Raw genomic sequence first — 67,026 nt, 5'->3', positions numbered from 1 at the left:
CGAAGCTTATGGCGGGAGAGCAAGAGCAAGAAAGAGACAGAGAAGGATCGAAGCTTATGGCGGGAGAGCAAGAGCAAGAAAGAGAGAGAGACCAAATGGGAACTCAAACAGTCACAATGTGTGATCAGGCCTTCCTTTATTCAAACTATCACAAGAATAAAGAATAAAGTGATGGTGATGGGCGCCTGCCACATGCAATGTGCAATGGCAGGTACTGTCAGTGTAGTAATACACGGGGAGCTAGGCAAATGCGCCTTTATCCCCAACCTTTTCTTCTAGATCTAGCAGAAGATGATGGGTGTCATACAAGTGATCCTTATTGGCAATATGAATGTTCTTTTGTATGCTACTACATAGACCATTTCTTGCACCAATTTTTTGTGGATATATACATCAACATTGAGTAATACATACTATAGAATTGAGCCATGGAGTCTTGCTTGATATCAATGGAATTAGTCAACTTTGTACTCAAATTTGTCTTATGGATTAACAAATATGAGAAGTTGCATATGATCCCCACGTGCAAATAACAACTATCAATATGGTAAGCATATGGCTCTACTATTGAAGGGGTCCACAACACATGTATCAATTGTACTAGGATACAATAGAAATAATGAAAAGGAGAGGAAAATTGAACAATTTTGTGTCTATGATATCCAACGCTAGTAGCAGTGATGCTCTTTTGCCAAGCCAAATTGCACATGAACCACTTCATCTTACTACTAGGACATTCTATGCAACACATGCAAAAATGATTCAGATACTACTATGACCAGGATGAAGCTTGGGTGAAACTAAGTGGAGGTCCGAACCTAAATAAACCATTTGGTAGTGTTGTTTGCTATGGTTTTGTATGTGAATTTTAGAAGCAAGGATTGCCCCATTCACATACATTGTTGATAGTGAAAGGATTTTACAAGCCCGCAAAAGTTCCCCATTATGAAAAATTGGTTTATACAAAGTTGCTTGATGAGTAGAGATTTGCTACCCTCTTCAAAACACTCAACAAGTGCAACACTCTTGGTCCTTGCATTGCCTCAAACATTAAGAGCCCTTGTATGCATGATGATAGGTATAGTAATTAGTATCCATGAAAGTTTTATCAAGTTGATGGCATTGGGGATACTATTTACACAAAGGTAAGATGATGCCATAAACGGCAATTGCTTTAGTAATCGATGGATGACTCCTTATAAACCTTACTCAAGCAAATGGTACAACACACACATAAGTATAGAGGCATGTTCCATAATTGTGGCCGAGAAGCATTCACATAAATATATTAAAAAATCTCATGATCATGTAACTATTAGAGTGATTGTTGCACCTAAATGACATTGATACGTATCCCATCAATAATGTTGATATACTTAAATGCATGATACATGTCTACTTGTCTAATGTTTATTCATAGGTTTTTGAGCATGCTCTATATGATGAAAAGTAAAATTCAGTGCCTACCACAAGTGCATCGATTTGAGGAGAATGCTACTATATTTCTAGATATGAATAATGTGCTAGAAGTTTTGCAAAAAGAAGGCATCCATAAGACTACATTAGTAAGTGGTTCGCATGCAATAGGTTGCAACTTGAGATGAGATATGACATCTATCAAGAGTTCCCTAAGCATTGACTATGATATGCACAAAGGAAATTATGGATGATGAGAACAAAGTTACTTCATTACATCCCAATGTATGGAAAATATTACTTCAAAAAGCTTTTCATTGTATCAAGAGGATGTACTTCATTCAAGTATGCTTCTCATTGAAACAAGAATTGTTATTTAAGAATGGTTATCAATATATCAAGAGGATGTATTTTGTTCAAGGATCTCCATACAATTGATAATGAGTTAATGGTACTTTCAAGGAGGCTTGCATCCCAAAAGGGATGGTGGAAGATTACGAAGAATAAGAAATGTGTATGGAAGAGTGGTCATCAATACAAACTAGTTTTCATTTGTAAAGTTATTTTGCTTTAATTTTGGTGTTTTGCAAGCCAGCTCATCCTAAAATGTTTTGGAAAAGGTTTCATGTGCCTTTGACACAAAGGATTTGGTATACATTGCATCTAGAAAACAGAGATATTATCACCAACAATTGCAATAACATGTAGCTAGAAAAGCTTTGTTGCATCTCCAAGAGCTCTTCCATAACATGATTGAAGATTGCTTAACTATCTTGGCTTTCTCAAACTACAATCACTTTCATGCTTTTTGATCGATGTTTCCTTGATTCTATAAAAGCAATGCAATGTAATAGGAGAGTGTATTTATACATATGGAGCCACTATTGAATGATGGATAGAGATACATTTTCAAATGCAATTATGGGTGTCATTTTTGTAGAAATACATGGTATACTACTTGGATGGATATGAAGATTTTTTTGTTACAAGTACTTGCTTTTACGAATATACAACATATGTTTTAGTGCATTTTGCTAGTGCTCATCATGTGTTATGGAGTTTGATATTAGCAAATGAGCATACCACACACCCTTGTATAAAAATACTATTGGAGCTAGATGCATGATTGGATTTCAATATTCCTATCCAAAATGACCTTGTTCATTCCTTATGGTAGACAAGGGCCATTGTGTGGAATGTGGCTCGTGTGATGCCAGATATATTTTGGAGGACTTGACAAGTCCCTTAAAAGCATAATGCAAACAAGTAAATAATCTATTAGCAATGCCATTTTTCCACACATATGGTCAATCCTACCAAAGGGTTCTTGTAAGGATGGTGTAAATGCATCATTTTGCTATTCAAGTCCGCGGCAGTACCTCATAGTATTGTGGTTATCGAAAAACATGTGTCAATCTTGCAGAAGATACATCATGTGAGAATAGCTTCATCAAGTGCATCCTAGATATATGGGATGGAAAGCATTGTAATGGAGATAGAAGAGCATACATATTCCTTCTAAAATAGTTCTAAATAGCCATACTATTTTAGAGCCAATTACATACAATGGAGTATCTTATGCCTTATACTTTAAAGAATTTTTTGAAGAGCATGTTATCCTTCCCTGGGAATTCATACGTTGCTACTTGAAATAATCATGCATCCAATTAATGCAAGGGAAGGGTAGATAATACCATAATATGGACTCTAACCCAAGCGGGAGAGAACTCTTTCATGCACTCAATTGACTACTCAATGATCTTAGAGGTGGTTTCCCACCTCATCTATTTTTGCTCCAAGTAAATATGTGCATCATGCTACTTACGAACCTGAATATAGCAAAAGCATCACATGAAGTGCCCCTTCATTGTTCCTTAAAGAATCCTCAAGTAGTTACTAGTAAAACTCATGGTTGTATAAGCAACATTGTCCAATCCCCTTTTGGAAACAAATAATTTAGCTAGTCATGGGGATTTTGACACTACTTTACAAAGGAAATATCAAATAAGTCACCCTAATGCATCCTTCTAATGCCCATCCAAAATGGTCACTTTTTAGTAGTCAATCAAGAATGAGAATATTGTCCAAGGAGAGTGTTAAACCACTAGGAGAAAACTACCTACTCCCTTTGTTGCAGCAGTTACACTCTATTCCCTTAAAATAATGTTGGTTTGGATACTATCCTAAACAAAGGTCACAATCTAGCAGCTCTTCCTAATAGCTTCTTTGGGAATCTACCCAATTTATCGAGTCCATCTATCCATAGGATTTTGTCTCATCAAGATTGGATTCTCCCACTTTTCATGCACTCACCTAAGAATTCTTTAGTTACCTAAGTAATACATGCAACCATGATGTCCAACACATAAAAGTAACTTCCTTAATTATTATATTACACTAGGTTCCCTTATCATACAACTATAGTAAAAAAGAAGATAATTTTTATTGAGAAGTAGTGACAATGTCTCAATCCCACAAGAGTAGCAAAACTATCCATGCCTAGAATGGAACCTACCAACCATGCAAGGTTAGGCCATGCATAATTGCACTTTCATCCTAGGATACATGGATATTTATTATTTATGATCTTGTTGAGCTTGCCTACACCTTAAGAACCACCCTACACCATGGCAAGACTACTTTGTCCCTTGCCATGGTGTAGTCTCTTATTCTCTTATTCTCTCACAACACAACACATGTTCATGAAACATTGGTTTAGGGTAGCCAAAGATCTCATCCTCTATTCCTGTTCTCTCATTTGGTTGTCACTAATACAAATTCAAGGGCCAATTTCATGTGTCACAACAACCATAATCAAATGCAATCATATTGCAATCAATCCTTTAATGCGACCTTTTCTTAGCCTTTTCACAACTAGAAGGATGCAATAGTATTGTAATCTAATTGAGCCATTTCTATATGTATTCACTTTCCTTTATTCCCTTCATGAGTACTAGACCATGCTATATGGGGGTGCCTTTGTTTGGGTACCATCGTTAATTTTGGTCTTAAAAAACTCATTCGTGGTCGTCTTTAAAAATATAGAACATATGATGATTGAGAAGAAGAAGAAAATCACTTCCACTCAAAGCAAGTCATTGAACCAAAAAAAGGGGTAATGGAGGGAAGCATGTGGGCGGTTGGCAAGGGGGGCAAGGGGTGTGAGCTTGAGTACTTTTTTAAGAATAGAGAGTCTCAAATTAGCACATGCTTATCCTTGCATTGCCCACATCTGAGTTCCTAACTCCTTGCTTTACCCACATTAAAAGCATGGGGATTTATTATTACTCTCCTATTTTATTATCCCATCCTTATTTTGTTACTTGAATGATCTAGTTCTCTTCTTATTTGATTTTTTTGCTTCTAGATGCCTGTAGCAAGTAATCACAGTCAAATCACAATGATGTAAAGTTCTTAAGCACTAAAAATTTTAAGCTACTTGTGATTTCACAATTTCTTTCTTTTGATTTGGGGGGAGGCAATTAATTTTGAGTTGATCGTGGTTTGAAATTAATTTCTCTTGATTCTTTGGTTTTGATCTTCTTAAATAAGACTCTTTTTAGCATATTTAACCTTAGCTTTGTGTCAATTTAGTAGTGCCAACATAGCAAAATAGTCCTCTATTACCTCAACCCAAGCTTCTATATCTTGCTCTATCTTAGTTACTTCACTATTGAAGTTTACTAGCCAAACTTACTTCGAAAGGAACTTATTTTCTTATAGTTTTGCATGTTTATAGCTTCTTATTATTCCAAACAGAAAAGTAATACAAGCTTGTAGAACTGATAGTTGGCTAGATTTCTAACCATTTCTACACATGAATTTCTTTAAGGGATACAATTTCATATTCTTAGGGGATCTGTAAATTTTCTAATGCTCTATACTTAGTTGGCAACATTGTTATCCTCTTAAGGTATATGCATTACTTGAGCACCCATAAATAACTATCAAATCTTGGGTATGACACACCACTTGGCATTAAACTTATAAAGTGTGCTTAATTTAAGTTCTTCAAACCATTTCAATATATTAATCCTCATTGCAAGATCATTGAATTGGCTCACATCTAAGAAAAAATAGGTATCTCCCTTCCCCAATTTATATCGAAACCATCACTCTTTTGATGATAAGGTGTAGTGGTGTCATCATTTCTAACATGGTCATGACATTATTTCTAAACTTCACAATCAAGAATCAACATGTCTTGTCATGCATGATCTCAAAATCAATTATATGCAATAAATATCATCAATCACTTGCCATAAAATACTAATAGTTAGGATGTATAGGATTCTTAATTCTTTCCCAAATCACTTTAGCTACTTCTACCTCTTTCCTAAACTAGGTCTTTTCTAAACTATCATTTCTCAAATTCTACAATTTTAATCTTAATAGACATAATGGTAACAAGATTCTATTCCTTTTCCAATAATACATGCAAGAAAATGCCAATGACTAACAAGAATGATTTCTCAAGGGCTTACTTTATAGAAACTATTTTTGTTCACCATATTTTTCCTCTATAGATATATTCTTGTAAGCTAGTGGCTCTTGTAAAGGATGGTAGATAATATACTTTTCTCTATGTATATCTTCTCTGTAAGTATGTTCTCATAAGTTGGAGGCTCATGCAAAGGATGATAGATAAGAAGGATTTGAGACACCTTTGTAGACCCATAAGGTTTGGAATATTGGTTCATTATGGAACTTTATAATTGAGATGGAAGGTCCTTACAGAGCTAAATAATAAATAGACTAACAACTTCAAGTCTTTTTTCTCATCAAATTCATCAAAGATCCTAATTGGGATACTATATTTTAGCATATATACCATGTTTGAGCTACAAATTATACAATACCCATCCTTTTGACATAGGTGGACAAATGTGTGTTACATCAATTCCTTGAATTGATAAATTAATGAATTACAGGCCACTCAATAAACTAGGGGAAGAACCTCCACAAGTTATGCAATCATTTCTTTATTTAGCTTCATTAGGATAAACAACTTTTCTAGACATATGTTAAAGAGTTCTCCATATTGATGTCTCTTGTCACTCACTAAACCATTTGACCCAATCCATCCTTTTTGGATGACAATTAATGATAAAAAATATTTTTCATTTCCCTAACAATAGACATGTTTTACCTTTGATTGACAACATAATGATGTATGTGGTGCATGTAAACCATGTTTGATTATGTGCACAAAATATGCAATTTTCATGACTCGTTACCAAAAGGTTTGCACAAGAAAAGCAAGGTTTTCATGAGATATCGTAAAATTAACATGAAAGATAAGTAGTTTAGTGATCATGCACCATCATATCAAGAACATCACCACACCAAGCAAAGCATACACAGCATGCAAAGCATTGCCCCTTCACAAGAGCTGACTTTGACCTTTTTTCTTTCTTTTTTTCCTTTTTTAAGTAGCTGCACCTTTACCTTTATTCACCAAAAATTCAAAGCAAGCAAGATGTATGCTCACAAGCTTCACAAGACTACAAACTAGCACACAAGCTAGTCAGCTAGCCTACCTAAAGCTCAAATATGTTGGAGATTAGATATAACTCCTTGCACCCACGTGCACCTATACAAGAGAGTTAAGATCATTTTATTCAAATTTGACATTTAAGCATCTCTCTAGCATTGAATCTAACGACAAACTGATTTCTTTTTGTGAAGCTACTTACATTGAATTTTTTAACACTTGACGAATTTAAATCTCAATAGAAAATCATCCACAAAGTGTCATCATAATGGATTGTGGATAGCTAATAAAGTCGTGTATACCTCTCCTTGCATTTTAATTTCTGGGAAGATTATGATGTCCTACGATGTACTCATCAAACTTGATGATTATAGCCATGAAGTTTACACATTTTTCTATGCCCGCTAAGTCCTCTCGCATCAAAATGTCATGTAGATGACAAGTAGATGACAAGCTATAAGGGATTTGCTCATATTCATTGAATCAAGGCTTAAGCAGACACAAACATCTTTTTTTCTGCACAAGGCTAGAAGTAAGGCAAGGCTTAAGCAGGCACAAAAGTCATTTTCAGGGTACAAGGCTAGAAGTAAGACAACACAATGAAAAGAGTAGGTCAACTATAACTTGAATGCTATTTAGATCACTTATACTTATTGATTGGTTTCAGAACAAGCTATGAAGTCAAAATAGCTTGGAAACCATATCATTAGGCAAACCCCAAATATGTTGTATAGAAACCTCCAAGAGCAGTCATGCACAAGCACACAAAGAGCAGTTCGTGCTCAGGTGCACAAAGCCACATTATCAAGGTTGCCAAGTGTGCACACTCCTTGCTCCATCTGCAACCACACTTATCCTCCACACTTACAACTTTGTCCACCAAGCACATTGCCTTCGTGGTGTAAAGATGGAACATGAGATGCCCTTTAAACCCCATATAATGCTATTTTTTTCTACCCCAATGGTTCTCCATCTTATCATGGCCCTCCAACATTCCTTGCATGTACATGCATAGACCTTGCCATTTGAAGATTTACCAACATCTTCAAAACTAGCACTCTCTATATTTCACTGGTCATAATGTAGGCTATAATCCAAGTTCAAACTGTTGGGTCTCTCCACCCTTTCAAAACCCAAAATGGAGAAATGGCCTCTTGATCCTAATCCTGTTTCTCTAACCAAAGTCAAAAAGAGTGAGTTCTCTGATGGTCTGAGCATGTCGTCTGCAACTCAGCCATCCCATCTGAGCACAAAAGAAGTCGGCATCACCATTTTATTACATGCACATCATGGTATGACAGCTGTCTCAAAGTTTTCCTTGCTCAATAATGCTCCACGCTCCAGCTGGAACAATAATCCACCCCTCTATAAGCACAATTACATTGTATAAAGGATTTTGCTAAACAAAGTCTGCTTGAAAGTGAACATCAACCAACCAAAAACATGGGAGTCCAAAACGTAGGTTAACTGCATACCTTGAAAGTAATGCACTAGCCAGTCCCATGTGATCTTGAATGATGAGACAACTTGCATATTGTCAAGAGTTGCTTCAAGAACTAAGGCATAAACATGAGATTGGTAATGCTCCCCTTTTTGTCAGAAAAAATGGTAATGCTCCCTCATTTCAATTGAATATATTTATAGCAACACATACCACTAAGTGTTGAAAATTTCACAATCAATCAATGAAGGCTCACCTCGTCATGCCCAATTTTTCTTGCCAAAAGTTGAGCTGCTCAATTACGCAAGCCATGCCTGTAGAGCCATAAGATTGGAACTTTTTAACTGCATTTTCAGCACCTAAAAACGAATAGACATCCTCATCAAAGACCGGGCTGATAGAGCGAAGCTCCTCCAAGGACAAGCCTGAAAGGTCACATCCTCTGGAGAGTGCCAAGGCCACTGACTTTCCTACGATATCATGAGATGTGCGGAAAGGAATTTTCTGTGCACACAATGAGCCAGAATTAATGATTGAAGAGAGTGGCAAAGAGCATTGGCTAGTAAGTACAGAAATGAAAGCTTGTATAGCTTCGAAGCCAGAGCAGATGAAAGTTGCAGAAAATCTACCTTACATACAAGATAATCAGCCATGGTGGTTGCATCAAGATGACCTGCAGGAAGGGAGGTTCTTATGCGCTCCTTGTTGAATGATATATTGTAAGCAAACTCTGTTGATACCTCCAACATAGCCCATACTGTCTCCACACTGTCAAACAGTGGTTCCTTATCTTCCTGCAAGGACCATCAAAAGACTTGAACCACAGAACTAATGTGCTCATTAATTCAAATAATCAAAAACACTCAAAACTTCACAATCTCCAAAATTCAATCTTTACACAGCATCCCAGTTACAAGCACCACAAGCCAGTGCAAGACAAACATTCAGAAAGAAAGTTTGCTTGCACCAGTACCTCCAAAGTGACCTCCTTCAACCGGCAAGAACAATAACCAAATATTCAACTTCTGCTATTTATTCAAGACATGCAATTGGTCAATAAAGTAACCATAAGAAATGTGGGTGCAGGTCCTGTGGTTGATGAATTTACAAAGGTCTATTCTTTGGGTGATCTTTACTCGGGTTATGATCAGTTTCAGCTTGCAATTGAAAGCAGGGATATCACAACCATGAAGACTCCCTTGGGGTTAGTATGGATGTGTACTCTCCCACAGGGAGCAACAAACTCAATGACACACATGACAAATGCTATGAATAGGGTACTCAGGGATTTTATACCACAATTGTCTATGTAACTTAACTCGAACATGAACAATGTAGTTGGCTGGCAGAGGCTCAACAATATTCCAGACTTGAAATAGGCCCAAGTAAGGAGCCAGAATCACTGAACTCAGGCTCAAGTTACAAGCTGGCATTGTTTATCCAAAGCCAGACTCAGTTATGACCTGCAATAAGCCCCAAGCTCAGGCTGCAAGTTGAGATATCCCAGGCTCAGGGAACAAGACGTAATAAGCTTGCTCAGGTTTTTATGTTGGATCAGCACTAGAGTTCCTCAACTGAAAACATGAGTGTTTCCACTTGGCACACTTACTCTACAGTTTTTACTCCCTAGCCGAAGGATCTGATGCAAAAGATATGGACAGAAGACAAAAGCTGAGCAGTACTTTCCTTTGGCTGCATCAGTTTTTGCTTTGGCATATCTAACAAGAAACTTCAAGCTACAAACACTTACATACAACTGAGCTATGTATGTAACATGTCAAGCACTAAGGCTTGCTGCTCCCAGCCCAAAACACTTGTTTCAGCATTAGGGAATGATGTGGATGACCAAACTTTATTCTCTAGATAGTAGTCACAGTGCACACCAGCAGGAAACCAAAACACACGAGCTTCTACTATAAGGCATGATGCCTGATACTTTGAAACATCCATAAACCCAAGTCCTTCAAAACAAATAGACACACTGACAGGAGAAGGAGAAGTATTAAATAACTACCTGCAGATCACGATTGTATGCTTGTGGCAATCCTTTGCAAAGCACAAGAAGGGTTGTCAGATTTCCAACAACACGTGCAGATTTGCCGCGTACTAATTCCATTGGGTCTGGATTTTTCTTCTGAGGCATTATGCTACTCCCAGTCGAAACAGCATCATTCGGTGTTAGGAATCCAAATTCTTCAGTGGCCCAAAGAACCCACTCTTCTGCAAGTCGTGACAAATGTATTGCAAGTATGGAATTGGCTGACAGAAACTCCAATAGAAAATCACGGTCTGACACAGCATCAATACTGCATATTACGCAAAATGTAATGCTAGTTGAGAATCATAGACGTTACCCAGCAATTAAATTAAGCTTAAATTATTCCAATATAAAACACAAGAATTTTGGTTCTCAAAAGATCAGCTTAAAGTTCTTGAACCCTCCTGACAAGCATCCAGATTTTTCAAACTCACCTGAAACAAGAAGTGCATGCAAACAAAGACCAGTGTTGTATTGTGTGTTTAATACATGAGGACATTATAGAAGACCTACTGTACATCTTATTTTTTGCAAGGGCAATTTTTATTAAAAAATAAAACAATCTAAGGTTTCTCATGGGTCCATGGCGATACTACATGTTTTGTCCTTTTCAGCATATCTTTACCTGAAATCATGGCTCTACTCATAGTTGATATAAAATAGAAATGCACTTAACTATTCAATTTGTTTAGAACCCCTAGTAGAACATTTCTAGATTTTAATCAAACAGTCAAACATAAGAGGCCCATTTTATACATGCGATTTTTGAGACATTTCATGTAGTAGTAACTCAAGCTTGATATTTCACTCTAGTGCCACACCAACGGAACTCTCACACAATAAAGCCCAACAACACTAATGAAGGCAAGTTCTATTAAAACATAAATGTAGAGAATAATACATGAAATAAACTTCTCTTAAGAAGACTATTCCCCATGCTGTGTATTGTCACTTGTGATTCAAGGGGCAAGGTATTATGTTATGAAGATACCTAGAAATTTCAGGATTTGTCTAGCTGAAAGAGGAGATGCACACAAAAACTAAGAAAATGCAAAATGATGCTGGAATTGATGAAGGCGATGCTTAACTTGCAAAACTCATAAAGAGAGCCTATAGAATGGCAGCCCCTGCATAAGTTACAGTAATATCTAAACCATAACCCTCAAATGTAGCAAAAAGAGTTCTATCAGGCATGAGTTACACTAATATCTAAACCATAACTCTAAGATACAGCGACCAAGTTTCTGAAAGGCTTGTTTGCTAGATAGTGGGTAGAGCCATCGTGTTAAAAGACATGGAAATTTTATTTCCTTTTCCATTTTGATATTTCAAGCATAACTGGACTGGCCAACATGGTGAAACACCTGTAAGTATGTCAACCTATATGGTCGAGGACTGAAGTCTATACCTTGAAAGAGATAAAACAAAGTCCTCAAATAACACATGAATGCTTGGATGAAAAATGAAGAACAAATAGTGTATGCCATGCATTGGAGCACACAAAGTGGTAGGGTGGGTGTCAACTGTCAAGAAATGACTGCTTGTGGAAGCAAACCAAAGAGACAGTAGTGTTTGCAAGGGGAAACACAGAATGTGCACGACAAACACTGAAAGAGAAGAGAAATTCAATACACATAAGATGATGATGATGTAGTATTGAATCACGCTAAGTGAACAAAGCTAACACAACGGGGCCAAAGCTCAAAAGCTGACTGCAACATCCTGTCTGAATCAATCAGCAGTCTCTGAAGGGAATCTGCACTATGAAGGGAGAGAAACGCAATCCTCCAAGCAGTAACCTGTCGAAGTAATGACTGGAAGACAAGGACAGCTGTCCAGGGAGTGGAATGTAGTCCTCAGAAGCCGTTGGAAGTGTTGGGAATAAAGGCCCTCATGCCTTTAAATGTGTTCAGGTGTGAACACACCCTTAGCACTTGTACTTACACATATATATCTATCTAAAAACCTAAAGTGGTACTCTCGTTATTGTACCCAAAAATCGTGCACACTCTCTACTCTGCTCTCACTCTCTTTGTCTCTGCACACCCAAGGAACAACAATTGTCTCGATCTTCATGCCTCCCCGTCACTACAAACTGGTATCAGAGCTGCGGTTGAGGCGTTCGTACCTCTCGGAGTTCGAGCAGGACCGGCGAGCAGGTCGTAAAGTCGTTTTCTGACCTGACAAACAGTCGTGAAGCAGTCAGTCAAGCAGCTGACAAGTTGCCAGTCGGACGAGCGACTTGCAGGAGCTGTAGCCGTGGCATCAGGCGGCACTTTCTCTGCAATGGGACAGGACGGCGCCTGTAAAGCAGCTGACGGGTGACCAGCGCAACAGGGACAGGGTGTCGAACAACAGCTAGCCAGCTGCACAAGCGATGGAACTGGTGGCGCCCTCCACATGCAACGGACCAGCTGACGAGACGGTGGCTTTGATGAACCACCAACGACGACCTGCATGGCGGGTCAACGGGCCCGTCGTTCAACAATTTTTTTTCTCCTTTAAAATTCTTTTTCTTGAAGTTCCCCTACTAAGGGTTCATGCGTGGAGGCACACCTTCAAATTTTCATGCAATCCAAGACCAGAAATTCGGAGCTTTTCCCGAATTTGGGGATCTTAATGCAGAACTGGACAATTTGACTCAAAAATTGCAAAGTCGGTGCACATTTGCTCGGGAATTTTGGGGCTTCTTCACATTTTAGTGAAATTCTTTAAATTCCACTCAAATTAGTGCACGTGGGACTTGGAAAATTTGGGGATTTGTCCAGATTTGGTGCAAGCAAGATGCAACAATGATATCTGTCTCAGAAATTGCAGGAATATGTGACATTATGCCCCCGACATTGGGGCTTTTCATGTACATGCACAAATTGGGCTGAAATTTACCCAATTTCTCGACATTGATGCACATTGGACCCCGTGCAATTTTGGGGCTTTTGCACTTTGGGCAAAATTTGTGCATCATTTGGTCATTTTATGTACATGTAGGTTCAATTCCATGTAATTTGGACATCCAACACTTGGAAAATTTGGGGGTTTTGCTGAAATTGCTCTATTTGGGAAAAATTGGCATGTTCCATGCATGACAGAGAAAATGCAGATGTGTGGTTGATGCTTTGAGCACAAAAATTTTGGGACTTTTGACAATGCGTGTCAATTTTTATGCCCGTGGGTACATGTACAACAGAAATTGCAGCTAAAATTTGGGATTTCTCAAGAAAGAGGGTCAACCCAAGAAGAGCAATGTCAAAATTGAAGAGGTGTGTGTAGTCACTCATGACAGTGAGGACAGTGGGAATGACGTACTTTTGGTCTCTTCACACTTTGGTGCACATGCTTTACTTGCAGATACAGATGAGGACATGCATACCTGGATTCTCGATTCGGGTGCTTCCTTTCATGTCACCCCTCGTCAAGAGTGGTTCTCTGCCTGTACAAGGGGTCGACATGGTGTTGTCCATCTTGGGGACAACTATGCATGTGACATTGCAAGTATTGGCAGTGTGCAGTTACAGTTTCAGCATGGCTCTGTCTTTATTCTTCAGCATATACGGCATGTACCTCAGCTCAAGCAGAGCTTGATTAGCACAAGGCAGCTAGATGATGATGGTTTTCATACCACCTTTGGTGATGGAAAATGAAATATCTGTAAGGAATCTAGAGTGATTGCCAGAGGTTGTAAAAGTGATACTTTGTATCCTCTCCATGTATCTAGTGTGAGTAATCATGTTGTTGCCGTGATCGAGCAGCCAAGCGTTTCTTTATGGCATGGCTGGTTGGGACACATGAGTCAAATAGGAATGAAAGTGCTTTCTCGTTTGGGTTACTTGACTTGTCTTTGTTATGCTGATTTTGAACATTGTGATCATTGTATTTATGGTAAACATGCACAGACGTCTCACAAAAAGTCTCTTTCTTTGAAATCTTCTCCTCTAGAAATAGGACATTCACATGTATGTCAAATGCCAAGATTATCTTTAGGGGGAAAGAAATATTTTGTCACCTTTGTCGATGATGCTACACAAAAGGTATGGGTTATCCTATTCGTAGCAAAGATGAAGTGCTAGACAAGTTCAAAAAATTCTTGGCATTGGTTGAAAATCAAATTGATAAGACACTCAAGTGTCTTCGCTTTGATAATGGTGGGGAATATGTGTCCAAGGCCTTCCAGGCATTTTGTGACAGCAAAGGGATAAAGAGGGAGCTCACTGCCCCTCATAATCCGCCCCAAAATGGAGTTGCAGAGCATGAATCGGACCATACAGGATAAGGTCCGTACAATGCTGTCTCATGCTGCATTACCCCATGGTTTTTGGGCAGACGTTGTTATGACAGCCATATCACACCACCATCCTCCTTCATCAAAAGGATACCTCATCAGCCTTTCCCTCGTCATCGACACCCTCGAGTGGTTGGGTAAGCTTGTTTGTTTTATGATGTGCTAGGGCTGACCATCCCTTGTCATTCTCCCGTATTGGCACTGTTACTTAATCAGCCGCAAACCATCTCTCAATCATTCACTTTCCCACCAAAAAAAAAAAAAAAGATTCAATGTGGTTCTATCCGCCTTTGCAAGACTTGGTAGGCCACTAGGCAGCCAACGTGCACCCTTTGTCCGACGCCCTGGCCTCTCTAGGGTAACTACTTGGACTCCCTTGGTAAGATAGTCATCGCCTCTATAGTCTTGGTAGGCTACTAGACAGCCACCGTGCACCCTTTGTCCGATGCCCTGGCTGCTTTGGGATGGGACGCCTTGGGGTAAAAATGGTTGCCCTTTCTTTCGGCTCTGTTTTGGACTTGAGAGGAGGTGTTGAGCTAAAACATGCATTACTTGCTGATTAGCCTCTTAAACAGCCCCAAAACACACTAAAAATGCTCTTTTAGAGTAAAAACCCTAAAATGGAGAGCGGTTCGAGAGAGTTCAATGTAAACCCTAATTTGGGAGGCTCCAATCCACATCTATAAATAGACAAGCTGCCCACCATTCAGTCCCATCCTTATTTGCAGGTTACATCAGCCCACACACCCTCTACTGCTGTTGGCGCCCAGTTTTCAGTATGCAACCCGTCTCTATCTGTTGTCTGGCCATCATCGACTGCAGCCACATTATCTTCAGCCTGTCCATTGCTGTAGGTGACAGCTCCCAGCTGCTGGCAACTGCTCCAGACTGCTATTCCAGCCTGCCGCCCATCATCACCACGGTCAGCCAGCCTATGTTTTCAGCATTGCAAGCCTTGACACTCTCCAACACACCTTCTCCAACTGTTGCCCTGTTGTTTACAGCGCCTATGCACAGTTTCCAACTTCCAATCGGTGGTACACTGCTGCATTTACCAGTTTCCAACCTCCAGCCTGCTGCCATTCACTATTCAGCACTCCTACAACTCCGACTAGTGGTCACAGACTTGGGATCCATCTCCGGTGGACGTCACACTCTGACATTGCTCTGCCCTTGAGCACATTGTATACTCTTACATTCATTTACAGCATTTATTCACTTCAAAGTTGTGTTCCCTCTCTCCCTTCTTCTGTTTGTGTTTGAGTTTTGAGTTTTTCTCTCTATGTCTACGTCTCTCTCTTTATGTTTCTATCGTGGTCGTACACTCTGTGTGTCCTCAGTGCAAACCCTAGCAGTTTTCTTCACAGCCTAGAGCAAGGAAACTACTCTCTTATGGAGAGGAGCCTTTGAATCTGCAAACGTGGGGTAGGAACACTGACACCAGTTGATGTGAAGTGATGCAAATGGAGAAAGAGCCACGAGGCCACAGACTACAAAACACAAATTAGGGCATTTTGAAGCTGATAACTGCTGAAGAGGAAGGTGGCCAAGGTGGAAGAAGCTCCTACACTACCAAACGCAAGTAGGAGGAGACGCCAGAAGCAAAAGGTGCTAACACCAGGTGGAGAACAACCTCGTAGGCATTCAAACGCAAAGAGAATATGACGCCTGGAGGAGGAGCTAACACCACGGTGCAAATGCTAATGCCAAGTGTTGAAGAAACTGCTAGGGTTTGCACTCAGGAAACACAAAGTGTATGACCACAATAGAAACACAACGACACAAATGGTAACATGCAAAACTCAAATCCTAAACACAAAACGCAAAACTCAAAAAATAAAAACTCTGACAGAGAAAGAAAGGAGCTCTAAAGTGAATGAATCAATGCAATAAATGAATGTGAGAGTGTATAGAATGCTTAAGGGCAGAGTCATAAGCATCGGAAAGTGATGTCCACCAAAGACAGATCCCGAATGTTGTACCCACCATGGAGATGAGAGAATGCTAAATAATGAAGGGCATTTTTTGGTTGGGTTGATGATGGGTGGGATGTGTAATTAGAGATGGTTTATAGTTGGTTAAGTAACCGTGCCTATACACGAGAATAAAAAGGGATTTGGCAAATGCAACACACAGCAAAACAAACAAGCTAACCCAACCACTCAAGGGTGTCGATGAGGAGGGAAAAGGATGATCGAGTAAGGTGGTGGGTTGGAAGAACAACCGGTGGAGACAACTCAAGATCCGCTCAAGGGTGCTCTACACAAAGAGATGCATAGAATAGTGTGCTACATGATCAAAATGTGCATGTAGCAGGTGCCACTTGGATAGATTTGCTTGTGGGAAAATTGTTCACTTGTCCAAGAGCCCTTTACAACGGTGATAAAATCATGCAATGCAATGGAGAAGATATAACAAGGAAGGGAGGCAATGTCAAAGACAACTACTGAAACCTATAGAATACCAAGAAAGGGTAAAAATCCCCTCTCAATCCTAGATGCCAATGCCAAAGGAGGAAGAGGAGCTTGATGTCGGTCTTGGTATGGTGTTGAGAACCATGATGATGAAGATGAAGCACCCCAACTAGAAGAGCAAGATCTAAGTTATTGCCATGATAGCATCAAGAGAGTGTTGAGAAACCACATCTTCAATTTACAAACTTCACTTTACGGTTTCGCACTAGCAATCCCAAAAAGAGCTGGTGTCCACATTTTGGTCACTTTTTCAATGGACACTCACACAATGGTGCGCCACCCTAGATAGCTTATGCCTATAAATAGGCAAGCACTTCATTCATTCTTTACTCCTATCACTCTTCAGTCATTCTTCATCCCTCTTTCTCCATCATCAGACAACCTTCCCTTCTCTTACCAACCCCTTTCACTGCCCTCAACCCCTTCAGGAGGACATTGCGGTTCGTGGCTCATGGCTGCCTTCACCCTTGCTCTTCTGCTTCAGGCACCCTATTCCATCATCAAGCCTTGCATTTAGAGTATCTTCCACCTTGTGTCACCATCATTTGCTTGGCATCAACACCCTTCTCAATCAAGCTCCACCTTCACCTTCGTTTTTCAGTTTGGAGATCTCTTTGCCTAGCATCATCATCTCCAACTTGGCGTCAACATTCTAGTCTCCGACGACAGTCTCAATCACCTAGCATCAGTGATTTCATCACTCATGTATCACAAAGGCTGCTAGAACCTGCGTTTTGCAACCTCACTCCTCCTCCATCACCCGGCCTCACTCGTCTATCACAGAGGCTATTGGGACATGCGTTTTTGTAGCCCAGCTCATCCTCCATTATCTAGTGCCATCATTATCCACCTGGTGTGAGCATCTGGGCTGCTCTCTCTACATTTGACACCTCCGACACTCTAGGATTTGCGTTTTGCTGCCTAGGTCACTCCCTAGCATCAAAGAACTGCTGGTGATTATCTTCCACATCTCCAACAGCATCAGAGAACTGCAGTTCACTCCCTCAACAACTATCCTTCACCTTCTAGTGATTACTTCGATAGCCCACTGCCCGAAAGACTGTGTTTCACTCCCTTCACTATGCAAATTTGCACAAGCGCTGTCGCCTGATTCAGATAGGACAATGCAGTTATCTTTTGAGCTTCTCCTCCACTATTCCTTCCTCTAGTTAGCTTGGTCTCTTACTTCTTTCCTTGTGGGAAGTATATTCTCCTACTCCTTGAGAAGTCATAACTCCCTTCACTGGAGGGGGAGTGCCTAGTAGCATGAAAGTCCCCACAATGGGTGGTGCTTCACTAAGAATTCTAAATGCTATGTTGACCATTTGGTGAGAACACTACTATAATGGATTAGTCTTGCTTTTACCTCTACAACATTTTCTCCAAGGTCTTATCTAAGAATTTTGTGGGCTTGGTCTATGGATTTACTAATAGCCTCTAACTACAAAAAATCATTCACATTCATGTTAAAATTTTCTCATTAAGCTATCCTTCATGAGACCATTTGGGATTCTTCTCATAGCATGATTCGGTACATCATCACCATATTCTTCTTGTGTTTTTGAGTTTCTCTTCTCTCTCAATGTTTACCATACACACACTGTGTTACTCCCGACAAACCCTACTCTCTCTCTGCACCATCGCTTATTTTGACATGGTATCATAACATACATGTTATTTTTTACAAAGAGATGTTGTACAATCTGCCTCAGGAGGGAAAGCTTCCATACTAGTAAAAGAGTAAATCTCCTTGGAAGATAAAACCATGAAAGGAATGGCGCATATCCCATGTCTCCAACCCAAGAAGGACCGATGCAAACTTGCATGTTAGCCCTACACTCAAATACAAAACCCTACAAGAGAGAGCAAAATCTGCAAAACAAAGATTAGTAATGAGATGCTCCAAATCAAAACAAAGCAAAAAGTAAAGCTAAATGAAATAACAAATGAGTATATACATATGAGTGAAAGGAGTAGAAGACTAAGAAGGAAAAACTAAAGATGGGGCCACTATCGTGTACATCCATCAACAGATCTTTGCCAATCAAATCCAATAGTCACAATGTGTGACCGGCCTTCCCTTTATTGAAATGCCACTAAAATAATAAAGAATGAAGAGACAGTGACGGGCGCCCGCTGCCTGCAGCGTTCAAGTGCAGATATTGTCAGTATAATAATAGTGCAGATATTGTCAGTATAATAATACGCAAGCAGCTAGACACAAATGCCTTTACCTCCAACAACCTCCCACTTAAAGGCGAATGCGCCTAAAGTGAAGAGAAAACAAAAAAAAAAGTGACAAAGTACAATGTGTACATAGAGTACAACAGGATGAGGAATAGAGGTCATCTCATCCAATGTCCATCAACTTTCTAAGGAAGGCAAAATGCTTTGCTGAAGGTGCTTTTCGTGAGCAGATCTACAAGATTTTGGTCAATTGAGATCTTGACAAGGTCAGAAGACTTGTCCTTAGCGACCTCTCTAATAAAGTGGTACCACACCTCAATTTACTTCACCTTTGCATGGAAGACCGGATTCTTGGCTAAACTAGATAGCACTCACAAAATCCGAATGTAGTATGGGGACCACGTTAGTCATACCAAGGTCTGCCACCAGACGGCCTAACTAGAGAACCTCCTTGCAAGCCTCAATGGCTGCAATATACTCAACCTTTATAGTAGAGAGAGCCGTGCATTTCTACACCTTGGACATCCAAGAAACAGCACCCCTAGCAAAGGTAAACACATAGCCAAAGAAGGATTTCCTACTATCTGTATTAACTGCATAATCAGAGTCAGTATATCCCATGACTCCTGTATCTTGGCCACAATAACATATGCACATATCTATTGTGTCCTTTAGGTACCTCATGATACCCTTGACGGCATCCCAATGCTTCCTGCCAAGTATAGCCATATAGTGTGCCACAACTTCCACTGCAAAAGCTATGTCAAGACGAGTGGCTATCATGGCATACATCAAACTACCCATGCCCACAAATCGTGCACACTCTCTACTCTGCTCTCTCTCATTCTGTCTCGCTGCTGCTAACAAACACTAATTGTCTCGATCTTCATGCCTCTCGGTCACTACAAACTTGTATCAGGGCTGCAACTAAGGTGTTTGCACTTCTCGGAGCCCATGTGTCACGTTTCCGTTAGGCGACAGTTCTGGGTTGCAAGCGCAGGTCAAAACGTCACCTGTTGGTCAGACACAGGTCAAAACATCACTTCCTGGTCAGACGCAGTTACATGGTTGCAGGCGCAGGTCAAAAAGTCACTTCTTGGTCAAACGCAGTCATGTGGCTGCAGACACAGGTTAAAAAAACGTCATTTCTGGTCTAACGCAGGTCACACGAGCAGGTGACCGTCATTTCTAGTCTGACGCAGGTCACGCGAGCAGGCGACGAGCTGGCGGCTGTAAACAGGGAAGATTCGTCATTTTTTCCTTTGCAAAAGTTTTAAATTTTTTCAAAGATTCCCTCCAAGCAAGCCCTTTGCTCACTGACGGGCGTTCATGCATGTAAGGACAGTTCAGGATTTTGGGCAGATTTGTGCCAAAAATTTGGAGATTTGTCTAGATTTGGTGCGAGCAAGACACAACAGTGATATCTGTCTCAGAAATTGTAGGAATTTGTGACATTTTGCCTCCGATATTTGGGGCTTTTCATGTATATGCAAAAATTGGATTGAAACTTACCCAATTTCTCAACATTGATACATGTTGGACCCCATGCAATTTAGGGCTTTTGCAGTTTGGGCAAAATTTCTGCACCATTTGGTCATTTTATGTACATGCGGGTTTAATTCCATGCAATTTGGACACCTAGAACTTGAAAATTTTGGGGATTTTGCTGAATTTGCTCTGTTTTGGCAAAATTGGCATATTCTATGCATGTCAAAGACAATGCAAATGTATGGTTAATGCTTTGAGCACAAAATTTTGGGGTTTTGACCGTGCATATCAAATTTTATGCCCATGGGTACATGTATAACAAAAATTGCATCTAAAATTTGGGATTTCTCATGTAATGTGATGAATTTGCCCTTGGAACATCTGTAATCAGTTGTGGAATGCTATAGCACATGGTTTGGTGCTTCTAAAAATTTACTGATAGATCTGAAATCTCTGCTTCTACGTGATCATTTATTGTTGGTTGGTACTTGTTTGCACATTGGTCACTTGTGTGACAGCTTGGGCCTGCATTTGCTGATTTTCTTGTCACATTTGGGCTGAAAATCATGGTTGGCAACAGTGACGTAGTAATCTCATGCACATAAAGAAGCTTGAAGGAGCACATAACTTTGCAGTTTGCCAAAAACAATGCTACAATATCCTGTTGCAAAATAAGCAAGCAAAGCCGATTAAGACCAAAGGGCAAAGCCCACAAATATAGAACTGGATGATTGGGATGAGTTAAATGAGCTTGCACGCTCAACCATCGCGCTATCGATTTTTGATGCCTTGTTCAACATTGAAGGTTTGGATTCTGCATATGCTATATGGACTCGACTCGAAGAACTATATGCACAGAAGAGTGCATATAAGTGTATTGGCTGAAAAAGCTTATGGATTTGCGTATGAAAGAGGGTACAGCAATGTCTACTCATTTCAGTGAGTTTAACTCCACTTTCAGCCAGCTGGTTGCCTTGAAGTTCTTGATTGATGAAGAATTTAAAGCTACGTTCTTGCTTTGCACTCTTCCAGAGAGTTGGTATACATTCAGGACTACTTTGAGCAATTCTAATGCGATTCTTTTGTATGCTGATGTAGAGAGTGCTCTACTCATGGAATTGCACGCCCATGCTCACTTCAACCTTGATCCGATGCGCAGCCCTCCCGCTTGCCCTCGAATCCTAGAAACGCAACCTGTGTCGCGCTGAAATCTCCTCTTCAGATAGGTCCAGCCTTCAGTCAGTCCATCTTCACCGCTCTGATACCATGTCAGAGTGCAGCGATGCGGAAGCGTAGAACAAAGACTGAGAGAGAGTGAACATAGAGAGAAGAGAGAGAGAAGTGTAAACGCAGAAAATCTGCGGTGTAGTATGTTGTATAAGAGCGCAGAAATACACAAGGGGGCAGAGGAAATATCTGTGTATGTCTCCGACTTGATGACCTCGATCTCCATCAGCCCAAGCACAGTCTGTCTCAGCCAACAGATCTCAAGATCAGAATCTGAAATCACTGAATAATGTGCCAACAATGTGCTAGAGAACTGCTATATAAAGCAGAAATAAAAGACATAAAATAAACATGTCAGCTGTATTAAATGCAGCCGACTGCAATAAAATGCTGCCTAAAAAAACTATCTGACTGCACTGCAGGCTGCCACATGGCACATGTGCAGTCTGCTGATGTGGCACTGTACTCTGTCTGTTGTCCGACTGCTGACATGTCCTCTACTGACCAACTGTCCAGGAAATGACACTGTCTAACAAGACTGTCCTTGTTAAAAGTTTGCTATCCATTGTATGTACAGCAGTACAATGACAATCAAGATTGAGCAAAGGTAAGCTCAATCAAAGGCCAAAAGCATTCCAGGAGCATGGCCAAGCATGTGGCATCAACCATAAACATCAATGTATCATCCAAAGTAGCTAGGAAGCATCAACAAGCAATAGGCATATGCTTTCACTCATAAAATAGCCTTTAGCCTTGCTTATTACAGCAATAAAAATGACAGTAAAACCGAGCCAAATATGGACTCAAATCAATCCAAAAGCATTCCAATACATAGCCAAACATTTCCCAAGTGTCCAACATCAAATGAGCATCCCGGGAGCATCATATAAGCCAAGAGTATGACATTTCCCAAACAAATAGCACTCAGTCCTGTTATGACAGCAGTGATATCTATGAGAAAATTGAGCTAAAAGAGTGCTCAAATCAGTCCAATAGCATCTCAAACCAATGACATATGATCCCCCAAGTATCCGGCAACAAAACATAGGTATACGGCCATCCCAAGAGGCATATACAAGCTCCAAACATTAAACATATAGCTGTCCCTGTTTTATGACAGCATGCTACCTTGTTTGCACAGTTAATAGCTAAAGCTCAATGACTCCAAACCAATGCTCAATGTTAATGGTCAATGTTAAGAGGAGTGGTAATCAATGCCAAAGCCTTTGTCCAATGCCGGGGAGTGGTTGAGCAAGCACAAGTGCTTGAAAACGGCCACAGCTGAAAAAACGTTTTTGTATTTCCAGCCCTAAATACTAAGTTGAATACTCCCTGAAATAAGCTCAATGTAGACTCAAGAATGCCCTAAAATAGCCCCAATAGGTCCTAGGAAGTCCTAGAGCAATGAGAGCTCAATATGAGCCTCAAGAGGTGGAGCTATGGCTGCCAATGGTGAAACCCTACTGTAGGTAACTCGAATGAGAGCTAAAGCAATGCAATGCCAGATTGAGCTCCAACTCACGAAGAAGAAGACTCTAATACCAGTTGAACGGAGAAGCCCAAGTGGAAGCATGAGTAAGTGGAAGCAAGAGAGGTGTAAGCTATGGCAAATGGAGCAAGAGAGAAAGAGAGAGAGACTCAATATGTGGAAACTCCAATAGTCACAACGTATGACCAGCCTTCCCTTTATTCAAATGTCACTAAAAGAATAAAGAATGAAGTGACAGTGATGGGCACCAGCCGCCTGCAATGTGCAAGTGCGAGTTCTGTCAGTGTAATAATACACAAGCAACTAGGCACATGTGCCTTTACCCCCAATACTACCAAGGATTTGTTATGAGGAAGACCCCAAGCCTCGGTACAACACTCCTCGTCCACATGGCCCTATCTCTAGCAATGTGCACAAAACCTATTTTTCTTAGGGAGTTGTTGCCAAATGGGTTTTGTTTCTTTGGTTCCATCAAAGGAAGGGATGTCACCCTTGTTTTGGCATGCCTTCGCATCTTGTGAGTTCTTGCCACTACTTGTTTTTTCTTGCAAAGAAGAGGCAACCAAACCCCTCTTTGATCGTGTAGCCTTGCGTAATGTAAAAACTAACACTCCAACTCATAGAAGGTCAACAATTGGGGCAACAAGATAATGTGCTAAATGAAATGGAAATATTTTTAACATAGCTTATTCAAAAATAATATAATATGATCATCGTCTGACTTCACAAAGCCAATAGTGGCAAATTCAATGAGTAACCACTAGCATTCGGCCAATTTAACCTTCAAATCATCCCCTTCCTTAATGGAAAACTCCTAAAGCTCAAAATCAAGATTGATACATCAAGTGCAATCTCCTACCGCATAGCAGTCAATGAGATGACTCCAACACTCAAACGCAAGGGGAAAATGCTGTAACTGAGGGTAGAACTCAAGAAGCAACCCCTACATTAACTCAACATCAAGATTGATACATCGAGTGCGATCTCCTACCACATAGCAGTCAATGAGATGACTCCAATACTCAAACGCGAGGGGAAAATATTGTAACTGAGGATGGACCTCAAGAAGCAACCCCTACATTAACTCAACATTGGTTGTGGCATTGCGGGCTCTCCATTGATGGATGTGATTAGGGTGAGCTAATCAAAGGTCCAACATAGCCTCTAGACCAACAATGAGGTCCCAAAGTCCATGAGATTCAAGCACTTGTTGCATTCAGTTCAACCAAGTGGTGAAATTTATCCTGTTAAAATGAGTCTTATCCGTGAAGGCATTCTTGGCCATTGCAACAGGAGTAATACTGCTAGGAGATGGATAAGGTGTATAATGGGGGTAGTGCGGATAGGGAGGGGAAGTGGAGTACACTTGGAAATGAACCCCAAAGTGCCCACCATGCATGCATGTGGGCATGGGCACAGTGACTACATGAGTAGCCCATGGATGAGGGATAGGGACACATGGGGCAAAGGATGGAAATCCTTGCATAGGAGTGACCCATGGAGTGTGTGATAGGGCACCATAAATAAGGATGAAAATCCTTGCGTTTGAGAGGCCGATAGATGATGAGGTGACGATCCAAGGGAGGTGGGGGGTACCCATCACCACCATCCTAGGATGAAAGAAGCGCTCACTTCTACCTATGTAGATCCAAGGGAGGTGAGGAGGTACCCATCACCACGGTCCTAGGATGCAAGAAGTACTCACTTCTACCTATGTGGAAGTCTCGACTAATAATCCAAAGCGTCAATCTAGGCAGATTCTTTTGAGATTGGATAGAGAGAGAAAATGAGTGCTCGAAAGAGGGCCACTCCTCAAAAGTAAAGGGTGGTGTATGAAAAACTTGGGGGTGAATAGGAACCTCCTCTGAAACTGGAGAAGTAGAAATCCCCTCTCAAGCCGAAGAGAAAGTAGAAACCCCCTCTGAGGGCGAAGGAAAAAGATCCCCCCTAGAATCCCCCTTTGAGAGAGAGGAAATCTTTGAAACATTTGAGGATAAAGGAAGTGCTATCAACACTACCATAGGAGGTATCTAGAGCTGCAATGGAATAAAAGTCTGAGAGCAACCAAAGGTGTTCACACAAACTTGAGGAGAAGAGGGTAGGAAAAGGTGACGCTCACACTGATCCAAGGGTGGGCAGCAGTCGCAATATCAAAGTGGAGTGGACTAGGAGAGGTAGGAAAACCCTCACCTTGAGCATAGAAATCTTCGAGCCGACGGAGAGCAATCTCTATGGCCTAAGAAGGTGAGATTGCACATGTGAATAAAATACCCTAACATGAAAACACAAAGAACATCGTACGATAAAGCACTGACTGATAGAATGACACAGTTAGGGTTAGGGTAACTCAAAGACAATGGACACAAAGAATGAATAAAATGATATGACTATTGAATATACAATGCTCATGCAGCAAACACACTATGCAATGAATGAATACTGTAACTCGAACTCTTGTATCTCAAGGATCAGGGCAAGGGTAATGAGCTAGAGAGTGTGTCGTACTCCGCATGGATCCCAAATCACAACAAGGCAGTCTCCGAATATTAAACACCAGCAAACGTAGCCAAGGAAGGCTAGATCTGATGCAGACAACAATGCAAGAGAGAGAAAGACTAAAGACGCAGGTGAGGAGAGAAAGATACTAAAAACGAAAGTGAGGAGAGAGAAAACAGCAAACGCAAGCTGCAGGAGAGAGAAAACATCAATGATAGGCTAAGGAGATGATGGCGACAGTAGGAGAGAGAAAATCTGTACGACGGCAGTTGGGGCTTGCAAATGCAAAAGTATGCTAACATGGCAAGACGTACGACAGCTGGATGATGAACAACAACAATCACTTGGCTCGAAATAGCAGCAAACTGATGATGGAGGGAGGGCTAGAAACAGGCACCAAATTGGTGAAGACTGCAATGGACAGCTTGGACCGTGATGTCCTTCGTGAACGGGATGTGGGCAACAAGTTAAAAACACCTAAAACCTACAAAAATGAGATTAAGACTGAATGGAGAGCAACTATCTATTTATAGAAAGTTTGGGCTCTCCCAAGTGGGTTTGTGCTTATGAGATACGTACACTCTCTAGGAGCGCATTTCTTTTAAATAAATAGGTTTCTTCCTTAATTAAGCATGTTTTGGGATTGTTTAAGTAAAGCTAATGTATTTTTAGCTCAAACCCCCTCTCAAACCCAACAACGGTGCTACGAGAAGTAGACCAATCAAACCCTTTTTTTTTTTAATCTTTTACCCCAAGGTCTCCCACCCTAAAGCAGCCGGGAGCATCAAACAAAGGATGCACTTCGGCTGCCCAGTGGCCTACTAAGACACATAGAGGCGATAGTTATCTTACCAAGGGAGTCCAAGTAATCACCCCAGAGAGGCCAGGGCATTGGACAAAGGGTGCATGGCAACTACCCAGTGGCCTACCGAGTCCTGCAAAGGCAGATAGAATCAGCTATAGACTTTCTTTCTTTTTTTTAGGGCTTTGTAGTTTTATAGATTTAACATTGAGGGTTTCAAATCAATTTTCATCCTATTGAGTATCCGTGCCCCAAATGGAAGAGTCATAAGGGATGGTCAAACCCAAGACCTTCACAAAACAAGCATACTATCCCTACCATTATTGGGAGTCGGGGAAGAAGGAAAATGGCTAAGGTATGGGTGACACAAATATAGCAAAGATGTGAAGCAAGCAAAGCAAGCTAGGAAGAACTACGTTGGAGACTACCATGAATATGGTAAATCCAAAGTCAACCACTCCAAAAGACCGAAAAGGGATACATACGCACAAATGTATGTTTACATGTAACAGAATGCCAATGCATGGAGTAATACAAAAGGATATGCAAGATGTCATGCTCACACAAAATGCAATGCAACGGTATCACTTGGATAGTGCACTCGCGAGGGAAATGTTCACTTGTCCAAGTGCCCTTTTACAAGCATGTCATCGTGACAGTGCAAATAAAGTTATAAATGTCCATAAGTACAATACAAAAGAATGAATGAATGAATGAATCTCTAAAAACTGTAAGCATTATCACTGTCACTATCAAGAGAAATAGCCGCCCCCTCTCAAATTGAAAGGGAAAGCAAAAGAAAAACACCCTCCCCGTCAATGTCAAGAAGTAAGGGAAGGTATATCCAAGCCGACACTAGGTAGAAGGTACTGAAGAACCGGCCAGTTGATCGCTTTGGTCAAAATATCTACAAAATTATCAGATAAAGGCACAAACTCTAGGTGGATAGTACCTAACTCAACCTGCTCTCTAGAAAAGTGAAAGTGGACTCCCACATGCTGTGTCTGTGGTGTGATGATTGGATTGTCTGCAAGGGCAATGGCACTCTGGTTGTCACAATAGACAACGGTGGAAGAGTCACAAGGGAAGTAAAGCATCGCCAGTAAGCTCCTCAAATAGATAACCTCAGTGGTGCCACCGAAGAGAGCCTTATACTTAGCCTTGACCGTGGAAGCCGCCACCGTCTCTTGCTTACAGCTGGACCAAGAAATGAAGTCGTGTCCAAGGTAAAAAGAGAGCTGCCATGGGATCGTCAAGTGATAGAATCTCATGCTCAATCAGAATCAATGTATCCTTGCAAAGATAAACCAGAACCATAAGTGAGGCCATAAGAATAAGTACACCTTAAATAACACAACACACGAAGACATACAATCCAATGTGACATCCTAGGTGCTATGAAATACTAATTGAGAATGTTGACTAAGTAAGCTAAGTCTAGCCTAGTATGAATTAATCGAAGAAGTCTCCCTACAACAGACCTATAGGTATGCGCATCTATTTTATCATCAAATGTGTATCTGTATGCACAACACCCAAAGACTCTAAAGTGGGATATGACAGGCTAAGAGCTAAAGAACGCCACGTACGGGGTCTTCTGAGGAAGAGCCACAGTCGAGCACCTGTTAAGAATGTGCACCACAGTGTTAGCAACCTCAACCCAAAGGCGCGGGAGCTCTGCTGCTCCTGCGAACAGCATAGAGCGTATCATTTCCATGACTATCAAGTTCCTACGCTCTATAACTCTATTCTAAGAGGGAAAGTTGGTAGAGATGAGCTGGTGAGAGATGCCATGCTACTATAGAAACTAGGAAAACTCGTGGGAGATGAACTCACCATCGCTATCACTCCTCATGCAACCACCTCCACGACCCGTCTAGTTATGAACCAACAGCATCTAAGCAAAAAAATATGTGAAAGCATCGGACTTATGCTTGAGGAAGTACACCCACATATATCTCGAATGATCATCCACTATCAAAAAGAAATACATCTCACCATTCAAGGCGACAATGAATCTTCGCCCACAAAGATCAACGTAAATCAATCTAAGAGACACCTCAACTCTATATGTAGACTACTGAGGAAATGGGGTACAATGATGCTTCCCAAGCTAACATCCTTTACAGACATCTCAAGCTAGCTTCAGGCGAGGAAGGCCCTCAACCATTTCACAGCAAGACAACTCATAAAGAGAGTCAAAGCCAAGATACCCTAGGCGGAAAAGCCAAAGACACTCATTGTTCGTAAGCTTCCAAGTTGTAGCTAATGCCTAGAAGCCATGGAACATGGAGTCCTCGACTATCGACTCAATAAGAAAATGGGTCATGTGGTTTAGGCCATTAGGCTGTGCCTTACCACGAGCAATCACTAAACCAGTCTAAAAGTCAAGGATCTCGACTGTGGTCATTGTAAAGAAAACTACTCGCCCCAATTGACAAAGCTGCTAAACACACATAACAAGTTCATCCGAAGCTGAGGAACATGTTATACCTTGTCCAACAAATCCAAACCCTTGTCAATGGAATGGAGTTGTTTTCTACATGGACCCACCCAGCTACAAGGGCTCGTGTACAAAAGATGTCCTCTATAGAAGTCATGTGATGTGTAGCTCCATTGTCCACAATCCAAACAAATGTTGATATGCTCAGCTGTGACAAGTGGACCTCTATAGTAACCTTGTTACGAGGCAACTCACATATGTGGACGAGACTCATATCGAATGTCTCTATAGAGACAACGTGGGCCTTTGCAAACTAGTCAAACAAGCCCTTTAAAGTTGAGAACGTTATCGATTGAGATGGCTGACCGGTGGCATTGTGAATCTGACCTTTCCACTGCCCCTTGCCATCACCTTGACTCCCCTAAGGGAAGGGAGGCTGCTCAACTAAGGGGTGGGGATCTGTGACTTAGGTTTTGGTGATGTACTTCTTATCTTTGATCAACACTCATCATCAAAATGGCCAACCTTACGACAATGTTGACAGTACCTATTTTTCTTAGGTACATTCTGCCACCCAAGTTTAAGTTAAGACTGGGAGTTTCTTTGTGATTTCCCTGTTTGTTTTTTATTTTGATATTGATTGTGATTTTGATTTTGTTTATCCTTCCCTTGCTGCCCCTTTTGAGAATAAGCAACAAGAGCCTCCTCTGAGGGATTATTCTTATGAAACTAATGGAGCAATCGTACATAACACAATAGCTGAAACTCAAATTCATAGAATGTGGGTAAATTGGACACATAAACCACTAGTTGCACAAAATTGAAGTGTTTACGCAACAGCTTATTAAGAAACAATGTGACCTGATCACGTTAGAGAACTTAGGAGTTCCTATAGTGGAGAATTTGGCAAGGAGACACTGATACTCAACCAACTTGACTTTCAAGTCATCCGGGTCAGAGATTTTGAAATTCTAAAGCTCATGGTCAAGATTTATTCAAGAGATCCTATCCCGAGTTGCATAGCGATCAGTCAAGTGTGCCCATCGTTCTGATGCTAAGTCAAAATATCGAAGCTAAGAATGAGACTCGAGTAATAACCCTGCATTAGCTCGACAATAGCTGAGGTATTCCTAGCCTTTCATGAATGGACGACCTCGTATGAAACGGGTTGGAGTTGGGGTTGGGGTTAGGGTTGGGATTGGGGTTTCAACCCCTACATAAGATCCCATAGGTTCTGTGAGTCAAGGATATGTCTCATCAAGTTCAAGCAAGTTGTAAAGTTTGACCCGTTAAAATGAGTTTTGCCATTGAATGCATGCTTGGCGGAAGATGAGATAGAACCATGAGGTATCGAGAATGTGGGGTAAAATGGATGTGGAGGATAGGATGGTGGTGGTGGTGGTGGTGGTGGTGGTGGTGTCTGATAAGGAGAAGGAGGAGGGGGAAAAGGTGTGTAGGCAAAAATAGACTGTGAGTGTCCAATGAGTGCTGATTGATGCGAAGACACTGGAACATGAATGTTTTCATAAGGTTACGCTGGAGGTGGAGATGGATGTACTAGTACATGTAAGCCCTATCCAAATATCGGCCGGGATACAACATAATAATCAGAGGGTCCACTAGGTAATGCCATGGAGGCAAACTACATCACCAACTAATCCACACTTGGGAGAGTTTGAAGGAAATACCTACGCTGCAATGATCCTGAAAGTGTGTAAGGAAAAGGTGGAACACCACCCAGTTAAGAAAGAGATAAGCTCCTAACGGCTATCCCTAAGTTTGAAGAACCCCTCAGTGTGGTGAATGAAAACACATGCGATCCTACATGAGATACAACATACGGTGCACGTAATGGAGGCTAAAAAGATGTAGCAACAGAATAAGAGGATGGGATGGAAGGGAGATTAAATGGATTTATAATAGATGTAGTCGTGGAAAATAATATGGGTTCCTTTTGTCCATTAAATGTATTAAATTAAAATGATGATGATAAAGATGCACCTATTTCATTTTGACCTTTGAAAACAAAATTGTTTGAAGGAAAAGAAAAGAAAGTAATACTCACAGTTTGTTTCAACTCCTTATCTATTCTTGAGTTCATAAAGAAATATTTGTCTTCCTCATTACTCATAAACCAAAACTTGTTTTGCGTATGTCCATCATGAAAATCATCCATATCAATAGAAGAAGGGAAATCATCATTAACAAAATCTGAAATGGTAGATATACCTAGCACCGGAGAGAATAAGTATAAAGGCAATGGAGTGTATTCTATGCCAGTTTCCACTTGCGGATAGCCAGTCCTAAGTGGAGATTACGCCCTTCTAGCATGGTCAATGCATCGGTGCACCGAATCTACAAGGTATTCAAACTTACCATCTATTTGTTGTTGGGCTCTATACATCAAAATGAGATCGTACTCAGCTGCAATGATCTCGTAAGGTCGTGGAACTCCATGGTAGTCCAATGTTAGTCCAATGTCTATCCAGCCATTCGGGAGCTTGTGAAGCAAGCTATGAGGCCCACTCTGACTCGTTCCTCAATGAACTTAGCTCAATTATGAGAAGTGGTGCGAAAGTAGTGTTCGAAGTCATCTGCCCTTCTGTTGTTCCTACTTCTTGTGTAGAGCTTTCATATCAAGGCCTAGGTTTCTCTCAGAGAACTCGGCTCTAATACCATGTGAAGAAAACACCCTAACACAGAAACACAAATACCACCGTGCGACAAAGCACACACTGATAGAATAACACAGTTAGGGTTAGGCTAACTCAGAGACGATGAACACAGAAAATAAATAAAATGATATGACTATTGAATATGCAATGCTCATGCAACAAACACACTATGCAGTGAATGAATATTGTACCTCAAACTCCTGTATCTCAAGGATCACAGCAAAGGTAAATGAGCTAGAGAGTGTGTCATACTCCGAACGGATTCCGAATCACAGCAAGGCAGCCTCCGGATGTTGAACACCAGCAAATGCAGCCAAGGAAGGCTAGATCTAATGCAGACGACAGTGTAGGAGAGAGAAATACTAAAAACGCAGGTGAGGAGAGAGAAAACAGTGAAGCAACTGGGAGGAGAGAGAAAACAGCAAACGCAAGCTGCAGTAGAGAGAAAACAGCAGTGACAAGCTGAGGAGATGATGGCGACAGCTGGAGGAGAGAGAAAATCTGCAGGGCGGCAGCTGGGCCTGTAAACACAACAATATGCTGACGTGGCAGGTTGTACGACAATTGGATAATGGACAACAACAATTGCCTCGCTGGAAACAACAGCAATTTGATGATGGAGGGCTAGAACTAGGCGCCAGATGAGTGAAGACTGGAATGGACAGCTTGGACTATGATATCCTCTGCGAATGGTGTGTGGGAAGCAAGCTAAAAACACCTGAAACCTGCAAAAACGAAATTAAGGCTGAATAGAGAGCAACATACCTATTTATAGAAAGTTTGCACTCTCCCAAGTGGGTTTGTGCTTATGGGATACAAACACTCTCTAGGAATGCATTTTTTTAAATGAAGAAGGTCTCTTCCTTAATTAAGCATGTTTTGGGGTTGTTTAAGTGGAGCTAATGCATTTTTAGCTCAACAGCACAAGGAGTGCCTGGTGGAAGACGCATGTGCTCCAGCATTGTAAGGAGAAAATGTCAAAGTCGACAATCTTGAATGGTATGACCGTTCTTGCCGCAATAAGAGCACCCAGTGGAATATTCATCAGGAGAAGCCATAGCACCAGAGTGACATCTTGGAAAAGGGAGGGTGGGACGAAGAAGAAGAATATCTCCCAATGATGCAATGGAAGTAGAGGGATAATTTAGAAGTTGATGCCGATCTCGCAACCTGTCTTTGCCTTCTCCAATGCAAAGGATCTTTGTGGTTCACTAAGCACGTCTCACTCCGATACCATGTCAAGAAAGGACTGCTATGGAAGCAAACCAAAGAGATAGTAGGGTTTGCAAGGGGGAAACACGGAATGTGCATGACAAACACTGAAAGAGAATAGAAACTCAAAACACAAAAGAAGATGATGATGAAGCGTTGAATCACATTAAGTGAACAAAGCTAATACAATGGAGCCAAAACTCAAAAGATGACTACAATGTCCTATCAGAATCAAGCAGCATTATCTAAAGGGAATGTGCACTGTGAAGGAAGCCAAACACAGTCTTCCGAACAATAGGCTATCAAAGTAATGACTAGAGGAGGAGGATAGCTATCGAGGGAGTGGAAACAGTTCTTAGAAGCCGTCAAAAGAAGATCACCAGCTATCTAAGATTGATGCCGAAGCCAAGAAGAGCACCAAACTGCCAAACACAGCTAGTAGGATGACGCCTAGAGCAAGGAGATTGCCCTCTAATGGAAAGGTGCCTCTAAATCTACAAACACAGCATAGGAACACTAACGCCAACTGCTGTGGAGTGACACCTGTGGTGGAGAAGGAGCCAGGAGGCCACAAATTGCAAAACACAAATTAGGACAACCCCTAAAGCTGATGACTGCTAAAGAGGAAGGTCACCAGGGTGGAAGAAGATCCTACAAGCCAAACAAAAGCAAGAGGAGATACCAAAAGCAAAACGTGTTGATGCCAGGTGGAGAATAGCCTCACAGACAGACAAACATAAAGAGAATATGATGCTTGGAGAAGGAGGAGCTAATGTCAAGCTGCAAATGCTAACGGCAAGTGATGGAGAGCTATCACCAGGGTGTGGATGCTCATGTTAGGTGGGGGAGAGGCTCCAAACACAAACCTGATGCTGAAGGGAGAGGGCACCCAAAGCAAAGGGATGCAGATGGTGGAAGGAGAGAGGAGAGACAAAGGTCTGATGAAGGAACGAAAGTGTGTGTGTGAATGAATGGATGGTGCCATATATATAGGCATAAACACGAGTCTCACCCACTAAAGTCTCTCAGGTGGCCTCCCGACTCTCTCGGAAGGCACCCACAAAGCTTGTTTGGGGCTAGACACGAATCCAAAAATGGAAATGGAAGAGGGAAATTGTACTGAATGATGTGGTTTCTCAACATCAACTGCTGAAGAACCCAAAAAGAGCAATGACAACTCAAGACAAAGGGCAAAGCACAAGGGTCAAGAACACTCATGGATGCACTTGGGCTAGTCACTCAAACACATCCTCAATGTGAGCAAGCAACCAACACTCAATCAATAAAATCAGTATCTTGGTTGCTACATCCTCGAGCATCATGAATGGGTATTCACACCTAGCAACCCTAGTGGCCAATGCTGTGGGCAACCATCCATGATGTCCAAGGATGTGTTTAGTGACCATCCATGATGCCCAAGCAAAGTATTGCTAGTTCCCAAGCTCACAGGTGAGCCCAGTCGGCTACATGGCTTGGAGGTGAGTCCAATGTCCAATCCCTTGGTGTTCGTGGATATGGCCTATGTCATGAGGGCATGTATTTTTGAAACCTCACTTAGCATGTGGATTAATTTTTAATCACATGATTAAGTAAATGATGCACATGTGAGGTGCAATTGGGGTTAAAGTAAATTTACAAGCCCGGGACCCGAAGAAATCACGGGATGTCAAAGGCAAAAGTTGCTATAAGTTATACTACACAGGTACTTGGTGGTATCTAGTGCCAATTGTTGGCCTAGGCCATCCATTTGGCCATAAGTATTAGTTGGTGACACTAAAGAAGTGGCGTTTAATGGTACCTAACACCAATCTGTGTCAAAGATGGCACAGAGACACTCGAAAATGGAAGTTGCCTAGCCAATTTAATTATTGGTCAATCGGATTCTTTTTTCAGCGCACCGAAATAATTATTAGATTAATTTTCAATATTTTAAGGCCGAAATTAATATTTAATTATGAAAAATGCTAGAAAAACCATTTGGGAAGGCTGCCACTTGTGAAAAATGCCCATGAAAGACTGAAAAACGTCTTTAGAGGCTAGAGAGAGGCGTTTCTATAAATTCAGCCTGCAAGAGAGAGGGAGGGGAGGCTGCTAGTCTGATTTGCAGCCATTGGAGGACCTTCTGAGGCAACCAGGGGCAAAAGAAGACCAATCAACAACAAGAGACAGCATCTACAGGCTGTTGAGGCAAGGCAGCAGCAGTAAATAACTGATTTTTTTCAGTTCTTTGCATCTACATGCTGTTGTGGCAGGGCAGCAGCTGCACTTGACTAATTTTCAATCATTCTTCGCCACAACACTCTAAATTTTCTCTCTCTACAGCTTTCCCTCTCATCTCCCAGCCATTTCACAACCTTGCTCCGAAGATCTCAGCATTTGGACCCTTGGAGGCTGAGAAATTGCAAATTTCTCTGCTGTAAACCCTAATTTACAGCACAAATTAGGGTTTAGCAACAGCCTTGGGAAGCGTGCCAAAAATTAAAAGCTCCAAGACTTGGATTCAACAAGGCTGAAGGTGAATTTCAGCTAAATTCAGGTGGAAGACTAGCCAGCCATTGAATTTGGGGCATTTCCATCGTCTATGAAGTGGGTGAAGGCCAATTGAGTGCCCGAGTCGAGGGGCAAAATAGATTGAAGACTTGCTGGTCACTTTGGACAGCAAGGGGAGTTGAAATACAGAAAGGGATTGGGAGAATCCCATTGTAAGTCAACTTTTTCTTCAATAAAGCTAAAGAAATACCAAAAGGGACACCAATTTTGGGGCCAATCGGGTGTGCATTGTCCGAGATCAGTAGGTAAATTTGTATTTTCAGATTTGCATTTATTGTTTGCTGCTGTAATTAAGTTGTAATCAAGGATTTATCACCCTATCCAAGGAGGAAAGCTAAAGAAATATCGAAAGGGGTGCCAATTTTGGAGCCAATCGGGTGTGCATTGTCCAAGATGAGTAGCTAAATTTGTATTTTCACATTTGCATTTATTGTTTGCCGCTGTAATTAAGTTGTAATCAGGGATTTACCACCCTATCTGAGGAGGAAGGCTGGCTTCAACCTATGTTATTTCTCGTGTGCAAGTTGAATCCTAGATGGGTATTTCATTGGTATCAAAGCATCAACTAGCTATGTGGCACAAGATACAATGGCATGCATAAAATCACTTTTGCTCACAAAAATGTGACAATTCATGCCTGACAAGTACACTTTTACCTCGTTTAGGATGGTATGGGACACTACTAGCGAGGGGCATGCATAGGGGGGCACATGTTGCAAATGGTGGATACAACAAGGTACACTTCCTGTCTAGTACTCATGTTTGGATAGGTGTTGAGGAGATGTTTGTGTACAAGGGTTTTTGGTGGTACTTACTGAGAAACGGGGAAAAGTTTAGGGGACATGTCGTTATATCCTCCCTTTCTATTAAACAAGCCACAATCCATGGTTGACTTTCTACACAATATGTAAGGGATGTTTAACAATTACAAGGGAAAGCATTAAAAGGGCCCAAGATCATGACACATTTTATGCTAACCAAAACCATACTCCTTCAAAGCTCCAAGAAGGCATGTGAGTTTAACTTAAAGTCCATAAGGACTATGATTCAATGAGCATACCAGCAAGTGTTATAAGTTATCTTCGAGGTTTTATGGCCCTTTCCAGGTTACCAAGAAGATAAGTAGCATATCCTACAAGCTTGTTTTACCTCTAGAGACAGAGATCCAAGTTCATCATGCATTCCATGTGAATTGTTTAAAACGACAACTAGGACAAGGTGAACTAATAGTTCAAATTAAGAAAGTCCTACAGCTAGAGGACACTACTCAATATATTCCACTTCTATCCAAATTGATTCTTAACCATAGGACTAAACAATCCCGTGAAACCATTTATCCCGAATATTTGGTCAAGCAGAAAAACCATCCTATATACGGCACCCATCCCCAAAAGAGGGTGTTTCTATGTTGTGTCTATTACTAGGGAACACGTCCCGAAACCACTAGGACGAGAGGGACATATGGGACACAATAGCAAGGATGCCATGCATGTTTGCACTGGTCCTTCCTGGGCTAGAACATGGGTTGCTCATCATTCATCTATGGTTTCATCTTCCTTGGAGACTTGCTCTTCTACTAGTGTGGAGGCTTCCCCTCTTGAAGTAGATCTTCCGACATCCATGCTACAATAGCAGCTACTTCTCCCTAGCTCCTCCAACTAGGATATTTCATCTTTATCCTCCATGGTTCTTGGCACCACACAAAGACTGACATTTGTGAGAGCCTGCATCAGCAAAGGAAACATGAACACAAAGAGAGAAGGGAAGAGAAGGACTACAATAAAAGAAGAGAATGGAAGAATGAAAAACTACACTAAACTCCACAAGAATGCTCAATACAAAGAGCATTGATCAATCCTTGCACACAACCCCAAGGCATTAGTGAGGGCATCGGATCAAGCTAACGATAGAAGGCAACATCAGAAGACAAAGAAGAGTCTTGTACGTCAAAGTGTGCAAAAACATGCAAGAATGATGATAGCAACCACTAGAGTCGGGCTACATAAGGCCAAAAATGCTAGAAACTAGCCAATCTAGCCAAACTAGGCCTTAAAATGCTGATTGATTGTTCAACAACAATAAAATAATCAACCAAATGCACATCGCCATCATAAATGTTGGTCATCCCATCCTGGCCAATATGAACCTAATCTAGACCCACTAAAAGAGAATACACTAAGCTGAAAAATATATGGCCAATGTGAACACTCTTGAATCCAACCAAAAAAGAAATGCATGCTCTACAAAGAGCCACCTCCTCCGTCAAAACACATGATAGAGTTAATGCCTGAGCTCATAATGTTCCATCTAACTCAACCTAAGGCTCGCAAGCAGGAGATGACCATGCCAAACACTCATGACTACTAACAACATCAAGTTCCTCTTCCACCTTCAACCACCGCATGATTCAAACAAGACAATGTAGTTATCTTCAGATGTTTAGCTCCGTTGTATGAGCTTGATTCACTTGGCATGATTCACTGATTCATCGTTTATCTTCTTCTTCTTATATGTTTTCTAAGTTTCTCTTCTCTCTTAGTATTTGCTATACACACTCTGTGTTTCCCCCGCAAACCCTATTGTCTCTTAGTTTGCTTTCACAACAATCATATTTTGACATCTCGTCTCCAATTACCTCTTCAAGAGGATAGCCAAACCAAATTTTCCACAATCAAAGTGGACCAAGTGGCACTATCTCACAAAGTTACTACCATGGCTTACTTTATAGACATAGGATGTAGTTGTGCTATAGATTTAGAGATACATCCACTACAAAGGTTGTTTCCAATAGAGGCTATACACACTCTCCATGGGAGACATTGTTGGGCGACTTGAAGACCATGAGAAGGTACTCTCTTTTATTATGCTTCACACATGGTTTGGCATTTGTAGACCTCCTCATTGGTTATTCGTTCAAGCCTAGTAATAGGCTTCCAAGTTTGCTTTAGATTTGTTTCTTTGCAAGTCTTTTACAGGGCTAATTTGTATTTTTCCATGGGTATTTCGTCCCAAGGAAACTATTTAATAGAATCATTATTTTCTTTGAAGGGGAATAAAATCATACGGCCATCTCTAGCTTGTGAGCCCATTCCATTAAGCAACATAGAATTCAAGGCTCTTTATCATACCTTCAAAGAAGACACTGAAATATTAATCTTCGTCCAAACTACCACAAAAGGCTTACCATTCAGAACACATGGTCAAATAGAGCAAAATCAAAGGGCTCAAACTTTGTAGATCAAGTCAAAAGCTTAAGGCACCAAGTAATATTACATTCTAGAATTACCTGTTTCGCAAGGGAGCATCAAAGCCCAAAGCTTTTGATGTTGCAAAGCGATCAATGGGAAGACCAGTACCAGCTAAAGCACAAGCCCCAAGAGGACAAAAGTTCATGCGGTCCTTGCAATCACGTAGGCGCCCAATGTCGCGCTCAAGCTAGCAATATAAAGAATACATTACTCACAATCACATGCAATGGTGGACTTCCCAACAATTAAGCTAGACTTAAAAGAGAGTGTGTCATAAAACCACTATCATCTAGAAAAGTGGATAGATGAAAACTCATCATTCCCATCTGATATTCAAATTCTTCATATAAACCTGCTCCACATATGCCAGTAGAAGGTGAGAAACAAGTATCGGTTGAGCCCGTTGAAGGTGTGTATAACCAGGTACAATTAGATCTTGGTACTTTGTAGCCAGTTTGACTAAAGCAACCTACACAAAAACACAATATGTGTATAATAAAGATAGACCTCATGCAAATAAAGTGAAGGTACACCATGGAGCTTCATATTAGTCACTGATAATTACTAGCATGTTTGTAGACCTGCAGTCCAACAATCTGAGCTAAAATAAGATCGATGGCATCACGGCACCATAGTCGAACATCTGTGACAACTTGATCATTTCGACTCCTTGCAGTATGCAACTTCTTTGCAGGCTCACCAACCAAGTCAATCAATGCAGCTTCAACATTCATGTGCACATCTTCTCTATCAGCCCTCCATACAAACTCTCCAAGTTCAATCTTTCTCTCTATCTCATCAAGGCCTAGAATGATTGTATCCCGATCCTCCATGCTCATAAGACCCTGTACAAGGCAAAATGTAATGAGTAGAAGAAAAGTGCTTCGAAAGAGAATGCTAGCTTGACAAAGACCATGGCACATGCAGACATCTTTCTGTACACTAAAGCACAAAGCCTGTCTGCTCATATAGCCTTTGTATTAACCATCAAGAGGACCAAGACAAGTGCCGTCTGACTCAAATGAGAAAGGTTGTTCACAATGGACAGAACCGGATTTAGCACCAAGCTCTTGCACTACAACTATATGGCATCCAACCAGGCTCTTAGAGTACAGCTATATGGCATCCAATGTACTGAGCAATTGACGAAAATGCAAATATGCCTTGTAGTTCATAAAATTCAGGATCCAACTTGCAGGAGACAGCATTGTTCTCGTGTTTAACATGTTCTGCAAGCAAGTTGATGCCTGAATGATGCAGCATTTAGTGATCTGATTAAGAGTTACAAACAACATGTATATTTATGGTAGAATTTGATCCTTTCATATGCATTCTAATAACTATGGTCAAAGGCCTTCTCAGGTTAAGGCTTCTGCACACAAGTGAATGCCTGAACGATACAGCATTTAGTGGTCTGTCTGAGAATCACCGAGATTATTCGTTTCATTTGTTTGTTCCTTCGCATGCGGTAAAGGCTTCCATAAAAATCAAAATCCTTTGTAAAAGAAACAAAATGAAGCATCTCCGTACTTGTTGAGCGAGCATGGCGGCATGAGCTCTGCTTCCTTGAAGGTCATGTTTGTAGAGCTTCTTGTCAAATGAAACGGACTGGCTGAACTTCTCGACGGCCTCGGTGACGCTCTCCTCGAAACGGCCACCCCACAGCTTGACCTCTTTCGACGAAGTCTCCTTTTGGGAAGGCCTGATCGCCATGGATGCTTGGGAATTGTAGGCGCTTCGCCACACAGGGCTAGAAAGCGCACATCTGGTGAAGCATGCCATAGCCAAAAGCCCTGAAGGACAGCCTTTCTTTTGTTTTGGGGGACACTGCCCATTTCGTCTTGCCAACTACATATAGCTTGTTGGCAGCAACGTGGCAGGTACAAAGCACCTGGGGCCTTCAAAAAAAGGGGTCATGGCTCCTCTACATAGGTAGATGTTTATCTTGGAAGCTAGGCTTAGTGTTCGTCCTAGGTTCATTAGATGCTAAACACCCTATGCTAGGGGACTGTGGTAGACTCTAGGTACTGTCCATCCCATCTTGGGGCTTCATGAAGACAACTTCGAGTCCGGATCAAAGAGAAGCAGGGAGAATAAGAATCAATTACCTTGGAGTTTACAGTTCATGATGAAGAATGCAAGCTCAAGATGGAAGGACAACCTTTCAATGAGGATGGTCAACCAATGTGGTCTTTCGAACGTTTACGTGACATTACTTTGTCTTGTCCTCTTTTTGGGTTTTTTTAAGTTCTTCTTGATTTTTGGCCAAGGAGGCTTTCCTGAGAGCTGCAACATGTACAGGTCAATTGACCTATGCAAGTCAACACAACCAAAAAAAAAATAACTTGCATGCCGAAAGAGCTCACATCTCTAGCAAAAATGTGAACTTCTCGTGGTAAACAAAAGAGTAATAAATATGGTCAATACTGTAACTAGTAGAATTATCGATGATATGGTCAACAACCATTGGCAACACAACTCCTCTCTCCCCACGACGACTTCTTCTCTCCTCCTCTAGCACATTCAATGGTTATATATAGTCAAGTCTACTCAATCGATTACTTACAAGTGGCCTGTAAGTCTACAAGCTGGTAATCCCACCATTGCCAGTATATGTACTTAAACAAAACATGGAGAAAGTTTATTATAATTTTGCTTTAGAAAATAAATGAAGCAAATGGGTTGAACCTCCCATTCATTTGTTGGTGCTCATTCCCCCCATCAAACCTTTAGCTTTCAACAATGTTTGCAAGGGCTATGTGGGTTTTAGGAAACCCTACTACATCCACATTGTGTCAATGTGGATTTTAGGAAACCCTACTACATGCACATTGTGTCAAGTGGGAGAGGGATTACTACATTCCCTCTCTCTCTCTCTCTCTCTCTCTCTCTCTCTCTCTCTCTCTCTCTCTCTCTCTCTCTCTCTCTCTCTCTCTCTCTCTCTCTCTCTCTCTCTCTCTCTCTCTCTCTCTCTCTCTCTCTCTCTCTCTCTCTCTCAATGTGTGTGTGTGTAATATTTTCTTTTACATAAAATCTAGCATGGTTGATGTCTTCAACCAAGCCCACTAACCACACTTTGTTCACTCGACATCATTGCAAAGCTTGTGCAATTGTGGTTCCCTCCTTTCACATTTTTTGTTTGTGAGTGAAGGGAAGGAGAAGGGAAGTAGCCATATGGCTACCTCCCCTTGGTCACAAAAAGAGGATGCACGTTTTGCACAACATGATATCACACTTCACTCACAATAGTGTGCAAACATCCACCAATCTCAAGAGGTAAACATTTATGATTGTACAAGGACCAACTAGCTATGGTTTGAGTGAATATAGGTGGCACACTTTGCATGCCATGATAGTGTACTTCATATGGCAACACACGTACGATTCATGATATGCCTTCTTTTATACACAATTTATCACCTCAAAATAACCCCAAATGTGATAGAAACTCCAAATGAGCTCGAAATACAACAATAAGGTCAGGTACACACCGACACAAGGTTGCACCCGGCCTAAAAGTCATCCATCATGTTATTTACATACAAGGCAAGGAAAGGTGTGACAAAAATGTGACTTGTCTCAATGGGTAGAGCTATGAATTATGGGCTAATTTGACAAAGGTTCAAGGCTTGTCAGGTGTTGTATGTCTTTTAAAATAGATGTGCTTGTCCTTATCCCACTTGGGCAAGGGTTTGTTGCCCCTTGGATGGGGGATCTCCCCCACCCAAACTTGTTTGTCACATGCATTTCACAAAGTAAATTGCAAGCTGCCACATTAGCACAATGTCCCTTCTATTGTGGCATTCAACTATCTACCCAAGCATGTGTGTAATTGACCTAAGTTATGCTTGCTTTGCTCACAATTCATTTGCAAAGCCTACACCACTTGACACCTCCCTTGTATGCTCTATACTCCTCTCCCTTGCTCTTAATGTGGTATATATATGTATGTATATAAATGGCTTACACACACATGTGCATACACGTTTATAATCTTCTTGACAACTCATTCTATACAATTTTTGAAAATGTGAGATTTTGAGCGCATTGCCATACATTAGTCTCTAGGATTTCTTTGAAGCACATGAACGATACTAAGAAGATATTGAGCCTTAAAGCTTCTACTAATAAGTTAGAAATTGAGTCCAACGTGTTTGTATAGATTTATGAATAATCCATTTAAGAGCTTAGTGTTAAGTGTGTAGCATTCCATAACTTTTCATGAATGGAATCAATAAACAATAAATATGCTTGAACCTTTGATGGCTTATAGGAGTTGGCATTTCTAAATTGTTGCATATATAGTTGCTCATCATAGGTTTTACAATATCTTTAAACCAGGGTAGAAGAAAGATTGGTTAAAACTTCAAATAGCAAAAAACAAAGAAAGTAAGAGAAACTCGAGGGAAATTGAACCCCAAGCACACGACATTTGTGTTTCTACCAAGTAGTTCACCTATAAAACAAACTAGGTTTAGGAAATCCTTCAATTGTAATAGAGTATAAATTAATCAATTGGATTTTGGATTGTTTTTTATTACTATCTACTCAACACACGCACATAACATGCATGTGTACAAAAAGAATTAGTATTGCTTAAGACATATACACACCCAAATAGATATGCATGGGGGTGTGTATGTGTGTGGACACAACTCATATGCGTTGACACACACATGTCATGAGTAAATCTCTATTGGCTAGGTCAAACTTGTTGGATTTAGGGTTGCATGAATGCACACAAAGTTTGGGAAGGAAGGAGCTTAAGGGCTTGCAACACAAAGTGTTTTGGGAGGTGTCAAAATAGAAGATTTATAAGAGTAAGTTTACCCAAGAGTGAATGAGCATATATATAAGGTTGGGAGGAGATATGGTAACAAATCCTCCTTGGGAGTGATGCAATGAATATGAGTTGGCACTCGTGTATAGGCAGTGCCAAGCTTGGTGAACTATTATCAATCCATGATGGGGAGGAAGCCCAAAGCTCTATGGAAAACTTCGAACATCTCACGAGGCAAAGCCTTTGTGAAAGATCTACAAGCTTGTCCTATGTCACACATAGACCAAGCTCATCTCTCCCATAGAGAGTCATTGTGAAATATTTGCAAGGTTGTCTCCCATAGAGAGTCTTTCACACAATGATAATGCACCTTGATATGATTAGTGCTAGCATGGAACACTAAGTTCTATGCAACATGCAATGTGCTACGATTGTTAGTGAAGATGTTAATGGTAGTTATCAATTCAACATGCAAATCATCTAAAAGGCATCTAAGTCAAACACACTTAACCACAGCCATGAAAGTTGCCCTATACTTAGCTTCACAGCTAGAAGTGGTCATAATAGGATCTGCTTCTTGCTCAAACAAGATATGCATGAGTTGTTAAGTATGAAGCAAAAACCACTTATGCACACGAGTATTATAACAATTAGGCCATTTTGAATCCAAAACAGCATGTAAATCTATTGTAACAACTAGGCCACTTTTTGTGTTTTTGTGTGTGTGTGTGAGTGTGTGTGTGTGTGGTTTTTTTGAATCAACCTTAATAATTGCAATACTTGTCTCATAAGACTAATGAGTACCATATGTCATCAACATAAAATGACAATGATTAGAGGAACAACACCTTCATGTTTGACATATAAGGTACTCTTAGTTCGACTATTTTGAAAACCATGTGCAATCAATCATTCATTTATTTTATCATATCAAGATTGAGGTGCTTACTTCAAACCATACAATACCTTCTTCAATTTACACACTTTGTTTTCTTGCACATTCTGAACAAAACAATGAGGCTCAAATATATATGCTTTTTAAAATGTAAATTGCCATCTAGAAATGCAATTTCAATTTCCAATCGATGAACATTCCAACCATTAGGAGTTCCTAATGCACAAACGCTATAAATTGTCATCATATGCCAAGTGTGAGAAAAGGTGTGATCAAAGTCAATTCCCTTCTATTGGTCACAACCCTTTACCGTAAGCCTAGTCCTATGCTAATCAACATTACCATCTAGCTTATGCTTCAACTTGTATGCCCACTTAGTACCAATGGCCTTTTTCCTAGTAGGCATGGCACACGAGAACTAAGTGCCGTTTTTTATAATAGTGTTATACTAAGATTTCATAGTAGTTATCCAATTTTCTAAATTTTATGTATTTTTAAAACAAACAAGCTTATCCTCATCATATGTATTGGAAATAGCCATGACAATTCGATGCATAAGAGGCATTGTGAGAGCTAAAATAAGTATAACTAGACTAAGGTGCATCTAAAAAATAGTCATGCATGTCTACACCATCCATTATGGCAACATCTCTACTCTCTTGATTTTGATAACAATTGCATAATTTACATCTAAGTTGAAATAGGGTAGTGTGTGAATTCACAAGAAACCCAATAGGTTGGAAACTTGCAATATTTGGTGCTATGTTTGACTTTCCACCACTAACAAGAGGCAACAAAGTGTCATATATGTCCTATTCTCAACAAAAGCAAGCCAACCCTCAAATGTAGCTAAGATTTTCAATTTCTGCTTTATGGGATATGCCTAGATCTTTGGCACATGGGATACATTCTATATTACTATGCTGTAGCACCACATGTAAAAATAGTCTCTCTCTTTGGCTCTCTTGCTCCATCCGCCATAGGTTAGTTTGTTAGACATTATCCGGTTGTGCTTTTGGACTATTTTGCTATCATTTACAATAACCTATTTGTCTTGGAATGTGTATTCATTTACTGCATTATGGTTGGTGGGTCAAATGATAGTGCCATCTTCAACATTGACGAGTTGGATGGCAACTACAGCTATTCAAAGGCACAAATTTGGCAGGTTCTATCTAGTGTAGAAATTATACAATAAGCCATTGAGACATGAGGGTATCAAGCCTTAACACGTTGATATAGAGAATTGGATTGAACTATATGAGTTATGTAAATCTATAATAGTTTTGTCACTCTCTAAGCAAGTTTGTTGTAATGTTGTCTCTAACGGGCAGATTGACTAGCAATCATGGGATAAGGTTCATAATATCTATGATAAGTAGAGCCCTACCTCTCAAATGTATTGGCTAAAGAAACTCATGGACCTTCATATGAAGAAGGGGACTACTATGTCTTTCCACTTAAATGAGTTTCATTCTAATTTTAGCCACTTATCTTTGCTGGGGATTGTATTTAAAGACAATCTTCCTCCCTTGTTCTTAATGGTTACATTGCTTAAGTCATGGGATGCATTCTATATTACTATGTTGTAGTACCACATGTATCGTTATGGAATCATTGCCTTTGGCACATGTCATTAAAAGGAATAAAAATGCTTACTCGTTTGTAGTATCTTCTGCCCCTTAACTATAAGTATTTTGATTATTGTGATCATTGTCTTTATGGCAAGTAGACCCGTAGTTAGCATAAGAAGATGGGCATTACACGCATAGGTGAGGCTCTGGCTTGTCCATTTTGATGTTTGTGAACCTATGCCTTGCTCTTTAGGTTGTGTAAAGTATTTTGTCACTTTCATTGATGATTACTCACATAAGGTCTAGGCATATTCCATAAACCAGAAATCAAAAGTCTTAGCTACATTTGAGGGTTGGCTTGCTTTTTTTGAGAATCAATCTGGGTATAGGCTAAAATACTTACCTTTAAGGAGTTTTGTGATGAGAGGGGTATTAAGCATCAATTGACCACCCCATACACCCCACCTCATAATGGTATGGTTGAGCATATAAATAGGACAATTCAGAAGCAAGTTTGTAGTATGCTTAGCTAGGCAAGCTTACTTCAACACTTTTGGGTTGAGATAGTTACTATTGTCATACGCTTGAATAATCGATCTCCATATATTGCTCTTAACTATCAAATTGCAGAGGAGGCATGGTCTAGAAAACCTCTATCATATGGTCATTTATGTATCTTTGATTGTGGGGCTTTTTGCCATGTTTCTTAGGACAAGCGTAATAAGCTCGATCCTAAGTCTGTGAAATGCATATTTCTTGGTTATGGAGATGCAATTGAGATGGGCTATCTCTTATGGAATCGACTGGCTCAAAAGGTCGTATGTAGCCATGATGTTATTTTCCATGAGGAGAATATGCATAAGCAGCTTGAGTAGGTCATTGAGGTACGCAAGGTGATATTTCAAGTGTCTAGCCAACTAGACAACTTGCAGCACCTAATGCTCTAATGGCCCAAAACGATGATGTTAGATAGGAGGTACATGCTCCACAACTTATTTTGTGGTCATCTATTAGAGATAAATGTCAATTTGAGTGGTTTACACCCTCTATGGATTACGTTATGGTGACAGATTTTGGTGAGCCTCTTACTTATGATGAGGCTATGCATAAAGGTGATAGTCAATTGGGAGAGAGCCATGCACTGAGAGTATGAATCCCTACTACTGAAAAACCATACGTGGGATTTGGTTCCTTTGCCTAGTGAAAAGGGTGCTTCGCCATACAAGTGGGTGTAAAAGTTGAAAAGTAACCCTTGACACCCCAAGCTAGCCTATAAGGTCAAATTGATTGCTAAGGATTTTAAGCAGGAGCATGGTATTAACTTGGATGAAGTATTATTTCCTATAATCAAGATAACTATCCTATGCTTGGTATTGGATTTGGTTGTATAGCTAGATCGGGACCTCTATTAGATGGATGTTAAGGTTGTTTTCTTATATGGGGACTTGCATGATGAGATTTATATGCAGTATCCTAAGGGATTTTAAGAAAAAGGTAATGAACACCTAGTGTGCAAGTTGAGAAAAAGCCTTTAGGGCCTTAAGTAGGTACCTAGGGAATGGTATCATAAGTTCAATACTTTCATGCACTCACAGGGATATACTCATAGTGATATGGATCCATGTTTCTATATGAAGAAGGTCCGTGATGGTAGCCTTATGATTTTAGTACTCTATATGGATGATATGCTGATTATTGGGAGTGCTCGTGATGAGCTTGATGATTTAAAAGGTTAGCTCAAAACGAGCTTTGAGATGCAAGACATGGGACATGCCTCACATATCCTTAGGATCTGCACCATTCGTGATTGCTCTACACAGGGCTTCTTTACTTGTTGTAAAAGGACTACATCCAAAAGATCCTTGAGCGATTTCATATGGAGGATGTTAAGTCTATTGGCTATCCTTTACCTTCTCATGTAAAGGTTAGGTAGGCCAATTGTCCATAGTCTAATGAGCAAAAAGCCGAGATGGCCAAGATCTCTTATATATCTGCAATGGGAAGTTTGATGTATGCCATGATAGTCTAATTGTCCATAGTCTAATGAGCAAAAAGCCGAGATGGCCAAGATCTCTTATATATCTGCAATGGGAAGTTTGATGTATGCCATGATAGCCACTCGTCTTGATATAGCATTTATAGTGGGAGTTGTAGCACGCTATATGGCTACACCTGCACCTCAAGGGTAATGTAGATATGTGCATATGTTATCATGTCTAGGATATAGGAGTTATGGATACACCGACTCTAGTTATGCATAACATGTAGACAGTAGGAAGTCCACTTCTGACTATATCTTCCTCTTTTCTAAAGGTGTTGTTTTTTGGATGTCCAAGGTGCAGAAATGCATGGTCCTATCCACTATGGAGCAAAGTATGTTGCAACCATAGATGTTTACAAGGAGGCTATCTAGTTAGGCCATCTAATAGCATACCTATTCTATGAGTGCTATTTTATTGACCAAGAATTCAGTCTCTTCAATGAGAAGACAAAGCACATTGAGGTGCATTACCACTTTATCCAAGAGGTTGTTGAGTACAAGATATTGCCAATATCTCAACCAACCAAAATCTTATAGATTTTCTCGCTAAAAGTCTCTCAGTAGAGCATTTTTTACATTTGAACTTTGTCACTTTTTTCTTATTCTCACTAGGGACACGTTCACCTTTAAGTGGGAGGTTGTTGGGGGCTAAAGGTGTCTATGTATTTTACTACACTAATAGTACCCGCACACCTGTACATTGCAAGTGGCAAGTGCCCATCACTGTCACTTCATTCTTTATTCTTTCAATGAAATTTAAATAAGGGAAGGCTGGCCACACATTATGACTCTTGGAGTTCCCATATATTGAGTTTCTCTTTCTTGCTATCTTGCTCCATTCGCCATAGCTCACTTCTCCATTACTTCCACTTGCTCATGCTCTCACTTAGGCTCCTCCCTTTAGAGTAGATGCAAACTTTAATAAGTGAAAGGGAAGTGGAACCCAGGAGGAAAAAGCTTGGCAGTGAGAGCTATGGCGGATGGAGAGCAAGAGCAAGAGAGAGAGTGAAACTCAAAGTGGGAACTCCAACAACCACAATGTGTGGTCAGCGAGCCTTCCTTTATTCAAACTATCACTAAAAGAATAAATAATAAGTGACTGTGATGGGCATCAGCCACCTGCAGTGTGCAGTGGCGGGTATTGTAAGTGTAGTAATACACGGGCAGCTAGACGAAGGCACCTTTACCCCCAACAACCTCCCACTTAAAGGTGAATCTGCCCTAGTGAGAGAGAAAAAGAAAAGACGGTACAACATGCACACATGTACAATAGGATGAGGAAAAAGACGTCGTCTCATCTAATGCCCATCAATCTCCTGAGGAAGGCGAAGCGCTCTGTAGTGAGGCTCTTTGTGAGCAAGTCTGCAGGATTCTGCTCAGTCGGAATCTTGACAAGGTCAACAGACCTGTCCTCAACAACCTCGCAAATGAAGTGATATCTCACCTCAATATGTTTTGTCTTCGCATGGAAGATTGGATTCTTGGCCAATTGAATGGCACCATAGAATTCGAATGCAATGTAGGCATAACATCTGCCATACCAAGGTCTGCAATTAAACGGCCTAACTAGATAGCCTCCTTGCAAGCCTCTTTGGCTACAATATACTCGGCCTCTGTAGTAGAAAGAGCCATACACTTCTGCGCCCTAAACATCCAAGAGATAGCCCCTCCAGCATAAGTGAACACATAGCCAGAAGTGGAGTTCCTACTATCTGCATGTCCTACATAATCAGAGTCAATGTACCCCATGACTCCTGTATCCTGGCTGCCATAGCAAAGGCACATATCTGATGTGCCCTTCAGTTACCTCATGATACCATTCACAGCATCCCAATGTTTCTTACCAGATGTAGCCATATAACTTGCCACAACCCCAACTACAAAAGCAATATCTGGACGGGTGGCTATCATAGCATACATAAGATTGCCCACAGCTGATGCATAGGGAAGCTTGGCCATCTCGCCCCTCTGCTCATCTGTCTGCGGACAATCGGCCTGTGAAACCTTCACATGAGAAGGTAATGGACAGCCAATAGTCTTAACATCCCGCATACGGAAGCACTCAATGACTTTATGAGTAGTCCCTGAGATCTATCGCGCGTAATGCACATACCAAGTATATGAGAGACATGTCCCAGATCTTTCATCTCAAAGCTCTTCTTGAGCTGAGCCTTAAGAGCATCTAGCTCCTCATGAGCAGTCCCTGCTAAAAGCATGTCATCTACATAGAGTACGAAAATCAGTAAAGAACCGTCACAGACTTTCTTCATATACAAGTACGGATCCATAGCACTGTGGCTGTAGCCCTGTGACTGCATGAATGCATCAAAATTATGGTACCATTCCCTAGGTGCCTGCTTCAAGCCATATGGACTCTTCTTTCGCTTGCACACTAGGTGTTCCCTGGCAGGGTCTGCAAAGCCCTTAGGCTGCTCCATGTATATTTCATCGTGCAAGTCCCCAAGTAAAAAAGTTATATTAACATCCATCTGGTACAAGTCCAAGTCAAGCTGTGTGCAACCAAGGCCAAGACGAAGCGTAGGGTGGCCATCTTGACCACAGGAGAAAAGACTTCATCAAAGTCAACACCATGCTCCTGCTTAAAACCCTTAGCAACCAAACGAGCCTTGTATGCTGGCTTGAGATGTCCAGGGGTACTTTTCAGCTTGTACACCCACTTGCATGGCAAAGTCTTATTACCCTGAGGTAAGGAAACCAAATCCCAAATCTGATTTTTATGCAATGTGTCAAGTTCAGACTGGATAGCCCTCTCCCAAGAGTGACAATCACACTTGTGCATAGCCTCATCATAAGTGAGAGGCTCTCTTGCATCTATAACCAGTACATAATCCATAGAGGGCGAAAAATGGTCAGGAGGTCGTCTATCTCTAGTAGAACGCAACTTAGGCTCTTCTGCTTGACTGACATCCTATCTAGCATCAGCATGTCTAACATCTGGACCATGAGCATTAGGTAATGCTGCATGCTATCTAGCTAGCCTTGGAGCAAGCTAAACAGGAGCAGGTGACTCCTCTTGAAAGATAACTCTGTGTACCTCAACCACTTTCTCAAGCTGCATATGCATTTTGTCCTCATGAAAGATGACATCATGGTTGCGAATCACTTTCCGCATATGTAGATCCCATAGACTGTAACCCATCTTTCATGCATCTCCATAGCCAATGAAAATGCTTTTGACACTTTTAGGGTCCAGCTTATTGCATTTGTCCTTGGGTACATGGCATAATGCCTCACATCCAAAGACATGCAAATGATCATAAGAGGGGGGCTTGCCTGCCTATACCTCCTTTGCAACTTGAAAGTCAATGCCATTGTTGGGCGACCTGTTAATGAGATGCATTGCAGTAGTAACTGCCTCAGTCCAAAAGTGTTGCGGTAAGCCAGCCTGGCTAAGCATGCTACGGACCCTTTCTTGAATGGTCCTATTCATGAGTTCAGCCATACCATTTTGCGGTGGGGTGTAAGAAGTAATCAACTGACGTTTAATACAGTAATCATAGGCATCCTTGTGAATGGTAGGCCACCAGTAACCTGCTAGCAGAGCCTTCCTGGCTGTGGCTTCTCCTGCAAAGTGACCTCCACATGGCTCGTCATGGCAAGCCTTCAGAACAATCCCAATCCCATCTCCTGCAACACATCTTCTAAGCACTTCATCTTTGCCTTTCTTATACAGTGCACCACCTAGCAGGGTGTAGGGGGCTGATTCTAGCATAAGCTTCTTCCTCTCCCAACTACAAATACCAGGAGGGTACTGCTGGGTTGCCAACAGATTGGCAATGTCTGCATACCAAGGAGTTACAGTTTCTACCAGGAATAAGGAAGCATCAGGGAGGTCTGGATCATCCCGCTCCTCGTCTGCAGTTTGTGGGATACGCGACAGATGATCAGCCAGAACATGGGAACGACCAGGTTTAGTAATCACCTCAAAGTCGAACTCCTGGAATAAAAGGAGCCATCTCATCATTCGTCCTTTCACATCTACTTTGTTCATCAGGAAGCACAGGGCCTCATGATCCACATAAAATTTAAAGTGGGTGGACATGAGGTAATGGCAGAACTTCTCTAGGGCAAACACCATTACCAAGCACTCTAGCTCTGTCACTGTATAGTTCCGTTCCCTATCAGTGACTTTTTGGCTTGCGTAATAGATGGGTTGATCCAGCTTTGAGGAGCCCTTCTGGCAGAGAACTGCGCCTAAGCCTTCAATTGATGCATCAGTGTGTACATGGAACTCCTTCGTCCAATCAGGAGGTTGAAGAATGGGTGCCTCAATCAAACACTGCTTCAGAGTGTTGAAGGCTTTGTCACATTCTTCCGTTCAAGTAAACTCTGCATCTTTCCTCAGAAGCTTGTGCAAGGAGGTTGCCTTTGTTGCGAAATGAGCTATGAACCTTCTGTAGTAACCCACATGGCCTAGGAATCCCCTCAACTGTTTGAGGTTGGTGGGTGTTGTCAAAGCTGCAATCTTTTCGATCTTTGCAGGGTCTATTGATATCCCTTGTGCAGAGACAATGTGGCCCAACAGGACTCCAGAAGAGACCCCAAAGATGCATTTGTCGGGGTTGAGGGAAATCCCATACTCCCGCAAAGCATTGTTCCAAATGTCCCCAATGTTCACGGATCAAACTATAGACACAAAAGTCATCCAAATATACCTCAATGAAGTCGTGTAAATGATTTTGGAATGCGGCCATCATGACTCACTGGAAAGTAGCAGGGGCATTGCAGAGCCCAAATGGCATCACTCGGTAAGCGTAGGTCCCCCATTCTGTGGTGAAGGTTGTTTTGGACTGGTCTTCTTCTGCGATCTGCACTTGGTTGTATCCGCTGAATCCATCCAGAAGGGAATAAAGCTCATGTCCGGCCACTGTGTCCAACAGTTGGTTTGTGAAAGGGATAGGAAAGTGATCCTTCTTCGTCTTGGAATTGAGCTTTCGGAAATCCACACAGATTCGCAGTTTGCCATTCTTCTTGGGTACAACCACGATGGCTGAAACCCATTCACTATTTGCCACTGGATAGATGAACTCGGCTTCCAGAAGCTTCAGCAGCTCTGCTTTCACCAATGTGGAATAATTCAGGTTCATTCGCCTCTGTCGTTGCCGTACTGGCTTGGCATCAGGCTCCAAGTCAATATGATGCTGACATATTGTGGGATCAATCCCCTTTAGGTCATTGTAGGACCACGCAAACACGTCCAAATTCTCTTTCAACAAGTTGTACAAGGTTGACAACTCCTCTTCGGGGAGGCTGCTACCCACCTTCAAGTGGCGTTCAGTGCCATCTGCATCCACAAAAGTTAACTGCCTTTCACCTTCTACTTCACGGATGAAGGTCCCACGGACTGCTTCTGGATACAGATTCGACTCCTTCAAGGGAGTGATGTCCTCTTCTGATGTCCCACTAGACCCAACTTCTTCTTTTGCTGGAGACTTAAGGTGCTCCTTGAGATGTTGAAATGGGATTAGAGCCGTTTCGGGTTTGGTTTCACAATTAATTACCTCTTGGCTGGAAGACTCATCTTCTGATGACACATCCAGGAACGTCCTGATGCCTGTTGGATTTGTGGGACTGGTGCTTGTTGGCACGGTGCATCATCATCATCTTACCTTTTTCCGTCCTTCGACACGCGCACGGGTGTGTACGCGCGCGTGGGAGTTTGTGGTTGATCGTGCGATTGTTCGTGCGCGGCTGCGGGACTTTGATCGTTGGTTGCTGACACGTAGCTACCACGCAGCCTATTGCTGGGTATTTTCCCAGATTTTTAATTCACACACCCGCAAACCCTTTTACAATTTTTCAAAAACAAAAAACAAACAAAAACATTGAAAAATACAAAAAAATCATTAAAAAACACTTTAAATTCTGAAACAATTTCAGAAAAATCTAGGAAACTTTCCTACTATTTCTGCAACCCATGGCCATATTTTTCTCACCCTGTAAATTTCAGAAAAAATATTTTTTCCCATTTTAAAATTCCAAAATCTTTCAAAATACCCAAAAATATGATAAAAATTCATTAAAAATGCTTACAAATTCCAAATTAATTTCTGAAAAATTCCTAATATTTTCTTTAATATTTTTATTTATCTTTGGCATATTTTTCTCAGTTGTCATAATCTTTCCTTTCACACCTAAATTCCTTGAAAATTAAAATAAATAAATAAATAAAACCTTTTTCATCCAACACCCCAACTAAACGTCTAGAAAAAATCCAGATATTTTTGGATTGAGGAGAGTGCATTCTTTGCATTTCCATACACCCACTACCAGGTATTTTCCCTTTTAATTGTTATTTGTTATTTCTTCAGCTACCCCAAAACCCACGGTTAATATAAAAATAAAACACAACCACGAAAAAAACAAACAAACAAACAAACCCATAATTAACATAAATGAACCCTACACACTACCATGGCATGCGCATTTGCGCTAAATACACCATATTTTTTTAATTAAAATAAACCCGCCGCTCACTTAGCACGCGCTAAGTGCGCTAAAGAGGCACTTTAATATTTTTCATTAAAATGATTGCGTCGTCACAAGAGCACGCGCTGGCAAAAAAGCGCTCCACATCACCTTAATTTGTAATCAATGAACTTGCATTTAGAGACCCAGTCTGGGTATCGAAGTCCGGGATTCGACTTAAAGCACCGTTTTAACCTAATAATTGGTAATTAAATTTTTAAGAAGGAACCGCCGTTTTCTTGCTAAGGTTTATCACTTAATTAAAATTCACCCATTTCTTAATAATTTATTAAAATAAACCTTTCATTAAATTAATTTTCCCCTCACTGCACTTAATTTCCCTTTTTAACGAACCGTTTCATGGGATGGGTATGCGCAGTCATTGAAGTTATTTCCATAGTCAAACATTGGTTTATCAACGATGTAGTCTTGATTTGTGTCAGATGTGGTAATACTTTGGTTTACTATCTTTGATACAGTTAAGGGTACGGTGTGTAGTTTTTTTCTTTTATTGCTTGATACGGGGTTCTTGGTGTTTGTTTGATGCATAGCATGAAGCTTTCGGTCGCATATGTCTCAAGGTCATGTTGAATTTTTTCTAGGCTCTGGTTTGCTTGGGGTTAGTTGGTCGAGTCACGTTTTATTGCTTTGGTTGTTCTCTTATCCTTGGTTTTTTGTCTGTTGTTTTGCAAGCATTCTCCTTGATTGCCTGTGTTTGTGGTGTGTGTGTAACCATCTGAATGGCGCATTCTCACGCTCCAAAGACAGGTTTATGCCTGCCAAAACTCCATCCCAGTACTTGTCCAAAGAGCTTTTCACAGCTTCCAGGATGGTGTTGAAAGGAGTTGCTATTGATTGGAGCACTTACCTCCTCACTAAAATGGATCAACATTTCGTCAAAGTCACCAGGGGTAATGTTACCAATGTCACATATGGATCATATTTGTCTGCCTTCTTGACCTATTCAGGTTTACAGAAGAGTGTGCCTCCACCTCCTCCATCAGATCCCGTTCCTCCTCCTCCACCTTCAGATGAGTCAGAACCTATTGACATAGAGGATGATGATTCTCCACCTCCCCTGGTCATCCAGCGCAAACGCTTGAAGCGGGTAGCGGATAAAGCTCCTTCAATACTTCCTTCAGTGCCCATTCCCGCTACCTCCGGTAGTGATCTCCCTGGGTATCTCACTTGTAATAACCTTTTCAAAGCACATCGCGAAGGTTCATTGGACATATCAGTTTCCTCACTGAACAGTCTAGTCTCGGGAGATGCAATTCCTTTCCTCTATAAAGATATTCAGAGTTCCATTTGAATTGTCAGTGACAGCCTGTGTTCAACAGCTGTACGTGTCCTTTTATGAAGAACACATGCAGTCTCAGGACCAATTGCATAAGGCAACATCCGAGTTAGCTTCTGCTAAGGATACCCTAGCAGATTTGTTTAAGCAAATGGAACAACAAACCCACCTGGTTGCCACCCAAAGAGATGAGATCTCTTCTTTGAAGATCCAGTTTTTACTAGAGGCTCAATCAAAGGTTACTAGCCTTTTAGAGGAGAAGGAGAGGATGTCCAAAGAAGCATAGGAGTTCCAAGCTCTCTTAGATGATAAACTTTCAGCCTTACAGACTGCTAATGACATAGTGGCATCCCAAGCTTCCCAAATCAAGCAGTTGCAAGATCAACTGGCAAAGTCACGCTCTGTTCCTCCAAGCCCTAATGTTCCCGTGATCCCTTCTCTTTCACAGCAGGACTTGGCTGCTCTTCAGAGACAGGCTACCTTGTGTCCTCTATTCCAAGATAAAGTGGAAAGATTGCAGTCCAGAATGGACTTGTTATTGTCTACATTTGAGCAGTTTCAGGAATATGTTCCACCAGACCATTCTTTCTTTGTCCACTACCACTTACAGAAGTTGGTCTTCTACATGAAGCTTTCCACGATGGATTTACCTCTTCCAGAGGATGGATGGAGTGGGGCTTGGTCTGCTGAGTTGTTGACAGAGGTAGTCCGGATGGTGTTTGAAGATTCTGTCATGACAGATACCATGTTGATGTCATACATGTATCTACGAGGAGACTTGTTAATTCCAGATGAGGTGGATATGGCATGGTATGTGGGAGACATGGTTCTACAAGCTGTTTTGTATGTCAACCATTTGGAGTTGCGCATAGCTGACATGTTCCAGAGTTACTCCTCCAAAGTGGTTGATTGTCATGATAATTCCTGGCATCCCATGATTGATTCTGTGGTCCTGAATCAAAGACAAAACACAGCTCCTACCTATGCCCAAAGTGCTAATCAACTGAGGATGGATCTCTTAGCCTATCTTTCAAAACATAATCTGTTTGATTCTACCTTCTTTGATGCCTATCATAGACGATCTCTCTTAGGACCTTCTGCTCCTACCCTCCTATATTACCAACAAATGGCTCACCGATATGATCTATATCTTTCCCCTTGTCAATCTAATTCCACCACTATTTTACCCCTTCTTTTCCAACCTTCATCTTTCCCTCAAATTTCCATTTTTACATACTGTTCCTTTATTGAGGATAGGGTATTTTCCCTTTCTCCACCCTGTCCTCCATCTATTCATGTACCCTCCACATTTCCTATTTATCAGTTAACACCCTTCCTTAGTGATTCCCTACAAATTTCTGCCACTCCTTTAAATCATTCTTCCTTTTATGATTTTGCCTATCCCTCACTTCATCCACTTTTCCTTATTCCACTACCCTCACCTAACACTTCTATATCTCAACCACCTCAGTTGGTTAGTGACTATGACGGGTTTGATACTCAGATTTCCAGAAGAAGGGGATGGAGCTCGAATGATTCCCTTACAGGACCTCAGATCAATTGGCCAGTAATTCCAGGAGAATGGACAGCTGTCAGTCAAGCTTATCAGAACTATGTTCATTTTGCTCAGTAGTATTCACAGTCTGCAGATCCTTCAGTGCGATTAACTGCTCAGTTTGCTTGGTACTTGGCATATATGCATAGGCACTCTCATAATGATTCCAAGCCTATTACAAAGTTGTGCATGAATGTCAAGGTGAGTATTGATTCCCAGCAGCTGGATATATTGTATTTTCATGCCCTTTGTTTGCCTAGCAGATACCTGGTCCTGTTGGAAAGGATGTGCTGTCTTCAGTTTTTTCAAAATCCTCCCAAAAATTTTGTAGATGAATCCTTGTCTATGGATCGTTTCCAACAACATCAATCTTTCAAGAGGGATCATCTTCATTGATACCTTTCCAATGTATGGTGGATGCTTTTTAATGAAAATCTCTCTTTTTTGGAGGAGTCATTCAGATGGTTGTGTTGTGTGTAGTGTTTGTGTTGTGAGTTCATTTATGTAAAACGAACGTGGTGGTTTCCTATTGGATTTCGTGTGTGAGCTACATTTTGAAGAATTGTGGTGATGGGGTCGTGGTTGTAGAGTTGAAGCTGATGTAGATGAAGAAGAAGAAAACTCTTATATCCTTTACAAGTTTGTTGTGATTTTCTAGTTTGATAAGAAGTGTTAATGTATAAACGGTTTTCCTTTCTTTGTATTTTTATATCAGATGCAGGTTATAAGTTAGGGTCGTGGTGGATGGATTCTTTTTGAAGAGATATTGAAGATCAAAGTTGCGATTTTAAATGCACTTGTATTCCCTTTTTCTTGGGTCGCGAGGACGCTTCCTTATTAAGTGTGGGGATATGTTGAGTGTTGAAATGACTTGTTTTTTGGCTGATTTTTGTTGTTTTTGAGAGCTGAATGGTTGATTTTATGAGATGATTGATTGGTTTGGAAGTGGTTTGAGAGTGTTTTGGATGATATTGATTGTGTTTTGGAAGTTCATGATGTTTATCAGTGGTTCTGTGATGTTCTGATATGTTCTGATTGGTTCTGTATACCTTTTGTATAGCTTCTATTTTGTTCTGTTTTGTTCTGATTGTCTTTTGTAAGGAGGGATGGAGTATTGATTGATGAAGATTGAGATCTTGTGAAAGCTTATTGAATGGTTTGTGAGAGTTTGGATGGTTTGAGTATGAGTTATGTGGGTTTGATGACCTTCTGTAACCTTCTGTAGGTCTTTTGTAGAGCCTCTGTCTCTATTCTGTTTTGTTCTGTACTGTAGCTGTTCTCGTTCTGTTCTGTGACTGTTCTGTATGCTTCTGTATGTGTTCTGATGGATGAAAGTGTAGCTTGGGAAAGTTTTCTAGCCTTGGAAAGAGGTGAATACAAGTGCAAAAGAGCTGAAAGAAGTAGCTGCTAAAGACTAGAGTGAAGTGACAGTAGTGAGCTATGAAAAGACACTATAGTGGCTCTGGTGACTCTTCATATCAGACATACCTCTTGGGAGGGGTATCCACGACCTAAGAAGGATTATTGAGAGTGATTTTGAGAGATTGTAGTGAGGATATGATGTATTATTGATAGAGAGAGAGAGAGAGAGAGAGAGTCAGAGATAGCCAATTCTACTGAAACAGAGTGATTGTATGTGAGAGATTGAGAGAGAAGACTATGAAGATATTGAAGATGAATACTATGTGATGTATTTCCATTCAAAGATGGTGTATTCCTTTGCTTTCTTTGTTCTATTGATGGATTTTATGAAGATGTTGAAGAATATGGTTGATTCTATCAAATCCGTGGGAGATCTACATGATGCTGTATGAAGATTTGTTGTGCCTGGTGTTCTTTTCTTCATTGTGATCATATGAAACATAATAAACAAGCTTGTTGATGTTACAAGATAGATTTTCTTGCAAGAGAATTCCCTTTTCCTTGGTGTTCCTCTTGGGGCTCCATGTTACACTTATGTGTGCTCTTAATGCAAATAGGTTGGGGATGGTTGGGGGTGAAGGCATATCCTAATCTTATACATGTGTGTTCATTGTCACATTATACACTTCAATAACAAGATATAATATCATAGCTCCCCGCATGCCAAAGGGTGGAAACAAGTATTTATTACCTTTACTATGTATCATTTATTGTTCAAAAGTGTTAAAATAATGAAATTCTTGAGTTCTCTATTCTGCATATGCACATAGCCCACCCAACCAAAATGTATATAAATCCCATTTCATGAAAGGATATATCTTCTTTATATATATGTACGTATGCGCATCATAAAGATAACCAAAGTTTTTGGATAGGGGATCATCACAATAGTTTATTTATTGAAAAATCACATAATCTCTATCTCTCTCTCTAATGTAATCAAGTGGCTACCCTAGTCATAAGCCACTTATTTTTTTAGCCCACTAATCTAGGTTCAAATCTCCCTTTTTCCATACTTATAATAAATGATAGTGCAAAATGTAGGAGTAGAATGCAAGACTTTTGGGTTAACATGCATTCAACTTTAACCAATTGAGCTACATTTGTTTGATCTCTCTCTCTCTCTCTCTCTCTCTCTCTCTCTCTCTCTCTCTCTGTGTGTGTGTGTGTGTGTGTGTGTGTGTGTGTGTGTGTGTGTGTGTGTGTGTCTCATCTATATTGCATGTTGGGGGAGTTGAGGAGCTTGCAATTTGCCTTGAGAGTGGTCAAGTTTGAGCTCTTTTAAGGGATGATGTACTTGAGTTTTCGGCTTTGATGACATTGCTATTGGCCCAAGAAAGCTGCACATGTCAAATGCAATTTTGGCATTCATGGTGGTGTCCCCCAAGGATGATGTATATTGGTGGAAAGACTATAATTGCCTAGGATCCACAAGCCCAAGATATATAAACTTAAGGCTTTTGCTAAGCAAACTTTCGAAAAGTCCTTGAACTAGCACATATGAGTAATCTAATGACTACAAATTTGTGATCTTGATCTTATTTTTACAAGAGAAGTTGATTCATTCAATAGTCAATGCATGTCAATTTGATCTAGGTGACAAATAAAGTCATCGACCAACCACAATATGTTGATGAGTTTGATTTACTTTCTCAAATTAATATATGGCAAGCCCATAAGTGTCTCTTAATAAATTATTGCATCACGATAGCAATCTATAATCAACTACTTGCTAACACATTATGATGTCACCAATGTATACAAAAAATCATAGAAGTCCTATTTTAATGCACTTGCTTGTGTGTGAGGTGTGTGCGCACTCTATGATGGGTGATGCCCAATGATTTTTTATGCAATTGCTTGTGTGCGTGCACATTATGTATGTTATGTGTGTGTGCACACATGGACACATATGTAATATATCATATGTTGGAATGAGAGTTGAAATAGCTTAATTTAAACCAATTGGCTTGAGTTTGGTTTACTTTGTGCCAGCTTTACACAATATTGAAAAGTTGCAATGAAGCACCCTAGGGTTCTTTGCACATGATAGTGCACAAGAGACACTAGTTCTCTATAAATGTCAATAACTTTGGGTAAATAAGGAGCATTGATGTATATGCAATAAAGAAAAACAAGGTTATGTAACCACAAGGGCCTACCAAAGTATGAGAGGAAGGTTCATTCAAATACTTAACATTAACCAAACATATAAGTGTGTGGCAAAATGGAGAGAGAGAGAGAGAGAGAGAGAGAGAGAGAGAGAGAGAGAGAGAGAGAGAGAGAGAGAGAGAGAGAGAGAGAGAGAGAGAGAGAGAGAGAGAGAGAGAGAGTTTGTGTGTGTGTGTGTGCATGCGTGCATGTACCATCTTTAGCAATCCATGTAGTATGGCTGAGAGGTAGGGAACTAACACCACAACCAAGTGTGATGCCTTCTATCTTCCTTCCTCTCTTCTCTCTCCCTCATAGAATGGTTATTCATTAAGATGCCTACTCAAGTCTTTATCATCTAGAGTTGCATTAGTTAGCTCAAAGAAACCATTAAAAACCATGCATGCCACACACCTTCCTAGCATGAAAATAAAAAAAGGTAGAGCTAATACAATAGCCCCATAGGCCCCATTGCACAACTTCTTTGTCTTGCCCTTCAACATCACACGTCCCATCTGCATTATGGTGATGATCTTATATTGGAAATATGATCTAGATTAGTGCATAGTGTGAGAAAACACATTCAGATCCAATGAAAATCTCACTTTCATGTCTAGACCTTTTGTTAGCATTGTCTATTAGGCCATATGCTATTACAATGGTCTAGTGACAATTCTTTAAAGAAAAATCTAGCTAACTCGAGATAAGTGGCTTACTTTTTAAGATTTGTTGAGATAAAAGTTTATTTAGTTTTTTGATCATGTTCATTTTTGTTTTTCGATGAGTAACCATTGATGGGGGTAAAGGTGCTTGTGGTTAATTGTCCATGTATTACTACACTGACAGTACCCATACACCTATACACTATAGGTGGCGGGTGCCCATCATTGTCAGTTCATTCTTTATTCTTCTAGTAGTGACAATTGAATAAAGGGAAGGCTGGTCACACATTATCACTATTGGAATTTCCACATCTCGTGTCTCTCTCTCTCTCTCTCTCTCTCTCTCTCTCTCTCTCTCTTGCACTTGCTTCTTCCACCATAGCTCTTGCTTCTACTCATGTGCTTCCACTCTGGGGGCTTAGTCCCTTCAACTGGTATCGAAGCCATTGCACTAGCATTGAGGAGCTCTTCTCTTCAATTTGCTTCACAAGACAAAGCTTCAGCTTGAAGGTTCCATGGCAGTTTAGCCCTCTGCTTCTCAAGGTACGAATCTTGCTCCCGCTTCTTCCTCAGTTGCTCCCTCCCCTTGAGGCTAGTTCTAGAGCTTGGGTAACCTTTTTTGAACCCCAATAAGAGCTCAAAAGCAATCATTGCAAGTAACAAGACTAGCAACATCATCAACATGATTTACACTAGTTTTCCAGCTCTTGTCCACACTATTGTAGACATTGGCAACTCTTGCAGCTCCTATAGCATCTGACAAAGCTTTGGTACCTCTCCTAGCATTGTTTGGGACCTATTGGAGCATCCTTTGCTGCATAACTTAGCCATTATCTATACATTCATGACAATTTTTTGTAATGCAAATAGGGGTAGCCATTACTTCATTGTTTGAGCTTCACTTATGCTCATACACGTATGCATTAATGCTGGATGCTTGGTACATGTCTTGAGATGCTTCTTGGATAGGTTTGAGCTTTATTCGCTTAGTTTGAAGCATGGTCCTTTTCTGTATATACAGTTGATAGCAAGTAATTCACTTAAAAGCTTTATGCATTGAAGGCTTATATGCTTCTTAGGTCCAACATATACTAATGTACATACTTGGCACTAATATATGGGCCTGGACATGTCTATGGTGACATTTGAGGATTTGTTTTGAGCCACATTGGATGCTTTGGCACCTTGGTTTTATGCTTCAATTGCTTCTATCATTGCCATTACGCAATTGAAGAATACATATATTGGGTTTAATGGTTTCGGATGTATGCTCTATGGATCTTGGATGTTTGGATGTTATCATCATGATGTTTTGAGCTTTGCTTACCCATTTGGCATTCAACTTTTGCTTCAATGGGAGCTATTCGGCTTTATGTATTGAGTCACATTGACGCGGATGTACTAGAGAGCATCTGGTTTATGCAGTTGAGCTCGAGCTTATTACAATGAGATAGTGGGATTCATCGTGACATGTTCATGATCTCTTGATATTTATTGGACACAATTACTCTATCGTGGGTTGATTTGATCTCTTGGCTTGGACCTAGTACTTATGTCTACAAGGGTATTGTTAGTGGTATTTATATGATTTTGGGTTATGTATTGAGCTTTGCTCAATGGGTTACGCATGTGGCACTTCTCTTCATTTACCCTTGAGACCTACCTTATGCATAACATCTATGCCTATTGCATGTATGGTTATAGACACATTGTAGTTGTGATAATCTTCAGTGCTTGTTGTTCTTAGCTTCTTCCTTCTTGGTTGCTCATAGTTGGTTGTTAGCATATTGCTACAATTTATTACAATAGCCTGTCATTTTATTTTATGCATTCTATTTGAGGGCAGTCACTTGGACTTGACAGTCTTTTGCTTACAATTTGTGGATAGCTCATTACTTTGGTAGCATCTCTTGTCTCTCACTTGAATTAGCAGTGGTTTTGGGGTTGATTTATAGGGTATTATAACAGCTTGTCTTGCCCTTTGTGTACTTGCTTGGTCTCATTATGGTTAGTGGTTCTCGCGACAATGCTATCTTCAATATTGAGAACTTGGATGGGACCCACATATGGCAAGTTTTAGTGCAAAAATTGAAGGTTAGAGCACTAAAAAATTGTTGCTTGGTACTCTACCTGAGTCGTGGGACACTTTTTTCACAGCTCTCTATGTTAAGGATAGGCTGAAGTCATATTCTGCCATAGTGCTATAAAATGCGCGAAGACAAACACAAGGAAAAGAAAAAGGATAAAGTGCAAGAAAAGAATGATGATTACAACATTGTGCCTAGTAAGTCTAGTACCAAGATTGAGGAGATTAATGTGGTACAATTTGATCTCTCTAATGATCTTATATTGGTAGCTTATTCTTTGGAATCTTCACAAGTGATTGATGATTTGTCAGGATATACTCAGTAGTGTTGGTTGATAGATTCAAGGGCTTTCTTTCATGTGACCCCTCATAGAGAGTAGTTTCACTCCTATCGCAGTATGATTGGATCTATCTGTTTGGGTAATGACTTGATGTTAGAAATAGTTGGTATTGGTGATTTCTAGTTGCATTTTGGTTTAGCAAGCATGTTCAATTTTCATGATGTGCATCATGTACCATCTCTCATGAAGAGCCTTATCTCTGTTGGCACCTTGGATGATGCAAGTTATGTTGTCTCTTTTGGTAAGTCCTCATGGAAGATTACCCATGGAAATCTTGTTATTGCACATGGTGCTAAGTCCAATACCCTCTATCCATTGCATGTATATGGGTTAGTTGACCATGTTTTGGCTGTGGTTGCATTTCACATGTATCTCTTTGGTATCGTCACCTTGGGCACATGTCTTTAAAAGGAATGAAAATACTCACTAGTTTGCAGTATCTTCCGCCCCTAGATTACACGTGTTTTGAGTCTTGTGATCATTGTTTATATGGTAGGCAAACATGTAGTACACATACTAAGCTGGCCTGCAGTGCGTGCCGCAAGTCTTTGGCTCTTATTCATTCTGATATATGTGGTCCCATGTCTTGTTAGTTGCTAGGTGTGCTTAAGGTCATAAAGGCTCTTTCTCAACTTGCAAACTAGGTGTTCCTTGCCTTTTTCTTCAAAGTCCTTAGGCTGCTACATATAGATCTCATCATGCAAGTCCCCATGTAAAAAAGCCATCTTTACATCCATTTGATAAAGGTCTAGATCTAGCTAAGCAACCAATGCTTGTATCAAGTATACGGTTGTCATTTTGACCACATGAGAAAAGACTTCATTAAAGCCAATACCATATTCCTGCTTGAAATCCTTAGCTACCAATTTGGCCTTATAAGCATGCCTAGGATATCCAAGGATACTTTTTAGCTTGTATATCCACTTGCATGGCAATACCTTCTTACCACTAGGCAAAGGAACCAAATCCCATGTATGGTTAGTGTGTAAGGAGCCATACTCTGATTGCATAGTCATGTTCCATGAGTAATTATCATCTCTAAGCATGGCCTCATCATAAGAGAGAGGCTCTAATCTACATTTGTCAATCACCATAACATAATCTAGGGAGGGCATAAAGTGCTCAAGTTGATGTAGAGCATCTCAAAATAGGTTGATCTTGCAAAACGAGTGTAGGACCTAGGCCAGTGGAGCATCATTGCTGCTATTGTGCAGGTTGTCTTGTTGGCTATATGGAAATAGGAGGCTCCTCCTGAAAGATCACCTTGTGTACTTGAACCACTTGCTCAGGTTGCTCATGCATATTTTCCTCATGGAAAATGACATCATGGTTGTACGGCAGTAGTAACTATCTCAGTCCAAAAGTGTTTGGGTAAGCGTGCTTGGCTAAGCATATTGCAGACTCTCTCCTGAATCATCTTGTTCATATATTTGGCAATACCATTTTGGGGAGGGCTGTAGAGGGCAATCAACTGACACTTAATACCTTGCTCATTGCAAAACTACTCAAAATCTTTTGAGACTCCCATTATGTGACCTTAGGCATTTCAGCCTATACCTAGATTGGTTCTCAATAAGACCAAGCCAATGCTAAAAGACAAATTTGATGATTTTATGCATTCACAAGGATATAGTTGTAGTGCTATGGATCCATGTTTATACATGAAGAAGGCTCATGATGGCAGCCTTATGATTTTGATACTCTATGTGGACGTTATGCTTATTGCTGCTAGAGCTCGTGATGTGGTAAATGCCTTGAAAACTCAGCTTGAGAAGAGCTTTAAGATGAAGGATATGCGGCATGCCTTGCATATTCTTGGGATACACATCATGTGCAATCGCTCTAACGGGCTCCTTTATTTGTCACAAAAGGAGTATGCAGAAAGTCCTTAAGCAGTTTTATATGCAGGATGGTAAGCCTATTGATTGTCCTCTACCTTCTCATGTGAAGATTAGTTAGTAGGACGATTGTCTGTAGTTTGATGAATAGAAGGCTGAGATGGCCAAGATCCCTTATGCATCCACCATGGGTTGTTTGATATATGCCATAATAGCCACTCGTCGTGACATAGCATTTGTAGTGGGAATTGTGGCACATGCTATATGGCTACACCTTGCAGATTGACGGCATTGGGATGCCGTCAAGGATATCATGAGGTACCTGAAGAGCACAATAGCTATGAGCATATATTATGGTGGCCATGATATAGGAGTTGTGGGGTACACTAACTCTGATTGTGTATCGTAGTCCACTCCCTTCATGACTATGAAGTCAACATAGAATTGGATCCCTACAATCTTTACTGGCCAATTTTTCAACACTCCGAATGGCTTCACTTTCATTCCATTTGCCAGTGTGACATTAAACCTAGCAGACTCAACTGATGGGTTACCCCAAGTTTGAAGTACTGCATGGCTTAGCACACTCAATCCTGCCCCTGTGTCCACAATCCCCTTTATGGTGACTCTCCCAGTGTTAGGACTACATGCATTTCTGTGCCTTCCCAAAAGGCGTTGATGTGCAAGGATTTAGGCATGGAATGCAACGTCAGGCTCGGTATTTGAGTTTTTGCATCATGCTTAGGCAAGTCTGTGGCAATTGGCTCATTTGGTTCTTCAACCCACTGCTTAAGCTCCTGCCATAGCATTGGGTGCTACCTAAGCAGGTTGCCTAAGCTCAGAGTTACCAGGGTGGTCACCAATGTGTTGAGGAGGTTGCTAGTCACTTGCCTATCTTCTAGGTCTATGGTGCTTGGCCAATGACCTTGATTATTT

At 40.8% G+C, this 67,026-nt stretch overlaps 1 protein-coding gene across 3 annotated transcripts; it reads right to left on the bottom strand.

Moving 5' to 3' along the window:
- Window positions 1-7,523: 7,523 nt before the first annotated feature.
- LOC148028454 (L-Aspartase-like family protein) lies at window positions 7,524-40,800 on the bottom strand. Of its 3 annotated transcripts, none has more exons than XR_015692730.1 (9): window positions 40,490-40,800; window positions 39,541-39,804; window positions 39,312-39,428; window positions 38,998-39,146; window positions 10,366-10,657; window positions 8,981-9,145; window positions 8,608-8,855; window positions 8,386-8,466; window positions 7,524-8,275 (listed from the first exon to the last, which is right to left on the bottom strand). XR_015692730.1 is itself a non-coding variant. In XM_087690255.1 (7 exons), the coding sequence occupies exons 1-7, from the start codon at window positions 40,739-40,741 to the stop codon at window positions 8,604-8,606; spliced, it is 1,491 nt and encodes a 496-aa protein (XP_087546381.1). In that variant the 5' UTR covers window positions 40,742-40,800. The 3 variants fall into 3 exon arrangements, 1 of the variants encoding a protein (XP_087546381.1); XR_015692729.1 differs by having other exon boundaries at window positions 7,524-8,254; XM_087690255.1 differs by lacking the exons at window positions 7,524-8,275; window positions 8,386-8,466 and having other exon boundaries at window positions 8,604-8,855.
- Between the last annotated feature and the right edge of the window lie 26,226 nt (window positions 40,801-67,026).

This window comes from Lygodium microphyllum, chromosome 12 (assembly GCF_053477565.2).
Source record: "Lygodium microphyllum isolate KBCC chromosome 12, Lygodium_microphyllum_v1.1.10, whole genome shotgun sequence".
Lineage (NCBI taxonomy): Eukaryota > Viridiplantae > Streptophyta > Polypodiopsida > Schizaeales > Lygodiaceae > Lygodium > Lygodium microphyllum.
Note: the sequence above shows the minus strand (reverse complement) of the source record. Positions and strands in the feature narration are given on the sequence as shown.

Coding starts and splice junctions, on each gene's coding strand:
- LOC148028454 (XM_087690255.1), bottom strand. CDS start 40,741: ATGGCATGCTTCACCAGATGTGCGCTTTCTAGCCCTGTGTGGCGAAGC. Junction 10,658..38,997: donor GATGCTCCCTTGCGAAACAG/GTAATTCTAGAA, acceptor CGTAATATGCAG/TATTGATGCTGTGTCAGACC. Junction 9,146..10,365: donor CATACAATCGTGATCTGCAG/GTAGTTATTTAA, acceptor TGGTCCTTGCAG/GAAGATAAGGAACCACTGTT.